Source organism: Homarus americanus, unplaced genomic scaffold (assembly GCF_018991925.1).
Source record: "Homarus americanus isolate GMGI-L3 unplaced genomic scaffold, GMGI_Hamer_2.0 scaffold5382, whole genome shotgun sequence".
Classification (NCBI taxonomy): domain Eukaryota; kingdom Metazoa; phylum Arthropoda; class Malacostraca; order Decapoda; family Nephropidae; genus Homarus; species Homarus americanus.
Genome location: NW_024753571.1, coordinates 59,015 through 131,103, shown reverse-complemented (window position 1 = coordinate 131,103; position 72,089 = coordinate 59,015). Strand labels below are relative to the sequence as shown.

Sequence of the window (72,089 nt, the reverse complement as noted above, 5' to 3'; positions counted from 1 at the left end):
TTAATGTAATCTAAATCACACTTAATCTAACCTACATTAACCTCACCTAACTTATCCATAAACAAATTTATCCTAACCTAACCTAACCTAACCTAACCTAACCTAACCATACTCACGGATATAGTACCAAATTCACCAGTTCGTGTGTTAGTTCGGGTAATTACTCTATCCACACCAGCTAATGAGGAAACAAAGAGGTGAAACAGGTGGGAGTAATTAACCTGTCCTTACCTGTACTCTTCAGTTAATGATGGTCAGGTCAAGGTTGAGTGTCTCCTTCAGAACACCAGGAGGAAAGAGAAAGTGAAGAAGAGAGAGAAAGAAAGTGAGAAAGAAAACGGAATAATTTGTGAGGGAGAGAAGGAAGAAGGGAATCAGGGGAATGAAGGTGAGGAAGAGAATGAATGAGAAAAGGTTGACTTGATAATTATAAGGAGAAGGAAAGGATGAGGATGGAGAGGAAGAAGAGGAAGAGAGAACATGATGACGGAATGATTAGAGGGTTAGGAAGAAGGAAGGAAAGAACAAGAGACCAAAGAAAAAAGAAAAAAAGAAAGAACAAAGGAAGAAAGGCAAAGAAAAGAAATATGACAAAAGAGAAATGAAGAAGTAAATAAACAAAAAAAACAGAAAGAAAAGTCGAAACAGACAAACAATAAAAGAAGAAAAGAGGAAAAGAGACTGAAAAATACACACAAAAACAATAAGATTAAGAGGAAATAAAATCACAAATAAAATCCAAATAAATAATGAAAACGAAAAACAAACAAACAAACAGACAACAAAGACACACTCGAAAATAATAGACGCTCTTTATACACTGCCAAAGTACCATTAGTGAACCTTTATTACAGTTACACATTGTCAAGACATCACAGGCAAGCATTTAATGGAGTCAGGTATACTGTACCCAGACAGCCATTCACGTTATGTACGTAACCTGTGTATGTATGTGTGTGTGTGCGCGCGTGTGTGTGTGTGTGTGTGTGTGTGTGTGTGTAATAATAATAATAATAATGATAATTATTAACGGTTTACTGAAAAAGTCGGCAGCCTGAAGGCTGAAAATATACATCGAACAAAAATGACTTATTACATACAAAGACATGGGGTGGGTGGGTCGTTTAACAAAAGCTTTCATTACTGAAAGGAGAAGGAACAATGATTGAACATACAAATTGTTATAGTTTACAGTTGATGGCCCGGGCCTGGGTGGGTCACTGAGACACCAAATGGTGCCGGCCCTTCAGGGGTCCGGGCTTACAGTACAAGTACCCCTAGGTCTCTTTCTCAAGTCGACTTCTCTAGGTTGATGTTGTTAAGGCTGTATACATTGACAATATTTGTTCTTCCAATATTAAGTACGCTGCACTTGCTGGTGTTGAATTTCATTTGCCATTTTTCAGACCACACCTGCAGTTTATTTAGATCCTCCTGTAATGCATTTGCATCCTGCCCTGAATTAATCTGCCGCCCTATTTTGGTGTCATCCGCAAACTTGCTTATGTCACTGCTGATCCCAGTATCTAGATCGTTTATGTAGATTGTGAACAAGAGTGTGCCTAGAACTGACCCCTAGGGAACCCCACTGGTTACACAGCCCCACTCAGATTTAACACCATCTACGTTGACCTTCTGCGTTCTATCGGTGAGCCATGATTTTATCCAATTTAAAACTTTCCCCTCGATACCATGAACCTTAACTTTTCTCAGAAGCCTCTGATGCGGTACTCTGTCAAATGCTTTGCTAAATTCTAAGTAAATAACATCGTAATTTCGTCATTATCTACTACCTCGAAGACTTTCCTATAAAACGTCAGCAGATTTGTTAGACAAGATTTTCCCTTTGTAAACCCATGTTGAGAGTCGTAGATTAATTTGCTTTTCTCTAAATGCGATCGGATGCTATCTGCTATAATTGATTCAAGAAATTTCCCCACTACTGACGTCAAACTGATCGGTCGGTAATTTGACGCTTATGCTCTGTCTCCCTTTTTGAATATGGATACTACATTTCCCTGTTTCCATAAGTCTGGTACAACTCCCGTGTCTAACGATTTTGTAAATAAATTTACGAGGGGTCCACTAATCTATTCCCTACACTCTTTCAAGACTCGAAAACAGTGCCATAATGTTCGAAATAAGGCAAACAGAGTATTGGGTTTTATATCTAGAAGTGTAAGTAATAAGAGTGCAGAGGTCTTATTGTAACTATATCTTGCGCTAGTCAGGCCGCACCTCGATTATGCGGTTCAGTTCTGGTGCCCTTATTATAGAATGGATATCAGTTCACTAGAGTCGGTGCAGCGAAGAATGACGAAAATGATTCAGGGATTTAGAAACTTTACATATCAAGATAGGTTAAAGAAACTAAACTTGCATTCCCTAGAAAGACGAAGAGTGCGGGGAGATATGATAGAAGTATTTAAGTGGGTGAAAGGAATCAATAAAGGGGACATAGATAAAGTTCTTATAATATCCGAGTAGGATAGGACTCGGAGGGATTTTGCCTTCTTTAGTTTATTTATCCTCTTAAGAACATCCTCTTTTCTGAGTGGTGTGGTGTTCATGTGGTGTAGTAACTCGTCCTCGGGTGTTGATGTGAAGGACCTCACGTCGTCATGGAGACACCAGGTGGTGTGGTATTCACGTGGTGTAGTAACTCGTCCTCGGGTGTTGAAATGAAGGACCTCACGTGGTCACGGAGACACCAGATGGTGTAGTGTTCACGTGGTGCAGTAAGTCGACCTCGGGTGTTGATATGAAGGACCTCACGTGGTCATGGAGACACCAGGTGGTGTGGTGTTCACGTGGTGCAGTAACTCGTCCTCGGGTGTTGAGATGAAGGACCTCACATGGTCATGGAGACATCGGGTGGTGTGGTGTTCACGTGGTGTAGTAACTCATCCTCTGGTGTTGATATGAAGGACCTCACGTGGTCTGGGGACACCGTCTGGTGTGGGGTGGTGTCATTGTACCTCGCCCTGCTGGGTGGTGTTGTGTTATCCCGTAGTCAGGCGCATAGCCTGCCGGCCCTCTGTTGTTCCCAGGGTGGACGGATTAACACCTCCTGGTCAGAAGATGGTGGTTAGTTCCCAGGGGTGCATATCCCACTGGTGGGTCGCGGCTTTCACTGGTACTGTCTAGTGCTGAATTCACTGGCTTAAACACTGTTCATCACTGTTCAACACTGATCCCTCTTTCCGAAACGAAATTGTCACTTTTGATTATGTAGATATCCCGATGTTGAGGATGGGTCGGGGAGAGGGACTTGGGGAATGGGGCGAACATTGGCCAAGGGGGCCAGCTGCTCAGCAGGAGCAGCGCCTGAATAGGTCTTGACCCTACGGTGGTCAAGGATGTAGTGTGTGTGTGTGTGTGTGTCTTTTGTGTGTGAGCATCACTTAAGAGTAAATATTGACCTTCATACTCCCCGACACACACACGCACACACACTGCAAATTTGGTAAGAAGCTTCGACACCATCCTCGACACCGGCTCCTACTACCACCTGAGATCCCTAGCCCGACCCCGAGAATTGCTGTTCGACACCACAACCGCATCCAGCCCATACGTGCACGAACTGATCGCTATAAGAACAGCCCAGTCCCAACCATTGTAAAAATTATCCATAACTTGTAATAAACCAGTGTATTCACTCCCAGTAAACACTACTCCTTGCACTGTCACTATGTTGAAATGAACTGTAGTTTGAGCTTTTCCCCATCTAGTTATTATATATCTTATTTGTATCACTTATGTTACTTGTATAATATTTGTAATTCGAAACCCATTCCCCAAATATGTAACTGTATATTTTTAGTCTTCTGGCTGCCAAGCTCTTTCAATAAACCGTTAATTATTATTATTATTATTATTATTATTACACACACACACACACACACACACACACACACACACACACACACACACACACACACACACACACACACACACACACACACACACACACACACACACACACTCAGATCCTCAATGTTTCGAACGTAAAATTGCCTCTTTTAAATAGGAATAAAATAGAGTATCCAACATCCTCACTTAAGTAAAACAACATCCGGCGTAAATGGAGTCAAATTACACTAGAGAGACTACTGATGTTACATACGTCATTTGAGTTCCCCTTAACTCCTGGTAAGAGACTTCATCTAGAGTCGTTGTGAGATTTTGTTGCCATATTTGTCCAATTGAGCCAATTAGTTGCGTCTTCTCTGATCTCCAGTTACTAGAAAAAACTTGATATTACGATCTGCTGAGAATACTGTCTCAAAATGGCGTCAGACGTACAGTGGGGTTTTATCTTGATGGCTGTAGTGTAGTGTAGTGTAGTGTAGTGTAGGGTAGTGTAGTGTGGTGTAGGGTAGTGTAGTGTAGTGTAGGGTAGTGTAGTGTGGTGTAGGGTAGTGTAGTGTAGTGTAGTGTAGTGTGGTGTAGTGTAGTGTGGTGTAGGGTAGTGTAGTGTAGGGTAGAGTCTCAGACAAAGTAGGGGTCCATTTTGTTCAGCATCTGTTGTGAAGTATCATGAGCGTGGTAAGTTAGGATATAAGTGTATATTTGGGCTTCTATACACACAACCCACACATCCATACGTGGATACAAATACACACACACACACACACACACATATATATATATATATATATATATATATATATACTTCATTTTTAGTCCATATAACACGCGGACTTTGAACATATAATCAACGACCTCACCAGCAAGGAATCGAACCCTCGACCTACTGGGTGGGACTAGGGAACGCTTACCGGCTACCCCACAAGGACACTAAAAGCAGTTCTAGACTCTGTTATATTTCACACAAAGCCTGTTCATCGAGCTGGTGGCGCCGTGAACCTCATTGGGAAACTGCCCGTGCCTCTTATGTGGTGTCAGTAGCATTTTACCGAATCCAGCTGGTATGAAACGCGAGGTACATATATATACTTCATTTTTAGTCCATATAACACGCCTAGCCGGTAAGCGTTCCCTAGTCCCACGCAGTAGGTCGAGGGTTCGATTCCTTGCTGGTGAGGTCGTTGATTATATATATATATATATATATATATATATATATATATATATATATATATATATATATATATATATATATATATATATATATATATATATATATATATATACAGACCTTCGTAAACACATATAAACATACATACAGACACATGTCATAGAAAAAATAATAATGCACTTGGCTTGACGATCCAATTCTCTCTCTCTCTCTCTCTCTCTCTCTCTCTCTCTCTCTCTCTCTCTCTCTCTCTCTCTCTCTCATTCACAATTCCACATGTCTCTTCCACACTTCTCTCTCGCTACAGCCACCTTCCTTCCCTCCCTCTACCCCCCCCACACCTTTGCTACTCCCATATAACCTTCTCCCCACCACCCCTCCTCCTCCTCCTCCTCCCACCTCCTTCTCCTCCTCCCACCTCCTCTCCTTCCCCACCTCTCCCCTCCACCACCCTCCTCCTCCTCTCACCCTCTCCCTTCCACCTCAACCCCCAACATATCCCTGCTACCCGTTACCACACCCTCCATCTGCCCTCCTCCTACACCCATACCTTCACTTTTCCACGCCCGCCACCACACCCACCCACCCACACCCCTTCTCCACCCCCACCACCCACCATACCCACCCACACATACCTCACTTCTCCCACCCCCACCACCCCACCACCCACCCCACACCCACCCCACCACCCCACACACACCCACCCACCCACACCCACACACTCTGTACCCTTTAACCAGCTCTCCAGAATGGCAGTTTATCATGCCATCACACAAACTCTACCCTGTAACCCGGTTTTAAAATTTACACGTTTGTTTTAGTCAGACTGAACTCTATTGAAGGTTAGGTTAGGTTAGGTTACGTGTATGTCAGGGGTAAATTTGAAGCATGATGACGTCACAGGTCGGAAGCAATAAAAATGTCGAATGTCACAATGAATAAAAATTATTATTTATTTAAAATATTAATCCAGGTGTTGTTTTAAAGGTGAGATGTTAATATATTTATTTTAGAAAGCAATTAAATATTTTCTTTTGATATGTTATTTTTTCATTATATTTTTAACTAACAGGAATGTAAAAAAAAACGGATTTATTTATTAGAGTGAATAAAGCAAATGTGTGCAGGTCATTACTATTAGTTTGGTTTAGTTTCATTATCTATATTATACAATTAGTTAATTACACAGTTTTTATTGGCTAGTTTAGGTTAGGTTAGGTTATTACAATTATTTTTTTTAAGGCTTATCATCTATATTATACACGTAGATTAATTAATATTCTCGTTATATAATCTCTTTCATTCATATATTTTTTTTCATTTCAAGTTCAATAAGTATATCTGTAAATGATTTCACAAGTTATTATTATTACAGCTGTTATAAATGGCTCCATTACTCTGTTCACCATTTCTCTCATAATTTATATTGCCACGATTGTTTTTTTTATTCCGGTAATTATTCATATTTTTTTCATCATATTATCTTTTGCATAAATTTTTTTGCATGAATATATAAACACATTTTGATATACAGGTTTGTAAATATGTGGTTTTGTCTAATTTGTGTTTGTAAACCAACCACTGACAGCCAAGCCAGTCAGTGTGGGTTTACTGGTATACAGTTTACCTCCAGCAGTGTGGGTTTACTGGTATGCAGTTTACCTCCTGTAGTGTGGGTTTACTGGTTTACAGTTTACCTCCTGTAGTGTGGGTTTACTGGTATACAGTTTACCTCCTTTAGTGTGGGTTTACTGGTATACAGTTTACCTCCTGTAGTGTGGGTTTACTGGTATACAGTTTACCTCCTTTAGTGTGGGTTTACTGGTATACAGTTTACCTCCTTTAGTGTGGGTTTACTGGTATACAGTGTACCTCCAGCAGTGTGGGTTTACTGGTATACAGTTTACCTCCAGCAGTGTGGGTTTACTGGTATACAGTTTACCTCCAGCAGTGTGGGTTTACTGGTATACAGTTTACCTCCAGCAGTCGTGGGCAGGGTTTACTGGTATACGGATTTACCTCCAGCTGTATTGGTTTTACTGGTATACAGTGTACCTCCAACTTGGTAATGGAGTTTACTAAGTAATACAGAGTGTACACCCTCCACTTTGAGTGTGGGTTTACTGGTATACAGTTTACCTCCTGTAGTGTGGGTTTACTGGTATACAGTTTACCTCCTGTAGTGTGGGTTTACTGGTATACAGTTTACCTCCAGCAGTGTGGGTTTACTGGTATACAGTTTACCTCCAGCAGTGTGGGTTTACTGAGTGCCACAGTTTACCTCAACAGTGTGGGTTTACTGGTATACAGTTTACCTCCTTTAGTGTGGGTTTACTGGTATACAGTTTACCTCCTTTAGTGTGGGTTTACTGGTATACAGTTTACCTCCTGTAGTGTGGGTTTACTGGTATACAGTTTACCTCCTTTAGTGTGGGTTTACTGGTATACAGTTTACCTCCTTTAGTGTGGGTTTACTGGTATACAGTTTACCTCCTTTAGTGTGGGTTTACTGGTATACAGTTTACCTCCTGTAGTGTGGGTTTACTGGTATACAGTTTACCTCCTTTAGTGTGGGTTTACTGGTATACAGTTTACCTCCTTTAGTGTGGGTTTACTGGTATACAGTGTACCTCCAGCAGTGTGGGTTTACTGGTATACAGTTTACCTCCAGCAGTGTGGGTTTACTGGTATACAGTTTACCTCCAGCAGTGTGGGTTTACTGGTATACAGTTTACCTCCTTTGAGTGTGGGTTTACTGGTATACAGTTTACCTCCTTGAGTGTGGGTTTATGGTATACAGTGTACCTCCAGCAGTGTGGGTTTACTGGTATACAGTTTACACTCCAGCAGTGTGGGTTTACTGGTATACAGTTTACCTCAGCAGTGTGGGTTTACTGGTATACAATTTACCTCCTGTAGTGTGGAGTTTTACTTTGTTATACAGTGTGCCTCCAGCAGTGTGGGTTTACTGGTATACAGTTTACCTCCTTTAGTGTGGGTTTACTGGTATACAGTGTACCTCCAGCAGTGTGGGTTTACTAGTATACAGTTTACCTCCAGCAGTGTGGGTTTACTGGTATACAGTTTACCTCCTGTAGTGTGGGTTTACTGGTATACAGTTTACCTCCTGTAGTGTGGGTTTACTGGTATACAGTGTACCTCCAGCAGTGTGGGTTTACTGGTATACAGTGTACCTCCAGCAGTGTTGGTTTACTGGTATACAGTTTACCTCCTTTAGTGTGGGTTTACTAGTATACAGTTTACCTCCTGTAGTGTGAGTTTTCTCGTAATGGGTTATATGAAGTATTTTCTCGATAACTGTTAAATTGTACACGCTATTAAATATGAGCTTCATTGGCAAATATATCTTCATTCATTTTACACCTTCATTCATTTTCCTTTTCATTATTTCAATCTGCTATATTCTTCTTTCATTTAATCTCCTTAATCTTGTCATTTAACCCTCTTGTGTAATATATATGTAAGGTTAGGTTAGGTTGGGTTTATGTTATGTTATGTTAGGTATTTACGAAGGAACGACTCGCCATAAGCCACAGTGTAAAGTATTGGCTTTGTAGGTCGCTGGAAAGTGTTCGCTGTCAACAACTAAAAGTGTTTGCTCTCAGTTTTATTTTGGAGAGAATTTCTGGTCTTACAGATTTTCGCTTTGTATCTTTTGACTTTACGAATTTATCAAGTGAATATTATTGTCTTGAAATAAATACCAAATGAAAAATAAGTATCATTTGACTTGCGCTATTCTCACTTCTTTTGTTTTTATAAGTGTCGAAAGGTAAGAGTTATATAAATTACTCACGTACTAACACGGACACGGACGACCCGGAAAGTAGGAGAAGCAACGTACACTAGGTATTGTTTACAACGTCAGGCTTCATATATAGTGCCTTTAGAGACACAGTGTTTATGTGAATATATTTTGGAGAAGGTCGAGGAAATAATGTTGGTTGTGTTGTTACTTTTACTTCTGTTATTAAGGCTTTTTATGGTTTTATTATTATTATTTTGTTATTATCTGTTATTGATGTTATCTTTCTTCCTTATTGTTGTCTTTATTATTATTATTATTATTATTATTATTATTATTATTATTATTATTATTATTATTATTATTATTATTATTATTTTTATTATTATTATTATTATTATATTTATAATTATTATCATTATTATTTTATTTATTATTATTATTTTTATTATTATTATTATTATTATTTTTATTTTTATTATTATTATTATTATTATTATTATTATTATTATTATTATTATTATTATTATTATTATTATTATTTTTATTATTTTTATTATTATTATTATTATTATTATTATTATTATTATTATTATTTTTATTATTATTATTATTATTATTATTATTATTATTATTATTATTTTTATTATTTTTATTATTATTATTATTATTATTATTATTATTATTATTATTATTTTTATTATTATTATTATTATTATTATTATTATTATTATTATTATTATTATTATTATTATTATTATTATTATTATTAAAGGAAGTAGAAATATCACCACACACACACACGTACAGTGTAGTTTGTACGACATTATAGTATTATGCTAGAGAGGAAAATTAAGGTGAATTCCCTCGTTAGGAAGATACTACGTCATCACACTAACGATATCATCACATTATGATAGATGGACCAATATCATGTTATCATCCCGCCTTGAACAGCGCATTTACCTGATTTTGGGCATCATGTGGTATTATGTCAAATTAGGTCAGGTCAATAAACAGGCCAATATCACGTTTATGGACGAAATCACCCAGTTTAGAAATTGATTTGGGTATTATCATGGACACTATTCCCTTCCAGGATTTGTTGACCTTCAGAGTAGAGGATTATTATTTCATGTTTATATATATATATCCTATTTCAGGTTATATCCTCCCATGATCCAACTTTCTAATAGTTCAACATCCTAAAAACTTGATATCATTTTCCTTTCAATAATCCACTTGAAGGAATTTCTTGTGTGTTATCCTACTTGGGGGTAACTTCCTCCTGTTATCCTATTTGGTGGGCGCCAATTTCGTAAAAGGACTCTATTTAGGGCAATTTCGTCCCTGCATCCTGTTTTGGAGGGCAATTTCCTCTGAATATTGAGTGAGAGAGAGAGAAAGAGAGAGAGAGAGAGTGTGTGTGTGTGTGTGTGTGTGTGTGTGTGTGTGTGTGTGTGTGTGTGTGTGTGTTCTGAAAGGGGGAAGGAAAAGAAACGAATAATTGAAGAGGAGGGAAGAGAGAAGAATGAATGGGAGAAGCGGTGATCTGAGAAGAGAGAAGAATAAAGAGAAGGAAAGAGAAAGAAATAAAGGAGAGAAAACAGAAGAGACGAATGGGAATAAGGAAAAGAGGGATAAATAGGGGGGGAAGGGAATATTAGAAGAAGTTGTGAAAAGACAGATAAATGTAGATAAAATGAGAGGTGAAGTGAGAAAAGAGAGAGAGAAGAAGGAAGAAATAGGAAGGTGAATGAGGCAAGATGAGATAAGGTAAATGGTGCAATAAAAGAGATAGACAAGTGTAAGGGAAAAGAAGAATAAGAAAAAAAATAATAAACAGAAAATGAATAGGGATAAAGAGAGAGAGAGAGTGTGTGTGTGTGTGTGTGTGTGTGTGGTAGGTTCTAGTAGTCGTGATGTTCTCTCTGTAGTCATACGTGTTTTAGTTCTTCTGTTTGTTTTTTTTAGTTCTGTAAGGTTGTGTTATTTCTCCACTGTACCGTACTGTATATACCATTAAAAAAAGGTTTTGTTTGTTGTGTATTTATGTACTACTTAATTTTTTTTTAATGGCCTCCATCCTCCTCTAATAGCCATACCTTCGCCGCCATTTTATTACCTTAAAATTAAATATCCTAATACATAAGTAGCTATCCTAGCTGTGTTGAGTTAGTTGAGCCGCAGATCTATGCGGCATTCAGTGACTGTAGCCTCATAGTCAATATCTGCAACTGTTGTCGGCTTTGGGGCCGATGCTCTCGTCCCCCTGAGGCAGAGAAAAGCCAACCGAAGGAGAGAGAAAGACAGTCGACATCTCGTCCAGGCTGTAACATAACTTCTGGGCTGCTGCTTCTGTTCGGAGATCACCTCCGCAAGTCTGGCGTAGAAACATCTTGCACTTGGTCCCATCCCCCAGAGGTTGTGAACACTAGAGGAGTGAAGCTGCCTTGATCAACGTTCTGAATTCTCTCCCCGTATGCCCTTATCTTGTCGTTCTCGTTCCTACTGTGTGCAGCATCGAGAGCTAAGTTACGGTGACAAGCGGCCATGGGATCAAAAATCCTGATGTCGAAGAAGGCTCGCTGTTCCAGCGTCCAGAATCCTCGAGCACTGACGTCAACACGGGCTTCGTTGGATGTGTTTGAAGTCCTATGTTGGAAGATCTCACCGTCCAATGGAAGGAGGGTCGGTTCTACCAGGACATCACGGCAGATTATCTTCAACATATTTGCTGTGAGATCCCTTACTTCGTCATGCCTCATGCAAATGAAGCCCCCTTTCTTGCACACCATGGCGTGATCGGAGTCATAGGTAGAGCCACACACGCATTGAGAGGGCAACCCTTCTACTGGCCAATCGTACCTTAGAGCAATGGCATCTATAAATTCTTGTTTATTGAGACTGAAACCATTTGCCCTTATCGGTAACGTAGTTAACCAGTTCAAGGCGCCCACCTCCTGTGCTGTAGCTACTTTTTTTTTCAAATTCTCTGGAACTTGCAGCAACAGTTGCTGCGACTTATCACTTTGGCCGTGCTGTCGTTCTGTCGTAATGGACCTTCGAATCTTGTTTACTTCACTGTTATCCACCTCCCCTGTTGCGTTCTGAGCTATTTTGTGGTCCGTGAGGGCTGCCGTGAGGTTAACTGAGTTTTGATGTTCGATGGCAGCAATCTCCTCTGGATTGGTCAATCCCATTCCCCCCATTCTCGGTGGTAGTGCAAGGAGTGATCTTTCTGCTGGGGTTAAGTGAGGGTGTTTCACTAATCTGGGAATGAAATTGACGCTGATAGCTTCTTCCAGAGAGTGGAGGAGGGGTCCGATATCAGGGATAGTGCACATGAGGTAGTTCCAGCGATGCTTGACACCATGGATGAATGCCACAAAAGCTACTACTACTACTACTACTTCTGCTTCTACTGATAATAATAATAATAATACTTCCATTCTTCCATACCTTGTTAAAACACTCTTCGGTTGGGTACAAATCACACACAAACTCTCCCTTCATTCATTCATTCATTCATGGATAGTAAAAATTATCACAATATCAGTAACAATACTGAATTTATCTTAAAGAAAACTGAATACATAGACCACTGCCTCTAACATTTTAACAGAGAAGATTCAGTAAAAGATGTTAGATTTGTTAATATAAGAATAATCTCATCAAACCTTATATTAAAAGTGAAGATATTGAAGCTAAGGACTTAATATTCCCAGCAGTGTGTTTTTTGTTTTTTTGTTTTTTGTTTTAGTGGTTTATTCAATAAGGGAATTCTTACTCGACAATCCACAATGGCGTGAGAAAAATACCCAAACAACATTCACGTCTTTAGAGGATTTGAACCCACCGCTACTGTGTCTTTAAAGGATTCGAAACCACTCAGACGGTAATAGAAGATGTTTTCAACTTTACCACGAATGCCTCAAAGACGAATTATTTTGTTTATATTTTGCGGCTGATTTTCTTTTGTTTTTCCAATGCTCTATTTTTTGTTGCTGTCGTGAGATAATTATGGCGGGGACTTCCTGGTGGCGTATGTTTATGTGGGTTCTTATCTTTGTAGATCCTTTTAATTTGGTTTCATTACATTGTGTATTCTTGGGTGGAATCAATATTGTTCTATAAATTTTTGTTGTATTGAGAAATGGATCGTCACACGTTCACTTTATACACCAATACGCCCTTTCTCTTAATAAATCAAACACTTGTACTATTTTTGATCAAAGAAATGGAAAATATCGTCATCCAAATTAGTCACCAGAGACCTACAAGTGTTTGCAGACGTCACACAAAACCCCACTGTGCTCGAGGGACCCTTCTATTGCCTCCAGAAAATGTACGCATCTCTTTCCCGCCCGCTCACGTCATTGGTGGAACACCGCCTCAAGTCTTTGTTGTTCCTGCTGGTATATAAGACGCATATTCTTGAAAATGATGTTAGTAAATAATGTGGTTGTTTTTAATGCATAATACGATGAATTTATTCTTCGCAGTCCGTTCTTACGGTATTGTAGGAGCAGTGTTTTGAGTCGTCGTTATTGTTACTGGAGTATGAGATATTGTGTCGTTGTAATGAGATTCGTGAACCAGAAATGTCCTATTTTTATTAATTTTTTTTTCTGCTGAAGCGACATACGAATCAATTATTTACAGACAGATTCCGGAGAAATCATAGACACATCAAACAAGTTTTGATCACTGTATGTTGAGCGTTATATTATTGTTAGGCTATTAAATGACGTCAGATCCAATACTCTTTGAAGTTATATAGATCTCTTCCCAGAAAGGATCCAACACCTCTCTCAGCTCTAATTCTCTGCTCAGCTCTCACGTTCGGGTGATAAAAGATCTTCATTTCATCTATTGTTTGTTTATGTATTTAGCCGCGTTTTGTTGATATTGGGCGATGGATTTGATGCTTTTATGTTATGAAGTTATATGAGAGAACAGATATCGTTTACAGCAGAGATTTATTACGGCAGAAGGCGCGAAAATACACAGGAAATATATTAATAAATGTATCGGTGAAAATTGATGTTTTTATAGTGTAGTGAAAACACACACACACACACACAGTATAACAAAATAAAGAAAAAAATATATAACTAATTAATTAATAAATTTACCAGTTATAATAATGCATGATAGATAATTTACCTAAATAATCGTAAATAAATTATAATTGTAATCGTCGAGAGAGAGAGAGAGAGAGAGAGAGAGAGAGAGAGAGAGAGAGAGAGAGAGAGAGAGAGAGAGGGGTTAAGTCTCCATCATACATCATTAAAGGAACAGTCTCTCAAAGGAACTAAACATATCATGGAGACTCAGAGATGCATTATGTGTGTGTTTGTGTGTCCCTGGCGAATGCTGATTCTCTCCTGCTCTGTTTATGACACACACTATCTCTCACTTTCTATCACTTTCTCTCTTCTCTCTTTTCTCTCAAAAATTCTCTCACTCTCCTCACTTTCTACCTCTTTCTCGCTCGCTAACCGTTCTTTCTCCTTCTCTGTCTTTCTTATTAACTTTATTTCTCTTTTCTTTCTCTTTATTCCTTTTCTCTATTTTGTTTCCCTCTCTCTCTCTCCAGTCTTTCTTTTTCTCATTTTTCTCTCCCTCTCTCTCTTCCCTATTTTTTTCCCACTTTCTTTTATGCTATGTCTTTCTCTTATTGTTTCTATTCCCTTTCTCCTTGTTTTCTCTTTCTTTCTCTCTCTCTCTTCATCTCAAAATCCAGCTATGAATATCATTGACAAATACTCGTACGCCAATAAAGATGGAACAGCGAATTATATTATCGTAACTTAACGTAACCTAACCTAACCTAACCCCGTAACTCCATTAGACACTCCTCCTACGTCACACACACACACACACCGTCACTAACGTAACTCATGACGGCTAATGAGTGACAATTATATTACATCACACACTAATTGCTTACGTAATATATTGATTGACTTTATATAACTCATTAATTATACGTATATCAACCGCGCTAATTTGATATATAAAATTGAATTATATATATATATGACACTTATAAAAATACATATTATATAACTAATTGGACGTAAAATATTGGTCTACCTGTAATTAGTGGCGTCTTAGGACTAATGACAACAAACTATTTCATGTTTTTGTTCTCTCTTAAGAAATTTGTTTTGGTTTAGTGTATTAGAAGTTTTGGAAAGAAGAGAGATTTTTATGGTAAAAAAAAAAAATAGTTTTTCAGCTTTTCAGGAACATTTGACGAAGTTTGTAACGTTATCAGGGAGAGAGAGAGAGAGAGAGAGAGAGAGAGAGAGAGAGAGAGAGAGAGAGAGAGAGAGAGAGATGAAAAATACACACACACACACACACATCTACACCAATATCATTACCGTCACTTAAGATAACCAGCCAAAGGTGACGCAATAATGATAACAGATAACTGGCAGTCAATTAAGATAAGCGATAGCAAGAAACGATAACAGGAGACGATATCTTGGCGACAGATCTACATCTGGTGACATAAAAACAGCCACAGCGCCTGCAATTAAGAGGTGTCTGGTGTTCTCCTCTTGCATCCATCCGGCAGTGACATACGCCAGACGCACGCCCGCTCGCCTTATGCTTATACTGGCGCTAATTTACCGTGAGAGAGAGAGAGAGAGAGAGAGAGAGAGAGAGAGAGAGAGAGAGCAAATTAAAACAATAAATCACCAAAAGCTTTATCTCACAAGCCAGTTTCTGCCTCAATCCACCAATCAGAGGCAGCTTCTATAATTACCCAGTTCGATAATGGATAAAGACCTGAGCCACTCTACATATTAAACAGCTCACGAGTTGGTAACATTTGCATTGTAAACACGAGCCTCGTCCGCTGCACAAGTCAAATCAGCCTCCATCCGTCACTCTCGTAGATCAAATGAGCGATTATTTTTTATCAGTAATTACGGAAAGGCGCAGCAGCCATTAGTAATTTTAGTGTCAAATAAACGTTCTAATTCTAATACCATCAGTTGCGTAGGTCAAATGAGCATATAATTAGTTAGATACGATCACCATCCACTGATCAAATGAACATCTGCATTTTTCTGGAGCTGCGGTAATGTCAAATGAGCAACTACACAGTAAATTAGAGTATTATTATTTTCTTGGTCAAATGAGTAACTATATATAAACAAAATTAGATAGTAATATTAAGTTATCTAAGGTGAAAATAGGAACTGTATCTACGAAATTTTGAAGAATAATAAACTTTAATAACAAACAGAATCCCAGATCAATTGAGCAACTGTCATTATCTTTAGTAAGAGTAGCAACCGTAATTGTATCATATGATCAAACGAGCAGCTGTATCTATCAGAGCTTACAGCAGTACAGTATAATACTACAGGTCATATTACATAATTTTGAAATCAGATCAGCAACTATAGTCATCAGAGGTGAAATTTATATAGACAGTTAAATATATCAAAGGTAAAATAAGACTATCGTCATCTTAAGTCAAATGAGGGAGTCAATACGAAGTCAGGTGTCCAAAATCAAACGAGCAGCTGAATGCAATTAAAGTCCAGTCAACCTTCATCACCTAACAGAGTTCAAATGAAAACCTATCAAGACGTGAACCCAAATCAACAGCTTTCAGAAACAGAAGTCAAATGAGCAACTATATGCAGATGAAGCCTAATGAAGCGAGATCAAAGCCTCCCCCCCCACACACACTCCTGTTGAAGTAATTAGCACAAGAGGTTAAAATAGTTAATGAAGGAAAGTCAATTAAACTCTCAACCATTTTTTTTGGGGGATTATGTAGGATAGAAACAAGACATATATGATACTTATTTAGAATGTCACTGAGTTTAACCTTGAGTAAGATAAAAATTCTCTCTCTCTCTCTCTCTCTCTCTCTCTCTCTCTCAAGTGTTTGTATATGTTTCTCGATCCCTCTTTCTATCTCTTAGTTTTTTCATCTGTTTATTTTTCTCTCGATTATTCTTCTCTCTTTCTCTTACTTTCTCTTTTTTGTTGCCTTTTCTCATCTCTGTACCGCTCTATTTTTTCTCATTTCTTTTCCCTTTCCATCTCTCCCTATTTTTTCCTTCTCTCTCATCCCCCCTCACCTCTCTTCCTCCTTCACTCCCTATCTACTTTCTGGCTTTTCCCAGCTCTCTTCTTTCTCCTCTCTCTTTCACCTCCCTCCCTCTCTACCCCAATACCTTCTCCACTCCACCCCTCTTCTCCTCTTCTCCAACCTTCCTCTCCTTAGGTAGACTAAAGACCTTCACAGCCTCTCAGCCAAGCGCTTGAGGGACAGTCTTGAGGAGCACTGCTTGTATGGCTGAAGTTAAGGTGAAGCGAGGTGTGTGTGTGTGTGTGTGTGTGTGTGTGTGTGTGTGTGTGTGTGTGTGTGTGTGTGTGTGTGTGTGTGTGTGTGTGTGTGTGTGTGTGTGTGTATGCATCCATATATATAGTATTACCACCATCTCTGTCTAAATATTTTTCTAACTATTTCATATGCAGAATATATACACATTTACACACATATACTTATTATTGTATATATACAGTATAAATTCCTATGTCAACATTGTATATAAATACCTTCATACTTACATAGAGAAAAATCTGCCGCAGTATAAGTGTTGGTAGCTGGTAGTGAGTGAGTGTTGGGTCGTGTTTCATTTGTGAGTGATGGCCGGTGTCAGCTATCCTGGTGTAATAACAGAGAGAGAGAGAGAGAGAGAGAGAGAGAGAGAGAGAGAGAGAGAGAGAGAGAGTTGTTTGGTGTGGGAGGCTTTCTGTCACTGTATAGTTTATTTACTTTATAATGACAAAACCATCACCACTACCACTAACCACCACCACCATTAACCACTAACCACCACCACCACTAACCACTACCACCACGACCACCACTAACCACTACCACCACCACTAACCACTACCACCACCACCACTAACCACTACCACCACCACCACTAACCACTACCACCACCACTAACCACTACCACCACCACTAACCACTACCACCACCTAACCACTACCACAACTAACCACTACCACCACTATCCCCTACAGGACGCGAGGAGGATGGAGTACAACAAGCTGAACCAGACTATGCGGCCGACTTGCTGGAACGTCTTCTGGCTCGCACACAAAAGTAAGTATCTCTACTCCCACACACACACACACACACACACACACACACACACACACACACACACACACACTTGGCTTGTGGGGAGGTAAAGGGCCTCCAAAGTACACAGTTTGGAGTCCATCCTGGGTGTCTTGGGGATGAGCTTAGGATGGGAAGGGGAGGCTATAAAGATTTGTGATGTGGAGGAGGAGGAGGAGGAGGAGGTACAGGAGGAGGAAGAGGTACAGGAGGAGGAGGAGGAGGTACAGGAGGAGGAGGAGGAGGTACAGGAGGAGGAGGAGGTACAGGAGGAGGAGGTACAGGAGGAGGGAGGTACAGGGGAGGAGGAGGTACAGGAGGAGGAGGAGGTACAGGAGGAGGAGGAGGTACAGGAGGTACAGGAGGTACGGAAGGTTGAGGAGGGAGGTGGGGAGGAAGAGGTTGAGGAGGAGGAGATAAAGGAAGAGGAGGTACAGGAGGAAGCGAAGGTTGAGAAGGAAAACAGAAGAAGTAGGAAGAAGGAGCAGGATGAGGAAGAAATATCAGGAGGAGGAAGAAGGAGCAGGAGGAGGAAGAGGTATGAGGAGGAGGAAGAAGGAGCAGGAGGAGGAAGAGGTATGAGGAGGAGGAAGAAGGAGCAGGAGGAGGAAGAAGAGGAGGAGGAGGAAGAAGAGCAGGAGGAGGAAGAAGGAGCAGGAGGAGGAAGAGGTATCAGGAGGAGGAAGAAGGAGGGAGGAGGAAGAAGAAGGAGCAGGAGGAGGAAGAAGTATCAGGAGGAGGAAGAAGGAGCAGGAGGAGGAGGACGAAGTATCAGGAGGAGGAAGAAGTATCAGGAGGAGGAGAAGGAAGAGTGTTTACTTCTTGTACGTTGTTCAGGAAGTGTGGTCAGGATTCTTGGCGTAGGGCAAACTAACAAGAAGAATAAGGGAGAATTTTTTTGAATCGTTTGAATGAAAGGTTGGTTCCTATAACCTTCTCGTCTTATAGGAGGAGAGATGGTTCCTATAACCTTCTCGTCTTATAGGGAGGGAGAGAGATGGTTCCTATAACCTTCTAGTCTTATAGGAGGAGAGATGGTTCCTATAACCTTCTCGTCTTATAGGAGGGAGAGAGATGGTTCCAATAACCTTCTCGTCTTATAGGAGGAGAGGGTTCCTATAACCTTCTCGTCTTATAGGAGGGAGAGAGATGGTTCCTATAACCTTCTCGTCTTATAGGAGGAGAGATGGTTCCAATAACCTTCTCGTCTTATAGGAGGAGAGGTTCCTATAACCTTCTCGTCTTATATAGGAGGAGAGATGGTTCCTATAACCTTCTAGTCTTATAGGGAGGGAGAGAGATGGTTCCTATAACCTTCTCGTCTTATAGGAGGGAGAGAGATGGTTCCTATAACCTTCTCGTCTTATAGAGGGAGAGATGGTTCCAATAACCTTCTAGTCTTGTCTGAGGGAGGGTGACTCATAACCTTCTCGTCTTATAGGAGGAGAGAGATGGTTCCTATAACCTTCTCGTCTTATAGAGAGGGTTCTATCCTTCTAGTCTTATAGGAGGGAGAGAGATGGTTCCTATAACCTTCTCGTCTTATATGGGAGAGGAGAGGGTTCCTATAACCTTCTCGTCTTATAGGAGGAGGGAGAGAGAGATGGTTCCTATAACCTCTCGTCTTATGGGAAGGGAGGGTTCCTATAACCTTCTAGTCTTATAGGAGGAAAGGGATGGTTCCGATAACCTTCTCGTCTTATAGGAGGGAGAGAGTGGTTCCAATAACCTTCTCGTCTTATAGGGAGGGAGAGGGATGGTTCCTATAACCTTCTCGTCTTATAGGAGGGAGAGATGGTTCCTATAACCTTCTAGTCTTATGGGAGGGAGAGGGTTCCTATAACCTTCTCGTCTTATAGGAGGGAGAATGGTTCCTATAACCTTCTCGTCTTATAGGAGGAGAGAGATGGTTCCTAACCTTCTAGTCTTATAGGAGGAGAGAGATGGTTCCTATAACCTTCTCGTCTTATAGGAGGGAGAGAGAGATGGTTCCTATAACCTTCTCGTCTTATAGGAGGGAAAGGGATGGTTCCAATAACCTTCTCTGTCTTATAGGAGGGAGAGGGTTCCTAACCTTCTCGTCTTATAGGAGGGAGAGGGATGGTTCCTATAACTCGTCTTATAGGAGGAGAGAGATGGTTCAATAACCTTCTCGTCTTTATAGAGGAGAGAGAGGTTCCTATAACCTTCTATGTCTTATAGGAGGGAGAGAGATGGTTCCTATAACCTTTTAGATGTATAGGAGGGAGAGGGATGGTTCCTATAACTCCTATAGTCTTATAGGAGGAGAGATGGTTCCTATAACCTTCTCGTCTTATAGGAGGGAGAGATGGTTCCAATAACCTTCTGATCATGGGAGGGAGAGAGATGGTTCCTATAACCTTCTCGTCTTATAGGAGGAGAGAGATGGTTCTATAACCTTCTCGTCTTATGGGAGGAGAGGGTTCCTATAACCTTCTAGTGTTATAGAGGGAGAGAGATGGTTCCTATAACCTCTCTTATGGGAGGGAGAGGGTTCTATAACCTTCTCGTCTTATAGAGGGAGAGAGATGGTTCCTATAACCTTTCGTCTTAGGAGGGAGAGGAGGTTCCTATAACCTTCTAGTCTTATAGAGAGGGAAAGGGATGGTTCCATAACCTTCTCGTCTTATAGGAGGGAGAGAGTGGTTCCATAACCTTCTCGTCTTATAGAGGGAGAGATGGTTCCTATAACCTTCTCGTCTTATAGGAGGGAGAGAGATGGTTCCTATAACCTTCTCTTCGTCTTATAGGAGGAGAGGGTTCCTATAACCTTCGCCTTTATAGGAGGGAAGAGATGGTTCCAATAACCTTCTCGTCTTATAGGAGGGAGAGAGATGGTTCCTATAACCTTCGTCTTATAGGAAGGAGAGGGATGGTTCCTATAACCTTCTGTCTTATAGGAGGGAGAGGGATGGTTCCTATAACTCTCGTCTTAGGAGGGAGAGGGTTCCTATAATCTTTCAGTCTTATAGAGGAAAGGGATGGTTCCTATAACCTTCTAGTCTTATAGGAGGGAAAAGGGATGGTTCCTATAATCTTTCAGTCTTATAGAGGAGAGGATGGTTCCTATAACCTTTCGTCTTATAGGAGGAAAGGGATGGTTCCTATAACCGTTTTAGTCTTATAGGAGGGAATGGGATGGTTCCTATAACCTTCTAGTCTTATAGAGGAAGAGGATGGTTCCTATAACCTTATAGTGTTATAGGAGGAAAAGGGATGGTTCTTATAACCTTCTCATTCATAGGAGGGAGGGTGTCTTAACTTAGTTATAGGAGTGAGGGATGCTTCTTATAACTTTATAGTGTAGGAGGAAAGGGATGGTTCCTATAAACCTTCTCATCTTATGAGGAGAGGATGGTTCTATAACCTTCTAGTTTATAGGAGGAAGGGATGCACTTCAATCTAGTCTTATAGGAGGAGAGGATGGTTCTTATAACCTTCTCGTCTTATAGGAGGAGAGGGATGGTTCCTATAACCTTCGTCTTATAGGAGGGAGAGTGAGGAGGATGGTTCATAACCTTCTCATCTTATAGAGGGGAGAGGGATGGTTCCTATAACCTTCTGTTTGTAGAGGAGAAAATGCCTATAACCTTCAGTCTTATAGGGAGGAAGGGATGCTTTATAACTATAGTGTTTAGAGGAAGGGATGGTTCCATAACCTTTCTAATCTTATAGGAGGGAAAGGATGCCTATAACCTTCTAGTCTTATAGGAGTGAAGGGATGGTTCCTATAACCTTTATAGTGTTATAGGAAAAGGATGGTTCCTATAACCTTTCTGTCTTATAGGAGGAGAGGGATGGTCTATAACCTTTCTGTCTGTAGAGGGAGAGGGATGTTCCTATAACCTTCTAGTCTTATAGGAGGGGTAAGGGATGGTTCCTATAACCTTATAATAGTGTTATAGGGAGGGAAAGGGATGGTTCTATAACCTTATAGTGTTATAGGAGGGAAGGGATGCTTCAACCCTTATAGTGTTGTTAGGAGAGGAAGGGATGGTTCCTATAACCGTCTAGTCTTATAGGAGTGAGGATGGTTCTATAACCTTATAGTGTTATAGGAGAAGGATGGTTCCTATAACTTCTAGTCTTATAGGAGGGAGAGGATGGTTCCTTTTCCATAGTGTTATGGGAAAGATGGTTCCTATAACCTTATAGTCTTATAGGAGTGAAAGGGATGGTTCCTATAACCTTATAGTGTTATAGGAGAAGATGGTTCCTATAACCTTCTAAACTTATAGAAGTGAAAGGGATACTTCCTATAACCTTATAGTGTTATAGGAGGGAATGGGATGGTTCCTATAACCTTCTAGTCTTATAGGAGGGAAAGGGATGGTTCCTCTAACTTTCTAGTCTTATAAGAAGGAAAGGGATGCTTCCTATAACCTTATAGTGTTATAGGAGGGAAAGGGATGCTTCCTATAACCTTCTTGTGTTATAGGAGGGAAAGGGATGGTTCCTATAACCTTATAGTCTTATAGGAGTGAAGGATGGTTCCTATAACCTTATAGTGTTATAGGAGGAAAGGATGGTTCCTATAACCTTTAAACTTATAGAGTGAAAGGAATGCTTCCTATAACCTTATAGTGTTATAGGAGAGGAATGGGATGGTTCCTATAACCTTCTAGTCTTATGGAGGAGGGATGGTTCGCTTTCTAGTCTTATAAGAAGGAAAGGGATGCTTCCTATAACCTTATAGTGTTATAGGAGGGAAAGGGATGCTTCCTATAACCTTCTTGTGTTATAGGAGGGAAAGGGATGGTTCCTCTAACTTTCTAGTCTTATAAGAAGGAAAGGGATGCTTCCTATAACCTTATAGTGTTATAGGAGAGAAAGGGATGGTTCCTATAATCGTCTAGTCTTATAGGAGTAAAAGGGATGGTTCCTATAACCGTCTAGTCTTATAGGAGGGAAAGGGATGCTTCCTATAACCGTCTAGTCTTATAAGGATGAAAGGGATGGTTCCTATTGCAGCCTGGTGTTGAGGAGCAAAGGATCTTCCTATAACCTTCTAGTGTTATAGGGTGAAAGGATGGTTCCTATAAGTTTCAAGTGTTAGGATGTGGCATTCAATCTTGTAGGACCAAGAGAGAGAGAGAGAGAGAGAGAGTGGTTTTATGTGTTGTCGAGTCCAGTGTCTCGTGGTCTGGAGTCCAGTGTCTCGTGGTCTGAGTCCAGTGTCTCGTGGTCTGAGTCCAGTGTCTCGTGGTCTGTGTCCAGTGTCTCTGTGGTCTGAGTCCAGTGTCTCGGTCTGAGTCCAGTGTCTCGTGGTCAGTCCAGTGTCTCGTGGTCTGGGTCCAGTGTCTCGTGGTCTGAGTCCAGTGTCTCGTGGTCTGAGTCCATTCTCGTGGTTAGTCCAGTGTCTCCTGAGGTCTGAGTCCAGTGTCTCGTGGTCTGAGTCCAGTGTCTCGTGGTCTGGGTCCAGTCTCGAGGTCTAGTCCAGTGTCTCGTGGTCTGAGTCCAGTGTCTCGTGGTCTGAGTCCAGTGTCTCGTGGTCTGAGTCCAGTGTCTCGTGGTCTGGGTCCAGTGTCTCCTGGTCTGAGTCCAGTGTCTCTGTGGTCTGAGTCCAGTGTCTCGAGTCTGAGTCCAGTGTCTCGTGGTCTGAGTCAGTGTCTCCTGGTCTGAGTCCAGTGTCTCGTGGTCTGAGTCCAGTGTCTCGTGGTCTGCGTCCAGTGTCTCGTGGTCTGAGTCCAGTGTCTCGTGGTCTGGGTCCAGTGTCTCGTGGTCTGAGTCCAGTGTTTCGTGGTCCGAGTCCAGTGAATAGGATGCAATAAAACTCTTGCTAGACTGACTTACGACAATCAACAAATATTTACACCCATATGTAGTAGATTGCAGGCACACACACACACACACACACACACACACACACACACACACACACACACACACACACACACACACACACACACACAGATCATACACAGATCGTACAGAGGTAAAGCCACACAAATACATACATACGAAGAAATACAGATTGAGTAACACACACACACACACACAATTACTGATCAATGCACATACTCAACTCGGGACACATACTTACACGTATCCATACATAGCTCAGAAAATACACACAGACAACACATACTGTAGACACAGATTCAGACAGATCAGACACACAGACATACCAAGCTTCTAATACACCGACATGACACATACAGACATATCAAGATCCTGACATACAGACACAGCATGAACTACTGGCCTGAACATAGACCTGAGAACACAGACATAGATACAGACATAGACACAGACAGACACAGACATAGACACAGACATGGAACACAGACACACAGACACAGACATAGACACAGACATAGACACGACAGAGACACAGACATGGACACAGACACAGACATAGACACAGACAGAGACACAGACATAGATACAGACATAGACACAGACAGAGACACAGACACAGACATAGACACAGACACAGACACAGACACAGACAGACACAGACATAGACGCGACAGAGACACAGACACAGACATAGACACAGACACAGACATAGACATAGACACAGACACAAGACAGAGACACAGACATAGATAGACCAGACATAAGAGACAGACACAGACATAAACACAGACATAATGAAGCTCCTGATACTCTGAGACAGACAGCCTTCACAGTTCACTACACAAACATGAGGATGGAGGCATCAACACACACGCCTGAATGATCACCTCAAGCCAAATATATCTCCGTGTGTGTGTGTGTGTGTGTGTGTGTGTGTGTGTGTGTGTGTGTGTGTGTGTGTGTGAACCCAGGGGAAACCAAGGTTGCTGTCAGGTGTTGAATAATGTACTGGAATAAATAATTACTTTACTGTAAGTTTGTAGCTTAAGAGAGAGAGAGAGAGTGCAATAGGTCTTTTCTAAACAGATGTTCACTCCATCTGCCCATCATCAACGATGATATTAGCCAGTTTAAGCTCTTCTGTTTCTTCAGCTGACGTTCACTGTGGTATTCTGGGATGGTACACACACACACACACTGTTACATGAAGTCTTAATTTACTTTAATATCCAGGTTCTAGGCGCAACCAAACAAAAAGAAAAGTGAAGTAAATCAAAAGGGAATAAAAATAAATAAAGTAACAAGAATTTAATTAAATAAAATACTAACACAATAAAGAGCCTCGTGAGGCTGTCACAACAAATTGATTCAATATCGAAACCTTTAAGACACAAATGATACTAAAACATCGAAACATCAAAATAAAAATAAAAGCACTGGGTTACGTTAACGCATAAACATAAAATAACTAACAAAATTAACTAAATGTAACTAAGCAAGCACTGATGGACACATAAGAGACATGAATAGGTACTCACATAGATATACCACATTGGTGGCGACAGGAACAACACAGAAATAAAAATAGTATAAGTAACAGGTGACGGTGTCACTCAAAAGAACGTGGACTGAATGACAAGAGGACTGGACTGAACTCAGCCTACTGGTGGAGTGCTATATATAGGGTCTGCTCCCCCAATGAGACCCTCTGGTGAAACATGGATCCTTTAACGAAGCAGATGGTCGTTAGAGAAACAAAGAATGCTTGTTACAATACTAAATGAAGAAATAAGATGGGCACAAATAATAACAGTTAAAACCTTAACAGCACAAGGGGTAAGGTGACTAGATTATATAATAGTAAATATAACACATCATTACAGGAATAATATGGAACAACATGGAAGCATGTTATAAAAAATAGAAAAATACGACACGGTCGTAACAACACACACACACACACACACACACACACACACACACACACACACACTGACGTTAGAATAGTAAAGTTAGGTGAAGGCCAACATAGTGAAGTTATCCTTTGTGGCGATCTTTACAAGTGTTATGAAACAGGTGGGTGAGAGAGAGAGAGAGAGACTTACATTTCCCATTTCTTTAGTTGAAGATAAACAAAATATACCAAAGGAAGACTTAAGTAGAAGGTCAACAATAATAATCTTCCCTAAAACTGTTGTCTCTCGTACGCCTCAAAGCCTCGCTGACGTCACGCCCGAGACTCAAACCTATTCTGACGTCAACATGGGCGCAAGAACTCTTTCCACGTCACTCATAAACGTCAGAGCCCTTTTGATGTCACTCAGTAACATCAACGTCACTGTGGCGTCATCACATTACATAGAAACATCACATTCATATGGGAGGAGAAGGAGTAAGGGATCTATTTATCAATCTATCTGTGTGTGTGTGTGTGTGTGTGTGTTCATTCCTTCCGTCTTTTTATATATCTTTTTCTCTCCCTTCCTATTTCTCTCTCTCTATCTTCTTCTCTTTGTTTATCTCTTTCTCTCCATCCGTGCATCTGTTTTTCTCCTTTTCTCTCTCTCCATATCTCTGTCTCTCAATCTCCTTGTCTCTCTCTACCATCATTGATAACAACTTCTATTCAACAGGAGAGAGTCTCACCAACTGGTCATTGTACGTTTAGAGTTTTGACACCTCGACAAATGTCTCTGATAAAGGATATTTAAACCTGTAACTTAGAGATATTTGTTTTGTCTTCCCAGTTAAACAGACAGATGACTCTTGTATTTTTTGGTCTTTTGGCTGTGATTCTTTGGTGGTATTTCGTTGTTGAAAAACTTTGAGTTAGGTTTCTGCTGATATCATGTTTATAGAGATTTTGTTGATGCTTTTTATTACAATTCATGAAATCCTCAACTTCTTCAGCCTCCCCACGAAAAAAAACTTCTTCATTTCTTGCAATTCCAAAAATATAAACATATTATCTCCCTTTTTGAAGAAAAAGTGAGTATTCCACTTATTAAAAAGAAAGCCACAATATTTTGATCACTATTCTTTTATTTAAAAAAATTATATATATATATATATATATATATATATATATATATATATATATATATATATATATATATATATCCTGTTCCTTATATTAAAAAAAATATCCATAAAAAAAGATTCCAATTCCGTCTCGTCTCAAAAACAAACTCACTTTCATCCCCGTCTACAAAATATGGCCACTTTCCCGGACACACAGACAGACAGCTGAAGGGTGAGGTTCAAGACGTATTCCTTGAAATCTTTATTCCAAGAGAGGGAGGAGGAGGTGATGGGGGGAGTGGAGGAGGAATAGGTGGTATGGTGGGGAGGAGGTGGGGGAGCAGAGGTGGTGAGGAGGAGGAGGAATAGGTGGTATGGTGGGGAGGAGGTGGGGGAGCAGAGGTGGTGAGGGAGAGGAGAAGGAGGAGGAAGAGGTGGTATGGTGGGGAGGAGGTGGGGGAGCAGAGGTGGGCGGGGAGAGGGAGAAAGGAGGAGGAGAAGAGGTGGTGCATGGTGGGAAGTGGGAGCAGAGGTGGTGAGGAGAAAGAGGAGGAAGAGGTGGTATGGTTGGGAGGGAGAAGGAGATTGGAGAGGGGAGGAGGAAGAGATGGGCGAAAGAGGAGAAGGTGGGGGATAGGAGGAGGGAAGAGGAAGGGTTTGGAAAGAAAGCAGAGGTAGCGTTAGACTTTGGAGGAGAGAGGAAAAAAAGAAGAGAAAAGGAGAAATGGGGAAGAAAGTGATGGGAGATTGAGGGGAAGGAGAGAGAAGAGGAGGAGAGGCAACGGGAAAGAAAAGGGGGAGTGGGAACGAGAAAGGAAATAGAGAGAAGAGAAAGAAAGAAGGTAGGGAGAGAGGGTGAGGAGGAGAAGGAAAGGGATTGAAAAAGTGACAAGAAATGATAGATTAAGGACAGAAAGAGAGAAAGGGGGAAATAGAGTCAGATAAGATTGTATGTATGTATGTATGTATGTATGTATGTATGTATGTATGTATGTATGTATGTATGTATGTACAGTCCATGCCACTTATATACCACACAGACTCGCTGCCTCAAAATTTATACCCGGCAACTTCGCTGGGTGCATCCCTCCCTCACCCCACCTCCAGAAACACACAAACCAGTCAATTAATCAGTGGTCAGCCAAGGTGTAAAGTCAACGCTGACCCCCGAAAATGAGCACGTTAGCGTGAAAAAAAAATTAAAAATACATTTGCCTTCCCTCCTGGCCCCATAATATTTGTCCAGGATCGCTGCCCCGCCCACACAGCCAGGCTGGTTCAGCAGTGGTTCCTCACACAGGAGAACCTCCACCTGCTGGACTGGCCTAGCAAAGGGGCAGACATGAACCCGATCGAATATCTTTGGGGTTCAATTGTGACCACCTGGGAGCCGGCGAGGGAGAGGTGATAGCCCACACGGACCTTGTTCGGAACCACTCCGGGAACATGAGGTCAAGACTACAGGCCGTGATAGAGGCGGGAGGCTGGACAGGCAACTAAATAAAAGAGAACATATATTTTTTTTGAGCACCCTCTTCAAAGTGGGTGGTGGTAGGATTAATAGCGAAGAAAAATTGTGGTCTACTACTCCATATACTGTATAATGAACTATACACATTCCACTTGGGATATCACTTGGACAAGAAAAAATCCTAAGTAATGTAATATTAATTAATTGAAATTTATGATATTTTATGTTACACAAGTTTAGTCAATTAATGTGACGTTCATTTGGTGTCAAAATAAGGTGAAATTAGAATAGCTCGAATTATGACCACTTTCTTGCGCTCGCGTTCCCTTGTTTTTGTGAAACACACCCAGTGGAGTGGTGAGGATGTCTGATATAAGTATATTGAGAATGACACAATGTTGTTGTTGTTGTTTACGAAAACTATGTCAATGTTAGAGTTAGTCAATTAGATATCCTAAACAGCCTTAATATATTGTAGAAGATAAAGGTTAAACCTCTCCATTGTCTGACCTTAAGGTTGGACTGTAATGGTGGTAAACCATACCAATACCAACCATACGTTCACCACACTTAGATACCATATTCACCTGTGCTTATCCTAGTTGGGATTGGACCTTACACTTCCGGGCTAGGCCTTCACAACACAGTGGCTTACTGGCTGAATATAACTCAATAATGTTCTGTGTTAACCATTTGAAATGTACCTGTTGCCATTTACACCCTGGAACTTATTCCTCATTAATATTTAATTCTTCTTTTGTACTGAAAGTGGCTTCATACGTTCCCGTAAATCCTGTTAATTTTTAATGAAACATATTAAGTAGTTTGCCCCTCAAAATTACGTCATTTTCTAAACACCCTTCACGTTTGTGGTGAGTTGCCGAGTGGGTACGAATTCTATCACGTACGGACTGACGGACGGACGGACAGCATCATTGCTATATATCTCCAAACTTTCGGTCCGGAAGGAAAACTGAGAGATAGAAATTTACCGTCAGTCAACAAGAAACAGCGCTCCCAATACAGCAAAACGAATGTCCTTCTACCTTTATAAAACTTTGAAAAATTGCTGTTTGGTGCGAGCTTAGAAAACGTGGCACCTACAAATTACATAGACAAATACTCTGATGTTCTTGAAACACGAGGAGGTGGTCTAATGCTCCCGAGGTGTGAGGACGTTCCTGAGGCATGAGTGTGAGGACGCTCCCACACATCTAAAGTGGGATGAGAGATCCAACTCTCCGAAAACATTTTGTCTCTGATGACGAGTTGTGACAGTCAACACTGAAAATTTTAAGATCAGATGATTCTCTGTCCAAAAAGACCTTAATTACAGCATTACGGTTGGAGCCCATTAACATTGGGATCCATTGGGATTGATACTTACTGGAACTGAAGCTCAAATCCCAATGGATAGGTTAGTTTGTTACCAATTAAGACTGGGGCTTATTTAACGAATTAACAGCTGATAGAGAGGACATGACGACTCCAAAACGCGAAGTCGATTAGCTAATATTCTATAAAGCAGGATAATGAAACCAAGGCAGCATGGTGAGGGTCATTTTATCTCATTGTAACGAGAACTTTCCAGGAGAGATACAGATGCCTCTAAAACAGGTGAGTGTGATCACTGTACCCACTTGAATGGAAGAGGTGAGGCTCTGACGGGGTGAAGGTGAGAGGAGGACTCCGATACCCTTATAGACGGTGTAAGAGAGGGGAGGGGGTTGACTTTCATATGGACAGCGACGGGACCACAGACGACCACAAAGACGGAGTAAGGATAAAGAGCGGGTGTCGGCGTGAACGAGTGAGGGCATCACGTTGATTCATTGATTAGGGAGGGACACCGACGTCCTCAAAGATGGAGGAGAAAAGCATAACGTTCCTTTAAAGCTGTTGTGGGATGCGAAGGACTCCACACTTAGCTGATGAGTAAAACGATAATAATTTAATATGATAACGTGGACGTACCTGAGATATGGAGTGTTAATGTCCCTCGAAGAGCTGTTTTAACTCACACTTACCTGGAGAAAGAAGAGAAAAAATCCAGTTAAGATTACTTGCTGTCTACCCGTCCCCCGCCACACACCTATATCATTATTCACACTTAACTTACAGGAACAATTAAGGCAGAATCAACGATCTTAAGCATTAGTTTATGCCAAATTGATGACCAAGAGAACGTGTTCAATATATCAAGAACACAACAGTAGTATTAGTGGTAGTTACCTTGTCCTGGTGATCACGGAAGCCCTGGCGCCGTACAGGGTCACCTCCTGGCACCGTCTTGACACTTTTATGACACCTTATGGCCCTTAACGACACCTTGCTGTACTCCATGACACACTTTACACCTTGCGATAGCTTAAGACACTTTGAAACACTTACGACACTAATGACACTATACGACACTGCGAGATTTTAAAGCATTAATCATACTTTATTGACACTACGACATCCGGCATTTTACGAAACTCTGAGAGACTTCACAGCAGATTGCGACACTTTTCGACCTCTTATGACATGACACTTTTATATGTTGCTTGGATACTTTATAACTATTCGAGACTTGGAGTCTTCATGACACGTAATGATACTTTATACCACTTTATGACACTATGCAACTATATGGATCTTTACGGCATTTTAGAACACTGGCACTTTTGGCCACTTCATGACACTTTTGGCCACTTCATGACACTTTTGGCCACTTCATGACACTTTACTACACTTTAGGCTTAAAGATTTTTCGTCAGTGATCACTACTTTTTCCCCAAATTCCTCCTCCTTGTCGACATATTGTGGAGCGAAGGCGAGCCTCGAGGTACGGTGGGAACCTCTCTGGTCAACGCTCATTGGTGGAATATCGGGAGCCAATAAGCAGTATCCTGTTTCGGAGCTCCAGCATCATGTTATATATTCATGTTCATTACCAAAACAAATGCATGGATAGGTTTTAGAAACAAAGAAAATATATTTTTTTATTAATTTATCTATGCTAATGTGTTGGGGGTAAGAGTTGAATTTACACCTTGGTTGACCACAGACAAATTGCCTGGTTTGTGTTTCTGGAGGTGGGGTGAGGGAGGGATGCACTCAGGGAAGTTACCGATTAGGAATTTCGAGGCCGCCAGTCTGTGTGGTGTATATGTGGTATGTGCAGTATGTATGTGCTTTTCCATACGTCAACTCTTGAGTGTAATTTTCGACCTGAATAAACAGTAAATTCTCTTCCAACTATGATTTAAAAAAAGGTTCAAATTCTAACCTAACCTAACCTAACCTAACCTAACCTAACCTAACCTAACCAGCGTAAACAGAAAGTGAATACACAGGCGACACTTAGACTAAGGAAGATAATAAGGACATTTACAGAACACTGGGATAACTTGGATAACCTCTCATTCTTGCCACAACCAATCTAACTTTTTTTTTTAATTTTGTGTGTATTTTCTCGAGCAAGAGTTACGAAAAAAGGATCTTACAACTAATGATATTTCAAAGATATCCTTGATTGCCTTAGGTGGGACGTGTGACTGAACAAGCATTTATTCTCTGGACTGCTACACTGTGATGCTGGAACATACAGCATTGGATTAACCATCACTACATTTGACAGTCCCAGCTGAGTTTAAAGGCCAAGGCACGATATTCTTGCCCCTCTGACTCGTGAAGCATTAATGATTCCACCTTGATGATGACCAGTGTCGCTCACTGCTCCTGGTGGATATTTCTCTCAGAGAGTCCAAGATGAAGCGTTGACTCTGGTAGCAAGTTTGTTTTCACTAGTAATTATTATAATATTATTGTTCCAGTCGTCTTTCTCCCTTCTATCTTTTTGTAACTCGTGTCCTGGTGTTAGTGTCTTCGGGGGAGTCACTGCCAGGTTCTCCCCGGCGTATGTTCCTGGGTAAATGATGGAGGTGGTAAAGTTGTCGCATCCAGGGAACACGGATACATCCTTGATGACTGACAAGGCTGGGACCTTGTCCTGCTCATGTAATCACGACAACACTGATGCTGTCAAGCAGTGATAAGGTGATGGTATCTTAAGCATAAAACGACCACAACTCGTTGTGATCGTTTTCAAAGTAATCAGAAAGTTGAATTTTGCGTCTTGGGTTTTACGTAAACTTCATGTAACCTAACTTATCCTGATAAAACCAAGCCTAAAATAATCTAACTAAGACTAATCAAACCCAACCCAAACTAAACTAAACAAATAAATTCGAACCTAACCTAACCTAACCTAACCTAACCTAACCTAACCTAACCTAACCTAACGCGAAATTTCGTATTCAGATGTGGAAGGGGCGAGGTGGTAAGGAAACCATAAAGCCCCACAGAGACTCCATATATTACACCCGTAAACTGAATAAGAATAAAGTAAGAAAGTAAAGCCATTCTAACCCCTTTTTCCTTACCGCTAGAACGTGATGTTTACATAATTTACACACCATGAGTCCCCGACCTTTAGTGACATTTACAGTGAAAGACTTTTATCGGTCAGCTGGAGGCGGCGTCTGACATTGTGAGAGTGTGTGTGTGTCGGCTGTGACGTCATAGCTGGGGCACTGAACCATGTGAGTGTTTCTCTCTTGTTGTTGTTGTTGTTGTTGTTGTTGCTATTTTCGTGTGAGTAATTATTGGGATGTTGAACAAAGTATCAGTTTCTTTCCTTGTTCAGGTTAATGAATCACACGTTCCCGGCTCCCTGATGCTCGAGTATGACCTGGAGATGTGAAGAAGACTGACTGGTCGAGCGTTTTGTTTACTGTAGGGAAGACCAGAGCTGCTGTGTGTGTGTGTGTGTGTGTGTGGACGACAGAAATTATATTACATACGATGTGATTATTCATTATCTATCTATCATTAATACACATTACTTATTACATACATTTATTATACTTTTACTTTTCGTTCTTATTCTTATTTATCTGATTCTCCTTTAATTCCTTTTACTCTCACTCATCTTTCTTTTCATTTCTTATTTCTCCTCCTCCTATTTCTCCTTTCTAAGCCGCCATTCCTTCTTCCTCATTTCCTAATTACAATTCCTATCTCCCAATACTTATTTCCATCTTCCATTACAATCACGTATCACCATATCCAATCATCTAATCATCCAATCCCTAAGTCTACTCCTTCCTTACAATCCCTCTTCCCATGTTCAATCTCCTAATTCTAATCCCCATTCTAATCCCACTCATTCAAAACCCGATATCAATCCCCCCCTCCTAATCCCTATCCCCCCCTCCCAATCCCATATCCTCCCTCCCATATATCCCTCCCAATCCTTCATTCAATCTCAACCCGCCCCCCCGGCCTCTAACTTTCTCCCTGGCTGCAATGTCTCATACAATTGGACTAAAGTGGTTGGTGATTGGGTGTTTCAGGCTGGATAGTTCGCTCTATTCCCATCCACCTGTTCCTCTATCACTCTATCCCACTGAATATGGTTGAAGGTTTTTAATAGGGCATTGATATATTTCGCACATATATAGTGTTTTAGGGTCTATTTCAAGTCTTATGCTACTGTGGGTTATATTATTTTTTGTCCTTTCGTGAAATATATTGTTTGAGGGGAATTTTTAATATTTAATGTTTTTTTTTTAAGTATTTTTTTTTATGCTCCATTAAGTAATTCGCCAATGTAAATTAAGTTTCATGCTCCGTTAAGTAATTTGCCTATATAAATTATGTTTCATGCTCCGTTAAGTAATTTGCCTATATAAATTATGTTTCATGCTCCGTTAGGTAATTTGCCTATATAAATTATGTTTCATGCTCCGTTAAGTAATTTGCCTATATAAATTATGTTTCATGCTCCGTTAAGTAATTTGCCTATATAAATTATGTTTCATGCTCCGTTAAGTAATTTGCCTATATAAATTATGTTTCATGCTCCGTTAAGTAATTTGCCTATATAAATTATGTTTCATGCTCCGTTAAGTCTTACGAACATAATAATTCTCAAATTTTTCGATAATACTCCTGTTTTCGGATATGGTAAATCATGCTCTTGGGCAGGTAATTTTGATATGCTATAATATTATCAATTTACGGTAATATAATTCAACTGTAGACCTGAGGTTATATATTTAAAATCTAACTTTGCATATATCATCATTAAGATAAGTCATTGTATTCAAGGGTTAAGTCATTGTATTCAAGGGTTAAGTCATTGTATTCAAGGGTTAAGTCATTGTATTCAAGGGTTAAGTCATTGTATTCAAGGGTTAAGTGATTGTATTCAAGGGGTTAAGTCATTGTATTCAAGGGTTAAGTCATTGTATTCAAGGGTTAAGTCATTGTCAAGGGATTAAGTGTGTACTCAGGGGATTAAATTGTTCTAATCAAGAGGTTAAGTAATGATACGCAAGAACTTATGTCATCGTACTCAAGAGGTTAATGATAACTTATTATTATGTTGGAATTATACAAAATCTCTTAAGTCATTTTGTCTTCAAACTCTAACTATGAAATCTTTCCTAAATAATGAACTAAGTATAAACATATTTAATAAGTCAAGTCATCATCAACGGGCGGCACCACTACTCCTGTGATCTGGATATAACGTCATCGTAAAACAGCTGACTAATGTAAACAAACTCACTTGACATCGTAAACACAACTGATTAATGTAAATAAACAAACTCCACTTAATTTATAATTGATAAACAAACTAACCTAACTACTATGAATGAATAAACTGGCAAAATGTCTGTAATATACGGCCAAAATATATTACGTTATCACATTTTTGCTATATTAGTGAAACGTAATAATTGTATGTTTGTGTGAGTCCCATTTTCTATGAAGTAGTTATGATTGCGGTCTATTTTGGGGTAGACTCAACAGTAACGGGAAACCAAGGAGAGCACACACACACACACACACACACACACACACACATTAAACTTACGGTAATTGTGAAGATCTGTATCGTGGTCTACTTGTGTCGTGGCGGCGGTGGTATCTTGAACTTCTATTAAAACAGGTAAATTGAACCCACCTTACCCAATCTAATGTTACCTATCTTAACTAGAATGCATTTGAAGATCGTTAGAATAGGTTAGGTTAGGTTAGGTTAGGTTAGGTTAGGTTTGGTTAGGTTTGGTTTGGTTTGGTTTCGTTTCGTTTCGTTTCCTTTCGTTAGGTAAGTTTAGATTAGATTTAGTTAGTTTAGGATAGTTTTGGTTAGGTTTGACTGGGTGAGTTTAGTTAGTTAGGATTAACATAAGAAAAAACGCCTGGAAGATTTAAATCAATATAGATCAACATCTTTACGAAATTTGTAGAAAAAAAAAACAATTGTTTTTAGTGAGCCTTGATGCTAATAGTGAGAATTACATAAACTTATTGTGAGTTCTGGGTGCACGATGGCCGAGTGGATGGAGCACTCGCCTCTTGTTCTTAAGATAGCTGGTTCGTACTTGGGGCACCTCTAGTATACCTGGTGTGTGATTGTTTCCTGCTGCACCACTGTACAGACCTCTCCCAGTAAACTGCCTCTGTGAAGACTGTGTTTCATTCAGCCGTCAGTAACCAAGTAGAACTTGAACATAGCGCAGAGAGTAGGATCCAGTGCTCGTCTATCGCGGCTTGTTTTACGTATTCAAGATGGAAAAGCAACTGGAACAGCTGACGGGCAGAGATGGCTAAGCAAGCCCAGGGAGAATCCCAGCGTAGAGAAGAACGCATGAGCTAAATCCTGGAGTATGTGGTCTCTCAACAGGAGCCAATTCATCACAGCACAACGACTACAAGTGGCGACGCTGCCGCCAGCAGTGGTGCGCCACGGCAGGCCAAGTTTCCCGTGTCCAGCACATGTCGTCCTCGGCTTCACTACGGGAGTTTGATGCCTTGCGCCACAAGTTTAAGGGGTACGTGACGTTGACGAAGATCTCCTCCCTGCCCCCAGCCAAGCAGAGAGCAGCACTTGTGTCTGTGCTGGACGACGAGTGGACTCGAATCCTTCGCTACGGAATTGGTGTAGCTGACGACACAGAGTTGGAGCCTGTCCTCGATGCGATGGAGGCGTATGTTCGGGGTCAGTGTAACGTCATCGTGGACCGGAGGGGCTCCTACTCAAGAGTTCAAGAACCGGGTGAAACGTTTGACGACTTCCTGTGTGCTGTGAAGGAAAAAGCAAGTTTCTGTGACTTTTGTGAGTCTTGTATAGATAACACTGGGCTGCATTTGAAAAAAAAATTCATGAGGTGCGGGGTTTCTTAGCTGATTCTTTATGTATTTTGCGTGCTGATTCCAAAAATGCCATTCATTTTGCCCAATCAGGTCAGATTTTTATGCTATGGGAATTAGGAAAAAATCGAAATTCTTAAATATGATGTCAAAATTTTTATGCAAAATATATCATAAGAAATGTAACCACAACACATAGGACCAAAATATGTCAACTACATAGATGCCTTTACAGTTAGACATGCATAAATGGCTGTCGCAGAGAATTTCTTTGGTGGTTGGTGTCTGGGGCGTCCCGTTTCAGACACCAACAGTAGTCGGCGAGCATGTTGATATCCCAGCGACCCTGGTACCGCTCCTCCATTACACGGATATCTTGATGGAAGCGTTCTCCTTGTTCCTCACTCACATCACCACAGTTCTCTGGAAAGTAGTCCAAGTGGGAGCTGAGGAAGTGCATCTTGATGGACATGCGTGCACCAAGAACTTTGTAGCTCAGAAGTAGGTCCTCAACAACTTGTTCATACTCTGGACTTCTGTAGTTGCCAAGAAAATTGGAGACAATAGACTTAAAGGCATGCCAGGCTTTCTTCTCATTTACATCCATGCTGCAATCAAACTTGGATCTTTGAAAAGCTCTCTGATCTGAGGGCCATCAAAAATTCCTGCATTCAGCTTTGCCTCACTGACTTTTGGAAATTTTTCTTTCAGAAAATTGAAAGCCTGGCTTTTTTTGTCCAGTGCCTTTACAAAGTTTTTGAACAGACCGAGCTTGATGTGCAGTGGCGGAAGAAGAATGTTCTGCGGATTCACCAGAGCATGGGCAACAACATTGTGAGAACCTGGAGTAAGTCCACTTCTTGCAGGCCAGTCACGTTGCATGTAGTGCTGCTTGTCTGCTCGAATATCCCACAGACAGAGGAAACATGCCATGTACCACCAGATGAAAAAGAAATTTGAAGAAAAATATGTAAAAACACGGACATATACTTTTCCTTGCTTCATGGGCGACATTTAAATGGCCAGCGAGCACGGGGAGTGAATGCATCGTGAAGGATTAAAACTGACTGAAATCTTTTCTGAGGCTTGCAATGTCTTGGATGATTTTTTAATGAACGAATATGAGGACCCCATTTTGAGCGAAAAATGCCAATATTTTACCTGAATTCCGCTTAAAATGCTATATACTGTACTGACCTGATTGAGCAAAATGGATAACATTTTTGGGATCAGCATGCAAAAATACCCAGAAAAGCAATAATACACATTATAATCGCCTTGGAGACCGGATTGTTGTCTGTACTTTGATGAGGAAGCATTGAAACGTATGCTTTAGAAAAAAAAATGCAAAGTTCTATAAACATATGCCGAGCTTCAGAAAATGCTAATGTGACCGCCAGCAGTGAGCGCCACAGCGACTGAAGATGCGATGGGATTCTCAGACTTACGGCGATGAGATGGAAAGATGAAGCCAGACATCGTAGATCCTCAAGTCGTCCCCAATGTCTTTGGGAGGTGTGTGATTGTGCTGCTGCACCACTCTACAGACCTCTCCCAGTAAACTGCATCTGTGAAGACTGTGTTTCATTGAGCCGTCAGTATCCAAGTAGAACTTGAACACCTGGTTGTGAATGGGTACCTAACGTCATAATTTGGGAAGTGGAGGCAGTCGTGTGCAGTGTCTCCTTGTGTACATAAAGGCTTATTTTACCTACCACTACTACTTTTCCTTTTCAATGTATCTCGGTACCTGGAATTAAAAAACTTAATTTGCGTATCACCTGTATTCGAGTTTACGACAGAATCACAGCTTCAAATGTCTTATTTTTTCTTCACTAAATGGTGTAAAAGTCCCGAGATTAGACGCGTCTCATATATCCAGTTGAGGAAATTTTAGAAGAGTTGCCCTCTGAGCGATGTGCTCTCCTCTGACTGTTTCTTCGACTGGCTGATCACGTGTATTGTGAGGGAAATTACTTACAACATGATTCAAGGTATCAGTAAGAATACTTATTTCAGTAACGTGACCTATATTAGTAAAACTATCTTTAAATGTACATTGTATAAGTAACATGAATAAACAAAATGAAGTGTACTAAAATAATTGACAGAGTATACCTTCGATAAATAACAAGAAATACATTTTCTATCAGTAACGTGAAGTGTAAACCCACATATGGAAATATGATGTACAAAAAGAAACGTGAAGTTTACACCATGTAAGTAAACCATATTATAAATACTCACTGCAGGGAGTGATAAGTCGTGTAAGTAATGGAGAAAAGTATCATCATTGATCTCATCTTACACACTTAACACTTACCAGTTCTACTCTGGGTAATTTAGTCTCCCTGCTTGTGTTAGTGTCAAGCTTTAAGATGCTAAAGTAATGTTCCGTTAAAGCGACACCAACACTCACATGGCTGGGAACAAGACATTCTGTTTTACTGACCTACTGTACACTACTGTTTTGATAGTAAAGGTGGGCGGAGACAGGTGTAGGAGGCAGGTGTGACGGACAGGTGTGGGGAGGCAGGTGTGACGGAGACAGTGTGACGGAACAGGTGTAGACGGAGACAGGTGGAGACAGGTGGGGAGGCAGGTGGGACGGAGACAGGTGGTGGGAGACAGGTGTGGATGGAGAAGGGGGAGGGGAGGCAGGTGTGGACGGAGAAGGTGGAGGGAGGCAGGTGTGGACGGGAGACAGGTGTGGTGGGAGGCAGGTGTGGACGGAGACAGGTGGGGTGGGGAGGCAGGGGAGGTGTGGGCGGAGACAGAGGGGTGTGGACGGGAGGCAGGGGACGGGAGACAGGTGGTGGGAAGCAGGTGGGACGGAGACAGGTGTGGTGGGAGGCAGGTGGACGGAGACAGGTGGGTGGGAGGCAGGTGGACGGGAGAAAGGTGTGGGCGGAGACAGAGGGACGACAGGTGTGGACTGGGAGGCAGGTGGACGGAGACAGGTGGTGGGGAAGCAGGGATGGGAGACAGGTGTGGTGGGAGGCAGGTGTGGACGGAGACAGGTGTGGTGGGAGGCAGGTGTGGATGGAGAAAGGTGGGAGGAGGCAGGTGTGACGGGGTGTCGAGGGAGGCAGTGGGACGGAGACATGTGTGGAGACAGGTGGACCGAGGCAGGTGTGGACGGAGACAGGTGTGGGCGGAGACAGGTGACTGGGAGGCAGGTGGGAGGGAGGCAGGTGGGACGGAGACAGTTTGGGGAGGAGGTAGGTGTGGGAGGGAGACAGGTGTAGAGGAAGGCAGGTGTGGACGGAGGAAGGTGGACGGAGACAGTTTGAGAGGAGGTAGATGGGAGCGAGACAGGTGTAGAGGAAGGCAGGTGGAGAGAACCGGCTGTGGAGGAGACAGATGGGCGGAGACAGTTTGGGAGGCAGGTAGGTGTGGAGCGAGACAGGTAGAGGAAGGCAGGTGTGGACGGAGGGGTGTGCGGAGACAGATGTGGGGGGTAGGTAGGTATGGAAGGAGGCAGGTGTGAGGGACACAAATGTTGGCTGAGACACGTGTAGAAGGAGACAGGTGTGGACAGAGACAACTGTGGACAAAGACAGTGCAGGGTGGAGACAGGAGGGAGAGAGGCAAGTGTGGAAGGAAGCAGGTGGGAAGGAGGCAGGTGGGAAGGAGGCAGGTGTGGAAGGAGGCAGGGAAGGAGGCAGGGAAGGGTCAGGTGTGGAAGGAGGCAGGTGTGGACGGAGTCGTGTGGAAGGATGCAGGTGGAAGGAGACAGGTGTGGAAGGCGGCAGATGTGAACAGAGGCAGGTGTGGAGGCAGGTGTGGAAGGAGGCAGGTGGAAGGCCACAGATGAACAGAGGTGAGGTGACGGAGGCAGGTGTGGATGGGGACAGGTGTGACCAGAGGCAGGCGTGAATGAACAGGTGTGGATGGGGACAGGTGTGGAAGGTGGCAGGTGGGAAGGAGGCAGATGTGGAAGGCCACAGATGTGGACAGAGTAGGTGTGGACAGGCAGGCGTGAACGATGACAGGTGTGAATGGAGGCAGGTGTGGATGGGGCAGGTGTGGACGGAGGCAGGTGTGGACGGAGGCAGGTGTGGGACGGAGGCAGAGTGTGAACAGAGCAAGTGTAGAAAGAGGCAGGTGTGGAGCGGAGGCAGGTGTGGACGGAGCAGGTGTGGACAGGCAAGTGTGAACAGGCAGAGTGTGGAGGTGGTGGGTGTGGAGGCGGCAGGTGTGGAGGGATTCAGGTGTGGAGGCGGCAGGTGTGGAGGGGGCAGGTGTGAGACAGAGGCAAGTGTGGACGGGGCAGGTGTGGAAGAGACAGGTGTGGACAGGCAAAGTGTGGAAGGTGGTAGGTGTGGAGGCGTGGTGTGGAGGGAGGTGGGTATGGAGGTTCAGGTGTGGAAGGCGGAGGTGTGGGAGGGAGGCAGGTGTGGACAGAGGCAACTTTGGACGGAGGCAGGTGGGAGGCAGGGCAAGTGTGGAAGCAGTGGGTGTGGAAGGCGCAGGTGTGGAAGGGGCAGGTGTGGACAGGTCAGGTGTGGAGGATGCAGGTGTGGAGGAGACAGGTGTGGAAGGCAGATGTGAACAGAGGCAGGTGTGGACGGAGCGGGTGTGGATGGGGACAGGTGTGGAGGGGGCAGGGTGTGGAGGAGGCAGGTGTGGAGGGCACAGATGTGAACAGAGGTAGGTGTGGATGGAGGCAGGTGTGGATGGGGACAGGTGTGACCAGAGGCAGGCGTGAATGGGAACAGGTGTGGATGGGGACAGGTGTGGAAGGTGGCAGTGTGGAAGGAGGCAGATGTGGAAGGCCACAGATGTGAACAGAGGTAGGTGTGGACGGAAGCAGGCGTGAACGGTGACAGATGTGAACGGAGGCAGGTGTGTGGGGGAGGCAGGTGTGAATGGAGGCAGGTGTGGATGGGGCAGGTGTGGACGGGCAGGTGTGGGACGGGCAGGTGTGGACTGGAACAAGGTGTGAACAGAGGCAAGTGTGAGAAAGGGCAGGTGTGGACGGAGGCAGGTGTGGACGGAGGCAGGTGTGGACGGAGCAAGTGTGAACAGGCAAGTGTGTGGAAGGTGGTTAGGTGTGGAAGGCGGCAGGTGTGGAGAGTTCAGGTGTGGAAGGTGGCAGGTGTGGAGGGAGGCAGGTGTGAACAGAGGCAAGGTGTGGACGGAGGCAGGTGTGGAAAGAACAGGTGTGGACAGGCAAGTGTGGGAGGTGGAGGTGTGGAGGCGGCAGGGTGTGGAGGTGGGTGCAGGAGGGAGTTCAGGTGTGGAGGCGGCAGGTGTGGAGGGGGAGGCAGGTGTGGACAGAGGCTTTGGACGGAGGCAGGTGTGGGCGGAGGCAAGTGTGGAAGGTGGTAGGTGTGGAAGGCGGCAGGTGTGGAAGGAGGCAAGTGTGGAAGGAGGCAGATGTGGAAGGCGGCAGGTATGAGAAGGTGTGGACGGAGGCAGGTGTGGAAGGCGACAGGTGTGGAGGGAGGCACAGGTTTAGGTAGGAATAATGTTGTATATCGTACTGACATGGGCCGGTGGTGCAAGAGGAAAGGAGGCTGGCCAGGGGTGTGATGATGGAAGTGTCCTGGGTGCAGCCGGGGTGTAATGATGGAAGTGTCCTGGGTGCAGGCCGGGGGTGTGATGATGGAAGTGTCCTGGGTGCAGGCCGGGGTGTGATGATGGAAGTGTCCTGGGTGCAGGCCGGGGGTGTGATGGAAGTGTCCTGGGTGCAGGCCGGGGGTGTAATGATGGAAGTGTCCTGGGTGCAGGCCAGGGGTGTGTGTTGGAAGTGTTCTGGTGCAGGCCGGGGTGTGATGATGGAAGTGTCCTGGGTGCAGGCCGGGGGTGTGTTGATGGAAGTGTCTGGTGCAGGCCGGGGTGTAATGGTAGTGTCCTGGGTGCAGGCCGGGGTGTAATGATGGAAGTGTCCTGGTGCAGGCCGGGGTGTAATGATGGAAGTGTCCTGGGTGCAGGCCGGGGGTGTGATGGAAGTGTCCTGGGTGCAGGCCGGGGTGTAATGATGGAAGTGTCCTGGGTGCAGGCCGGGGGTGTAATGATGGAAGTGTGTCTGGGTGCAGGCCGGGGTGTGATGATGGAAGTGTCCTGGGTGCAGGCCGGGGTGTAATGATGGAAGTGTCCTGGGTGCAGGCCGGGGTGTAATGATGGAAGTGTCCTGGGTGCAGGCCGGGGGTGTGATGATGGAAGTGTCCTGGGTGCAGGCCGGGGTGTAATGATGGAAGTGTCCTGGGTGCAGGCCGGGGGTGTAATGATGGAAGTGTCCTGGGTGCAGGCCGGGGGTGTGATGGAAGTGTCCTGGGTGCAGGCCGGGGTGTGTGATGGAAGTGTCCTGGGTGCAGGCCGGGGTGTAATGATGGAAGTGTCTGCGGTGTGGGCCGGGGTGTGATGATGGAAGTGTCCTGGGTGCAGGCCGGGGGTGTGTTGATGGAAGTGTCCTGGGTGCAGGCCGGGGTTGTAATGATGGAAGTGTCCTGGGTGCAGGCCGGGGGGTGATGATGGAAGTGTCCTGGGTGCAGGCCGGGGTGTGATGATGGAAGTGTCCTGGGTGCAGGCCGGGGGTGTAATGATGGAAGTGTCCTGGATGCAGGCCGGGGGTGTAATGGAAATGTCCTGGGTGCAGGCCGGGGTGTATGATGGAAGTGTCCTGGGTGCAGGCCGGGGTGTAATGATGGAAGTGTCCTGGGTGCAGGCCAGGGGTGTAATGATGGAAGTGTCCTGGGTGCAGGCCGGGGTGTGATGATGGAAGTGTCCTGGGTGCAGGCCGGGGTGTAATGATGGAAGTGTCCTGGGTGCAGGCCGGGGTTGTAATGATGGAAGTGTCCTGGGTGCAGGCCGGGGTGTAATGATGGAAGTGTCCTGGTGCAGGCCAGGGGTGTGATGATGGAAGTGTCCCGGTTGCAGGCCGGGGGTGTGATGATGGAAGTGTCTTGGTGCAGGTCAGGGGTTGTAATGATGGAAGTGTGTCCTGGGTGCAGGCCGGGGTGTAATGATGGAAGTGTCCTGGGTGCAGGCCGGGGTGTAATGATGGAAGTGTCTGGGTGCAGGCCGGGGTGTGTGATGGAAGTGTCCTGGTGCAGGCGGGGTGTGTGATGGAGGTGTCTGGGTGCAGGCCGGGGTGTAATGATGGAAGTGTCCTGGGTGCAGGCCAGTGTAAGTGTCCGGTGCAGGCCGGGGTGATGATGGAAGTCCGGTGCAGGCAGTGTGATGGGCTGGGTGAGGCGGGTGTAATGATGGAAGTGTCTGGGTGCAGGCCGGGGTGTAATGATGGAAGTGTTCGGGCAGGCCGGGGTGTAATGATGGAAGTGTCCTGGTGCAGGCTGGGGGTGTAATGATGGAAGTGTCTGGGTGCAGGCCGGGGGTGTAATGATGGAAGTGTTCCGGTGCAGCCGGGGTGTAATGATGGAAGTGTCTGGGTGCGGGGGTGTGTGTGGAAGTGTCTGGGTGCAGGCCGGGGGTGTGTGATGGAAGTGCGGTGCAGGCCGGTGTGTGGAAGTGTCCTGGGTGCAGGCCGGGGGTGTGATGATGGAAGTGTCCTGGGTCAGGCCGGGGGTGTGATGGAAGTGTCCTGGGTGCAGGCCAGGGGTGTGATGATGGAAGTGTCCTGGGTGCAGGCCGGGGTGTGATGATGGAAGTGTCTGGGTGTGGCCGGGGTGTGATGATGGAAGTGTCCTGGGTGCAGGCCGGGGGGGGCCGGGGTATTGTTGGCACAAGACGGGGGTGCAGTCCGGAACCCTGAGAGGAGGTGCCAGTAGAGGGCGGGAGGTGATGGTAGGAGGGAGATTGGATTCCCACAGGAGAGAAATGTTTCTCTCAGTCAGTCACCCAGGAAAGGCTCTGAGAAAATGAATACTGTTGAAAACAATAAAAAAAATACAAGAAGAATTATAACACAGGTGTACAGGCTTGGGAAAATAAGTGGAGATAACGGGCGAAACAACTAAGGTAAATAGAGATAAATAAAACAAATGAAATTAGGTGATGAAGAATGGCTGAAGAAAAGCGAAGGAGGAAACTATGAAGGAGGAAAAAGTGTACTGGACTATTACTCAAGTGAAGGGTTTGGAGGAGACTTGCCGCGGCTCATCCACTTGTGTGTTGGCCAACTTCAGGGTTGAGTTCCACGTCTTATCCTAGTGTATGTTTGTGGTTATTTTGCCGCCAGGACTGGAACCTGTTGACCTGACCTTAACCTGACTAAGGCTTAAGTGTCACCAGGCTGAAGGGTCGTCGAAGAATTTGTTTGTTTTTCCTCTTGGACAATTAATCTTAGTTCTTTTCTTATTCTGAACAAATCCCCCCACCCCAAAAAAATGTTTTGTATATTATGTTAAGTTGTTCTATATATAATTTTAAGCTCCTTTATGTCACTGTTATTACAAAATAAACACACAGAATACGGTTACAGTAGTAAAATACAAAACATTTATAAACACCCAAATGTGACTTAAGTTAAAAAATGTCTACAAGTTTTTTGTTAATGTGTTTTCTCTTTCCCTGTGGCCATCAGACGCGACGATGTGGCAGGAAGCGACCCTATTAAGAGATGGTAAGGATATATGAACAGAATTTTTGTTGAGCTGTGTTATGTGTCTCAACGCTTCAGTAAATCTGTTTCACGCTAGTTTAGTGGCGGGGATGGGGGTGTGAAGGATGATCAGAGTCCCTTGTAGACGGAGGAGGAAGAGGTGGTGCGATGGAAGGAAGGACGAGAAAAAATGTTGGAAGGATTTGGGATGGATTAGAAAAATGATGGTTGGATTCCTTGTTGGAGAGAGAAAGGCTGTGACGGCAAGGCGGGAGGATAAGAGAGACAAAAAGGAATGTCTCCTTAAGCTGGTCGAAGAGACAATTTCACCCCGTCTTCAGTAGGGGCGGTGAGATGGTACCCGAGTGAGATGGTACCCGAGTGAGATGGTACCCGAGTGAGATGGTACCCGAGTGAGATGGTACCCGAGTCTGTATGTGTGTGAGTTAAAACCACGGAGGAGTGTATTGTTTACCTTCTCTTCCATAAACACTGCAGGCAGATGACGGGCGAACGTTTGCTCTATTGACTACTCGGGGTGGCGCTGTTCTTATGGACTGGATCTCAGTGAGGTGATAACACAAGTCCCTTTCTAATTATGTACATATACACCCTGTCGGACCACCACTGATAACACCCACCTACCAACGTTTAAAAAATCAGAGATGTTGTATATTCAACTCACAATACTTTTATTCAACCTCTATTCAGTGGCACAAAATCACTTTTTGAATGAAGCGTTATCGCCCTTTGATGCCACAAAAGCCACCCACAGCGCCCTATTCATGCTGAAACAGCAACGCTTTATCAGTTGCCATTCAGAGTCTCTAGGCCACAATGGCTTACTAATACCCCTTTGTTGGATATACAGAGTTTTTGTTGTTACATCTTATTGCAATTAGAACCTTTGACGTACACGAGGATGGCGAGTATAGTGTTGGACTCTATTTATATGGACGGCGTGAGGGGCTTCACCTTCCCAAGGAGTCAGATGTATTCTCCCCTTCATTACTATACTGTATATTTCCTCTGTGAAATTTCATCGGTCCTCAATTTTCAAACAGCAGAAGGAATATAGTGTTGAATAATCTTTGTGTTTCTTCTTTACGGATTTTCAAAGAGCATTTTTAGTTTTCCTTGAACTCTGACTACTGTTAGTATAGTGTACAGTTTATCCATCTTTTATTAGTTCTAAATTAGAATAAGCGTCAATAGAAACACACAGCATCACAGAGACACTAGTAGAAGACCTACAGTAGTTTGTCCTGTAAGCATGAAGGATGTGAATAGATATGGAAATGTTTAATAATCTTCATGAATTTCTTATTCCTCTTACCACCCCTCCCCTTGCCCATCTAACCAGTGAATAACAATTCTAAAACACATGGGGATGTTCTAACACGTTCACAACACGTATTAACACGTTCTAAGTCGTTTCGAAATGTTTCAATGGATTCTGTGGCGTTCTGACACACTCTCACAAGCTTCAGTGGATTTTAACGTGTTTTAAGGCATGCTTTAAAGTGCTCTAACCCGTCATTGACAAAGTTCCCACATCGCTCTCCGCCTACTAGCCTGTTCACCAGTCACTCTGTCTTGACCGTGATTGATAGTTACAAGATGTTGTGCCTTAGTGTAGTAGTCCATAGTGGTATAGACCTGTAGATGATAGTGTCTGTGCATGAGTTGTCGTAGTCGTGAAGTAAACTGTTGTAGCGAGTGACCCCAGGTGTGTGGGTGTTGTTGAAACCATACTCAGTCAACCACTGTAGTATATGACTCTCGCAGCAGTTTGGTGAACAGGAGTCTGGCAGTGTGTAGTGGTAGTCGAGTGGATACATCGCTCGATTCTAATGCTTAGGGTTGTTAGTTCACGCCCAGGACACTTCCAGAAAACCCAGCTGTGATTGGGTGTCTAAACTTACAATTACAGGTGAAGGTGATCATGTGCAGTGCTGACCTATACTGAAGGCCCAGTATTCAGTGTGCTGAATCCACATTGTCCCTAAAGGGTTGTCAGACCAATAGGAACCAAGCTTATTTGGGCAATAATTCCTCGAGAAAATTTTTTTGTTCTGACTACTAAATGCATCCTTAAAGACTATTCTGGCTCACGACGGAACTCCTTAGTCGTTTGAGTATTGATGTTCTGTAATCTGCTGTAATATCTTAACGTCTCACAGCTGCTGTACCTGTAGTTATTGACCGCAGCTGTAAGTTGTTGTGACAGCCGTGGGTACAATAGTCTGGCAGGCTGTTGCTATGCAGTGCTTTTGTTGAATAATTATAAACTGTTCAAGACAGCGAGTGAATGACAACTGTAGTTAATGAGCTGGTAGATGTATGGATTAATTAGTTCATTTGTACATTGTATCTCAACAGGTATATATACGATGTTCTAGTTGAATAAATATCCCTTCTTGAAAATTTATTATTATATGCAACTATAATCCTTCTGTAGATTTTCAAGCCTCTAGGAAATATATCCCTTAAGTATATATTCACTAAACTTAATGAACTATATTTCAGCTGCACACACACACATACACACACACACACACACACACACACACACACACACATATATATATATATATATATATATATATATATATATATATATATATATATAAATGCATATGTAGGTATATTCCTTCAGTACATATACAATGTTAGCCTTATTTTGGTGCATCAAGTTACTGTAGTATATGTTTATATGAAAAGTTAACTACATATACCCGTAACAGTATATATTACCTCCTATAAATGACGACATACAATAACCTTATTTGAAAATAATTATTGAAGAAGTTTGATGGAAATTCGCGAAAAAGAACAATTAATTATCTGGGCTATGCCAGTACTACGCTATACAACCAGAGCTATACAGTCGTACAGGAATATATCATTAACCTATATATGACCTTATACAGTATCGTACTACATAGGCTAAGGTAAGTAATTGTATACGTATTTTGTCAATAAAATGAACTCCATAGTACGACATTTTGTTGTGTGTGTGTGTGTGTGTGTGTGTGTGTGTGTGTGTGTGTGTGTGTGTGTGTGCGTGTGTGTGTGTGTGTGTGTGTGTGTGTGTGTGTGTGTGTGTGTGTGTGTGGATATTTCTTCACAGGGTGGTGTAATACGTCTAGTGAGGGTCGACTCACAGAACAGGGTCCGGCTATACCTTATTCTGGAAGGGAAAACCTACAGTGGAGAGAAACCACATTTATGAAGATGGCTTAGCCATTCTCCAATCCATCTTCCATAAGCTAACTGAAGTACCTGCTGAAGTCAACGAGCGCCTCATGAAGCTCCAAGACCCACTACATTACTTACGTCATGCCTTCTTCATCAGTGCATACGCCCCAACACGGGAAGCAGAGGATGATATTAAGTAGCCTCTCTCGCCAGAGATAATATGTGTGTTCTTAGGTGACTTCGATACCAAATCTGGCAGAGATGCTGACTTATGGCCTACTCCTCATCAGCAAGTGTGCTGAACACAGCCTCACTATCACCAAACACCTTGTTTTGGCAAGCTGACAAGTTCAGGGTTCTTGGCATTACCCGTAACTTAAACATTGGTATCTCATTGACTACATCATTGTCAGAGAAAGAGATCGCCGAGATGTCCTCATCACCCAAGTCATGTGTGATTTAGACCACTGTGACACATCATCGGCTCAAATCAGTGCCAAACTCACCCTTCACATCGCTCCAAAATGGCAAAAGCAAGTGACTGGAAGATCTTGCTGTAGTACATGCTTTCAGAGAGCAGCTCAATGATGGGTTGATGAACAACCCAATAACAAACAACCAAAATGCCAGTGCCGAATAGGTCCCATCAAACTTGTCATCACAAGAACCTGCATCGAGACACTCGGCCAGATCAAAAAGAAAAAATTCAGGATTGGTTTGATGGCTTGACCAGAAATAAAAGTACTCTTCAATAGTAAATGTGCTGCTCTCACTGACTGGCAGAACAACCTTAAGTCTCTGATCAAAGCTCATACATGTACAAAGAAGAAAGCGGCGGTCCAGCGTAATCTTCGCGATCTAAAGGACAAATGGTGGAAATACAAAAGTGGGCGAATGGGGTAATTTTCGGATCAACACAAGATGTGTAGATTTTCAATTCCTCTAAAACCACACGGGCCAATGACTCATGGTGCGGCCCCTTTGTTCATCCGACGGTAACTCCTAATTAATAACGACAAAGAAGGCATCTGTCTGCATTGGAAAGAACATTACCATTCCCTGCTCAAATGAAACACCCATGTGGATGATCTGAATACCCAGTAAGTCACTCCGCACCTGGAGCTGGCCAAACCTTCAGGATAGCCAAGGTGGGCCAGCTCCAGGTGCCGAGTGACTTGCTGGGGTATTCAGGTCATCCATATGGGTGTTTCAGTTGAGCGAGGTGTGTGTTGCTTAATGCAGACGGATGTCTTCTTTGTCGTTAATTAGGTTGCTGCTGCCCATCAAGCTTGCCAAATAACAAAGCCACAGGGCCTGATGGGAACCCAGCCGAGGTGTATAAAGCAGGATGACCTCTATTTACCAGCCGTCTCCAGTGTCTGCTGGAGAATATATGGGAAAAGGAGAAGATTCCCCAAGCTCTTAAAGACGCCTCCGACATCAATATTTATAAGAACAAGGGAGACTGGTCAGCTGTGGCAACCACACGGGATCTCGCTGCTGTCCGTAGCTGGCAAGATTGGCCGCCCAGAGTCTCATAACAGACTTTTTCCTGAGGCGGAAAACTTCCTCACAGAATCTCAATGTGGCTTTAGATCACCACGTGGCACCACTGACATGATCTTTGCTGCCCGTCAGATACAGGGCTTCGATTCGGTCAACAGGAAGGCTTTTTGGTGGACCCTCAGCCGTTTGACTGCCTGCAAAATTCATTGCCATTGTGAGGCAACTCGACGATGGCACGACCGGCGCTGATCTCCTGCACAATGGCACCTAGTCTGAGTTCTTCCCCATCCAAACAGAGGTTAAAGGAGGGTGTGTACTGGCACCAACTCTCTTTTACATTTTCTTCCCTGCCTTTCTGCCTCGTGCCAACTTAAAATTAGCCGGTGGGGTGGACATCCGGTACCAGATGAAGGATCTTTTCAACATAAGACGACTCCAGGCAGAACAAAGGTGTCGACAGCTTTCATTACTGAATTTCAGATGGCAGACGACCTCACCCTTGTCGCTCACACTGAACGCGACCTACAGAATCCTGAACACCTACACAGATGCATATGCACACTTCGACAGCCAGAAGGGAATGTACGTAAGACTCAGATTCTCTCTTTCCACCTGTCCTAGTTCCAGCCACACCTCCAGCTTAACGGTACTACCCTCACACTAATGTTACCCACTTTCAATTATCTCGGCTCCCACCTGTCCACCACCGCGGACATTGATGAAGAGATTGAGCATCGGATCAGATATGCATCCCAGATATGCGAACTACGAAACCGTGTCTCATCTGGCAAGGGAGCTGAAATTATCTACAAAGTTATACTTATATCGAGTAGTGGTCCTGCCCGCTGGGAGAAGAACAAATGCCAGTATTCTTGCGGACACCAACTGTAGGAGTATTGAGGCTACCAATATCCATGAACAACTACGCTGGACTGGCCATGTTACCCGCATGGACGACAGCAGACTGCCAAAGCAGCTACTTTACAGTCACCTAAGCAATAGTAAGCGTAACGCTGGCGGGCAACTCAAGACGTATAAGGATAGTCTTGAATAAACTTGAAAAGTGCCAAATCGACCCCCCTCACCTGGGAGAAGCTACTCCACAATGTAACGCTTGGAGGAGCACCGTACAAGAAGGTGTCAATACTTTCGAGTTAGCCCAACTGTATATCCAGGCAGACAAGCGCCAACGCCGGGAAGATGCTGCTGCCGCCCCTCCCGCACCAGATGAAACCCCCCATGTATGCAACTTCTGTGATCTCGACCTGCCGGTACCGTATCGGCGTCTTTAGTCACCCCAAAACTCACCAACCTAGGTGACATCCTTAATAAGTCATATCATTGTATCATAGCTGGATGATCGCCATGCTCGATTCAGTGACAACAAAGTAGTAGTAGTGTGTGTGTGTGTGTGTGTGTGTGTGTGTGTGTGTGTGTGTGTGTGTGTGTGTGTGTGTGTGTGTGTGTGTGTGTGTGTGTGTGTGTGTAATGGGGGTGGAGGGGGTAATTTTAGATTCTTCACATTAACTTGTTTTGACGACATCAGAGCCGTAGAAATACCCTGATTGAGGTCATCTCTCTCTCTCTCTCTCTCTCTCTCTCTCTCTCTCTCTCTCTCTCTCTCTCTCTCTCTCTCTCTCTCTCTCTCTCTCTCTCTCTCTCTCTCCCTTTTCGTACCCTCTTTCTTATCACTCACAATTTGTGCCATACTCCTTTCTCTCTCTCTCTTGTTTACTTTCTTGCTTATATTTCTCTGACCTTTTCTACCTTTGTCTCTCTCATCTCTCCTCTACCTTTTTCTTTACCTTTCTCTCACTTTTGTACCCCCCACCCTCTGTCTCTTCTACCTTTCTTACTTATGTTTTTTTTATCTTCACTATATTTACTGTACACACTGAACAAGAGCTTCTCGGGCACCTGGGCACGGTGGATGTGAGGATGAACAGAATGGTTTCAGATTCTTCGTTCATTTTTCAGATTCCACAGTTGCTCATAATGATTTTTTTTCTTTATACGTTTTTTTTTTGTCTCTGTTTGTCTGATTATCTATCTCTCACTCACAATTCTTCTTCCTTTTAATATCATTGTGTATGTTAGCAAAGAGGAAGGAAATGGAAGGCGAGAGAGAAAGAAGAGAGAGAGAGAAGAGAGAGAGAGAGAGAGAGAGAGAGGGTAAGTCTAATATGTATGCTAAACTGGTCCATAATCATATTCCTCTTTCTTTCTTTCTTTCTTTCTTATTTATGTCTCCTTGCTTTCCGTTCTTGCTCTTCGTATATTTGTCTTCTTGGGAATTTCATCTCTTTTTCTCTTTCGTTTTATTTGATTGGTTCTCTCCTTTTATATATCTCTCTCTCTCTCATTTTCTTCCTTCTCTCTCTCCCTCTCTCCCATTATTCTTCCTTTCTCATACTGTCTTTGCCTGCCCTCTCTAAACACTCTCTCTCTCTCTCTCTCTCTCTCTCTCTCTCTCTCTCTCTCTCATCTAATTGCAATCATCACCTCCACCTAATTCATGACTCCAACCAATGATTGTATTTCTCATAGACTCATTAATTAACAACTATCATGGGAATTAGAAATCTGTGTAGTTGATGGGAATGGATTAGAATTTGGAATTAATTCGATATGGGGTGTTGATTAAATATAGGAATTTATCTGGTGCGGGAATTGATATTTATACAAGAATAAATATTAAAGTGGAAATAAATGTTGTCATTGGAATTAATGCTGATATATAATAGGGGTAAATGTTGTAATGGAAATATATTTTACTCATGGGAAATAATCTTCTCCTGGGAATAATTACTCCCTTAAAAGCTTTCATGGGAATTAGTGACAGTTGGAGGAAATTAATGGACATCTGGTTTCTCTATCTGGAAAAGGCAGGCTGTGTAATGTTTTGGAAAGATAAGAGGCTATAATGGACCCAACCCTGACACACTGTCGTCCAACTAGACCCCAATTGAAATGGTTAGGATTGCAGGGAGCATATTCAACCTGGATGTGTTAGGTTGAGGTGTGTTAGGACTAGGGTGTGTTAGGGCTTGGGTGTGTGTTAGGACTAGGGTGTGTTAGGGTGGGGTGTGTTAGGACTAGGGTGTGTTAGGGTGGGGTGTGTTAGGGTGGGGTGTGTTAGGGCTGGGGTGTGTTAGGGCTGGGGTGTGTTAGGACTTGGGTGTGTTAGGGTGGGGTGTGTTAGTGCTGCAGTGTGTTAGGACTTAGGGTGTGTTAGGGTGGGGTGTGTTAGGGCTGGGGTGTGTTAGTGCTGCAGTGTGTTAGGACTTGGGTGTGTTAGGGTGGGGTGTGTTAGGGCTGGGGTGTGTTAGAGCTGGGGTGTGTTAGAGCTGGGGTGTGTTAGAGCTGGGGTGTGTTGTTAGAGCTGGGTGTGTTAAGAGGCTGGGGTGTGTGTTAGAGGCTGGGGTGTGTTAGAGCTGGGGTGTGTTAGAACTTGGGGTGTGTGTTGGGAGGCTGGGGTGTGTTAGCAGTAGTAAGGCTGAGGCCTGCTAGCATTGGAGACTTACTAGAACTTGGGCCTAAAAGTAGAAGGGTCTCTCATGTTTGGGCCTATCAGGACAGGGGCCTGGGGATGGGGTATACCACAGGGGCACAGGGTATACAAGGGCTGGGGTTTTACAAAGGAGCTGGGAGTTTACAAGGGCTGGGGTTTACAAGAGGCTGGGGTATACAAGGGCTGCAGGAGTTTTACAAAGGGCTACAGGGTTTACAAGGGCTGGGGTTTACACAAGGGGTGGGGTATGGGGCTACAGGAACACAGGGCTGGGGTTTTACAAGGGCTGGGGTTTACAAGGGGGGTGGGGTATACAAGGGGCTGGGGTTTACAAGGGCTGGGGTTTACAAGGGCTGGGGTTTACAAGGGCTGGGGCTTACAAGGGCTCCAGACTTAGGCCGCCTGAGTCTGGAGCCCATGTGACCTGCAGCCATTAAATGGCATTGTCAAGGTAGAGGGAAGGTGAACCACGGTACTGACGACTCTGGTAAACAACCACCAGGAGGGGAGGAACTGCTGCGTCAGGAGCAGAGATGGGTAAAGTACTGATATATATTTACTTGAATAAAAGTATTGTTACTGTTTAAAATTTTTGCTCAAGTGAAGGAAAGAGTACTCATAAAGAATGAATACTTGAGTAAAAGTTAAAGTTGGAAAAACTACAAAGTAAAGTATTGATAGTACAAACAGACAGTGAACGCGTTTTTCTTATTAAAAATCATCTGTGGCACAATTCGTCACACAGTCATTTGTTTAGCAGCAGCTGATATTCAATGGTGTTGTTTAAAAGATTTGCTCTTCCTGACGTGAGCAAGAGCCCAGCTGAACTAAACCGCTCGCATGCTGCAGAAGCAGGCAAGGGGTGTTTACCTTGAAAGAGATGCCTTCAAGATGGATGGGAACCTTTTAAAACATCCATACTGGCTGACATGTTAACCAGGTACTCGTTTAAGTCTCTGGTTTCATGGCTGGTGCAGTTCTTGACAGATGGAAATAAATCTTTTCATCCGACTTTTCTGAATAAGGCAACGGGTGATTTTTCAAGGTAAACGTGGCCACAGAGAGATGAATCTCGCGGTGTCAATACAGATTGCAATTGGTTGCTGTGTGTCCTGCTCCACACCATAGGAGACCCCACCGCTTGTGATTGGTTTCCTTAAGAGTAGTTGCGCTCTGATTGGTCAGTTGATATAAACAAAAGCTATCACCAAGGCAGCCACAAAGGTTTTCCCCATTGCACAAATGTAACGAGAGTTTCATAAAAAGAAACGTTGTGAAGTAAACTAGATATTTTATTCTTAATTTTACTTTAGTAAAAGTAAATAGTAAAACATTTATAGAATACTTGAGTAAATGTAGAGTACAAGCAAAGTTACTTGAGTATTGAAATGAAGTAAATGTACGTAACTACTCCCCATCCTTGGTCAGGAGGTCTCATTGCCTAGATGTCAGGAGAGGTGTTGTGCCTTCTCAATGTGTCGTATACTCACTGGTTTTTATGGGCTTGAGAGAGAGAGAGATATCCGTCCCACAAAGACAGGTCTTCGTGGCTGCAGCCTTCTAGTGTCAGCTGCTGAAACTGAACAGACGTTCTCTACGACATGCCCTGTAGTGTGAACAACTCAACGATCTACCCTGCTATTTCTTCGGACGAGCTTCATAAACTTGAATAAAACAAATTTGTTGCCTTCGAATACCGAAAAAAAATTATTTACTCTCAGTTTCCCTTGAGGATGGATAGTAGTGTCCAGATTATATATGTATACTGTATATTCACACTATAATACAGTCTATCTATCTGTGTACGTGTCTGTACGTTTCTGATGCATTTCCAAATTTGAAGTGCGAGTGACCTATGGGCTGGCCATGCACTCTCTCCTGCCTCTCCGCCTGGGCTACGCCGTTTAACTTCGTTAGTATATTATTTACACCCAAGACGAATTTAATTTCTCAGTTCTGTACACTGGATATAATGTAATAGCTTTTTTATGCGATCAAAATATAATTTGTGCAAATGAAAATGAGAGAGAAAGCAAGTCCTACACTCAATAACCCAAGTTTCTGGGGGCCAGAGACGAGATCAAGGAGTCTTCATGGATGTTAGATTTCACGCCTTCTCCTCCTCCAAGACATCCTTGAGACCTGAAGCTGCTTGTTCTGAACCTGAAGAACTCACGGTCTCCTTCACCTCGTAATGGATAATTTAGGATTCTTTGTTCTTGAAATTCATTAAAGTTAATTATCTGTAATGCTTTAAGAAAATTATTTATATACAGGTACAATCATTGTAGAAAAAAATAATGAATATGTATATGTTGTTCTTTATTGTTTATTAAAGACTAGCAGAAACATAACCCTCTGGGCGACTCATTCGCTAGGCCACATTGTCTCACTGTTCAGTCCCCAAAACTTCTTCCATCAATAGTTCATTAACGGTGTATGTAAGTTCCACCATGTTTTTCACTACAACGGTACAGCAAAGTATATTTTTTTAGCATTAAACTGTTATTATTTTCTTGTCTAATCATCACTACATATAACACCACCCATCATCATTACATATAACACCATCCATCATCTCTACATATATAACACCATCATCATCACTACATATAACACCACCCATCGGCATCACTACATGCAACACCACCCATCATCTACATATAACATCATCCATCATCACTACATATAACAACATCCATCATCACTACATATAACATCATCCATCATCACTACATATAACACCACCATCATCACTACATATAACACCATCCATCATCACTACATATAACAACATCATCATCACTACATATAACACCATCATCATCACTACATATAACACCACCCATCATCACTACATATAACACCATCCATCATCACTACACATAACACCACCTATCATCACTACATATGGCACCACCCATCATCACTACATATAACATCATCCATCATCACTACATATAACAAATCCATCATCCACTACATATAACACCATCATCATCACTACATATATACCATCATCACTACATATAACACCATCCATCATCACTACATATAACACCACCCATCATCACTACATATAACACCATCCATCATCACTACATATAACACCATCCATCATCACTACATATAACACCACCATCATCACTACATGTAACACCATCCCATCATCACTACATATAACACCATCCATCATCACTACATATAACACCACCCATCATCACTACATGTAACACCATCCATCATCACTACATATAACACCATCCATCATCACTACATATAACACCACCCATCATCACTACATGTAACACCATCCATCATCACTACATATAACACCATCCATCATCACTACAGATCGGTAAAGTAGTTTCCGAGATTATCGTGCCTGACACTCAAACAGACAGACAGACTTCTTTGTTTTATATAGATAGATTATTCTTCGTTGATTCTTTTTAATTCTGGAGCTGGAGTAAGGCGGCCTGTGCTCCTCCGCAACACAATCAATAACGGAGGATGTACTGTACGTAACTCATACATTATATAATGTATCTTCACTATGGCTTAGCACCCAGATCTCTGCTGTGCTCTTATGGTCAAGGTTATAGTTCTAAAGGTGGCACTATCTGGCATAAAGTGGCACTATCTGGCATAAAGTGGCACTCTCTCTCTATATCTTCCTTCTCTCTCCTCTAGTTCTCCCTAGTCTGTCTTTCTCTCTCCTCTTAAATCTATCTAACTATCTATCTATCTATCTATCTATCTATCTATCTATCTATCTATCTGTATATCTGTCTGTCTAACCCTCCATGTTCCTGTCTCTTTTTTTTATTAATTAAATAAAACTCTCAACAGTTGGTGTTTTTACCCACTAAGTACAGTATGTAAATAGATTTAAAACACACACACACACACATATTGGAAAATTATATATACAAGATACATGGTGGTCAAATAATTTTAGTAGGATGAAACATTTATTAAAAAAAATGAGTAAGAAAGAAGTATTTATTGGCTCCAGTTGAAAATATATATCCATCAGTCAGATCAATCAAGGCGGTCATTAAACAGAGTGATATTAAAGCACAATATTTACTTCATATACTGTAGGCACGATATGTATCACCTGACCTTAACTTTCAGGTGTTGTCGTCAATTTCCCCAGAGGCTAATTATATCAAATACCCATGTTAATAAGACCTTTGATAGCAATTAATATGGACAAACGAGTAAATTGCTTACAGTGTACCTTGTGATCTCCAGGTGACGCTTTGATCATCCCGTTTCCATTAATATCGAGATGTCAACCAATAGCAGCACTTCTATTTCCTCACTGCGTCTCTCCTCCAGTTGTCAAAGTCTCACACGCTGCAGTGTCTCACCTAACTAGAGACGTGAGATCGCTTCTAATTGGCTTACCTCCGCCAAGATTCGAGTACATATTCTCAGGTCTCGTAACTCAGTATTCTCTCCTCTAATTGAAAATCTCATCTCATTGCCTCCACTTAACATGGAAGGAAAAAAATGTCGCGAAATTGCACCTGGTTCTGTATAAACTCTTCTATATGCTTCTTCTTATCACAATTACGAGAACAAAATCGAGCTTGTCGTATTTTTAAGGTGTTCATTCTTGGTGAAGCTGGTGGACCCGACCCGGCGCTGGTGTAAGGGAGGAACAGGAATCATGTGACGTGTGGAGGCGGTGAGTCAAGGGAGGACGGTGGATGAAAAATAAGAAAGGGGAGAAGACGAAAGTTAAGGAGAGGGGAGAAAGAGGTGAATGAGTGGGGGAAGGGAAGGAGAGAGGGAGGGAAGAAAAGAGGTTTCAAAAGGAGAGAGAGGAAAGGAAGGAGAGAAAGGGGTTGGAAGAATAAAGAGAAAGGGATGAAGACCTGGAGAAAAGAAAATAAAGTGAGAGAGAGAGAGAGAGAGAGAGAGAGAGAGAGAGAGAGAGAGAGAGGTGGTGATCGTCTATCCTTGTCTCTCTCTCTTCCTTTATTTATTACCTTTCTTACTCCTCTCTTAAATTCCGCACTTGAAGACCACCAATCGTCTCTGGCTGTGTCTTTCTGTTCCACCTCTTCCAATTTATTTTACCTGGAGTCTTTCTGATTCGTCTTACTCTTTTCCTTTCATTTCTTTTATTATTCTTACTTTTTTCTGATATTTTCGTCTTTAAAGATTGATCAAAATATTATAAACAACATTTCTCCTTCTGTGTCATCTTCCTCCCTCTTTCATCCCAATCCTCTTCCTCCATATTTATCATCTCCAACACTCTCCTCCCCCCCTCCTTATTTTCACCCTTCATCTCCCCTCCTCTTTCTCCCCTCCTCTTTCTCCCCTCCCTTACCTTCTCTCCTTTTTCATATTCCTTCCCCTTACTTGTCCTATCTCCATTATCTTTCCCCTCTCTCAACTTCATTTCCCTTTTTTCTCTCCCCTTCTATCTCCCCTCCATTTACCTCTTTCCCCTCCCTCTACCTCTCCCTTCAATTCCCTCCTTTTAAATTTTTCTTCTCCCCTTTTCCTCCATTCCCTTTTCTCATTCTCTCCCTCCATGATAACTTTTATCTACTATACAGCTCCCTCCCTCCTTCCCTCCTTTCTTCCTTCCTCTCTATCCTCCCTCTCTCTCCCCTCCTCCTTCTCCCCTCACACCCTCCCATGATTGCGTCTATTCAGTATCCTATTACGGTCGCTTCCAAAATCCTCTCATTTACATAAAGACAAGAGAGAGAGAGAGAGAGAGAGAGAGAGAGAGAGAGAGAGAGAGAGAGAGAGAGAGAGAGAGAGAGAGAGAGAGAGAGAGTCTGTTTCTTATTCAGTAAAATTTTCGATATCAATAAAATTTTCAGTGTGTATTAGCCTTGTGAGTCCCCAATGATCGAAAATTTATTCAGTTTTACCTCCATCAAAGGAATTCCAAATAAGAACAAACCGTATTGGAGATCTTCCGTTCCTCTCACTAACTAAGTCAAGCTGTAGATTTCACCTCTATTTCCACATTCATGACCCTTGAAACTTAGTACAAGAATCTACGTGACCGGTAGCGTCGGAAGACATCCTGGGTTTTGATATTCATTGTAGGGGAAAGTTATCTGAATGGGGAATAAGTTGTTCTAGTCTGTCCTGAGATTGTACTGTACTGTTTCGGGGTTGAGGGAGTCGGAGGCTATCCTGGGTAATAAATGACTTCGGTAGATCCTTGAGAGAAAGAAAGGAGCGAGATATTTTTCATATATACCTTACAAATAGTTTTATTTCTAGTATTCATTGCGATCAAATTGGAAAATAAGGAGCATTTCCCTTGTCTTCCAGTAAAAATAAATATTTATATAACCTCAAGCGAGTTACGGTGTTGATGTTTATTTTAAAGAGAGAGACGGCAGCATTATGACGTGTTTACAAAGGGAGGATATTATATATGCTGGTGCCAGTTGGTTCGTTGCCTTCACAGAATATTGGGAAATCGATGCTTTATGAATTTACGTCATATGGGATCGTGGCGAAAATATTTTGTTGAGAGAGAGAGAGAGAGAGCACCTGACACCTGCTTCTATAACATTACACTGTTTATATTCCTATGTTTCTCTCGCTGTAAATATTTGTCTCTAATTTTCTTTTAGAGTAAGTGGTTGTTGCTTTCAATTAAGGAAGCGTCCCTCGTCACTGAGTAAAGGCTCGAGTAATGAGTAAATTAACCCCAGGGCAACACTTCAAAGCTTCTGAACTCAACTCGACAACCGGAAGGGAGGGAGGGAGGTGGGGGGGGGGTGGAGCGGGATGGGGACAGTAACAATACAGCATGAAATACTCTTAACGTATTATGGTTATGTATATGACTTTAGGTTCTTCACACACACACACACACACACACACACACACACACACACACGCACACAGGTGTTACTCCAAGTATCAACAGTAATTAGTATTCAAAGGTGCATGGAGGTCTCCAGATTTTATAATTTTGCATGATGGTAACATCGTGTAACATTAATAGTTTATTACAATTATACTGTCACTGCTCTAGTATTTAACATTATGTTGTTTTTAGATTAGACAAACTTTACTAAGTTATTTTGATTAGAATGTTAATGTTCAAGTTTCAAAACTAATTTATAAAGTTGTTTGATATAAATACTATTAAGTTCACGACTCATGCATCCCGATGTATTGTCAAAGTTGCCTGAGAGAGCCAGCTGGTGGCCAGGTCTGCTGTATGCAGTTTGCCTGAGAGAGCCAGCTGGCGGTCTGGTCTGCTGTATGCAGTTTGCCTGAGAGAGCCAGCTGGCGGCCTGGTCTGCTGTACGCAGTTTGCCTGAGAGAGCCAGCTGGGGCGGCCTGGTCTGCTGTACGCAGTTTGCATGCGTTCATCTGATTCACTGATGTTTATATTCTTACTCAGTCTTCTTAGTAATTTTCTTAAGATGTTTGTGATTTTTAACAATAGTTGAAAATTTCATATTTACGTTTTTATTATTTTTTAGACTAAAGTTTATTAGTCGAGGCAACTTTCGTGATACAACACTTCATTCACGTACTGTTATTATTGCCAATAGTCTTTAATTCCTCCTCCTCTCGGTCTCTCCTCTGCTAATGACAAGATAATTTCTCTGCATTTTGATCATATGACTTTCAGTTGTATAATGGATGTCTTACTTCTGTTTATTTAATATTTTTCCTTATATTTCAGGGAAAACCTGTAAGGTTGACCTTGAAGTCCTTCATCTATCCTTCACCCTCCTCCTTCCCCCTTCCTTCCTTCCTTAAACCCTCATCATTATCACTTCACCGTCATTCATTTCCATCATCACCAAACCCAAGTTCTACCTTTCTTATTGTCTGTTCAGACGTTCTTCCTACATCTACCTTTTTAGGAGGTCGTGCATCCGCCGTGGGGGAATGTGCGACCACCGCCCCAATGACTGCTGCTACAACTCCTCCTGCCGCTGCAACCTGTGGGGCACCAACTGCAGGTGCCAGCGTATGGGGATCTTCCAGCAGTGGGGGAAATAAATCTTCACCGCCATTTGTATCTGCCCAAGGTGACGTCGGGGACCTCACCGCACCTCGACTTCCCCTACTGTCGCGACTGTCTTCCTCCTTCTTGCAGCAGCGTCCCTCACCACAAGCTGTGACTTCTCCTTCAGCTAGTTCTCCTGCGTTGTTTCTTATCACCTTCCTTGTTCTCTATCATCTCCAGCTGGAACTACAACCATCATCACTTGATTCTTGTTACACTCACCAAAAGTTATCTCGTGTATACAGCAAGGAGAAATGAAATCAAGAGCCGTTTTTGTCCTAAGGGCGACACTTAAAAAAACTAAAACATATTATAATGTCTTTCCAATAATAAAAGTTTACCCTCCTCACGTTTTCTGTGACGGGGCTAGTCGAGGTCAGCGTAGCGTCTCTTCCTACCTAAGTGTTGGGTGTCATAAATATGTGGGTTCAGGTATATTAGCCTTGGTAACCTCCACTAAAAAGTGTTATACATGCATGTTCTTGGTTGTATATCGGTTGTGAGCTGTACTAACGGTGTGGGTATTCGTCATTGGCCGATCCCCTCCTCCAGCCACTTGAATTAGCCAATCACAATACCCATACTTCAAAGCCAGGATCTGATTGGGTATACTCCAGCCACATACCCTAATTAGGCCCTGGCTTGACATATCTACCTGTATCTTTTGAAAGTGAACAGAGTTTTAAAAACAGAGTGAATTATCGAATCATATGGTATATATACATAATAAAGTGTCTATGTGTAAGAGCCTTTTCTTTTTCATTAAACCCTTTACGAAAGAAATCATGGATATCAAACCTGGAAAATTTACAAACATATATTAACATGATTTAAAAAGTGAAAAGTTATGCAAACAGATTTCACGATATATAAAATGAAAGTAGACAAACATTGATTTACACGATATAAAAAAGTGTAAAATAGCCAAACATATTTCCATGACAGGTGAAGAAATAACTCATCCAGAAATATTTGATACCCCGGCCACCAGAGAACTCCTCTGTATTAACTCATTATTTACTGTCAAATTTTTTCTTTTTTTTTTTCATTCCCAAAACAGATTGGAAATATATTCACTAAAGCAGAAAGCAATCATGGGTAGCAGACACCAGAACTACTGATGTAATTACTCACAAACATACCTCACAAATTTATGTATTAAAATAACAAATATTTTCGGAAATTATATAAACACACACATTTATACAGTATATAGAAACAGACACATTAATACAGTATATAGAAGCAGACACACATTCATACAGTATATAGAAACAGACAAACATTCATACAGTATATAGAAGCAGACACACATTCATACAGTATATAGAAGCAGACACACACATTCATACAGTATATAGAAACAGACAAACATTCATACAGTATATAGAAGCCGACACACATTCATACAGTATATAAAAACAGACAAACATTCATACAGTATATAGAAGCAGACACACATTAATACAGTATATAGAAGCAGACACACACATTCATACAGTATATAGAAACAGACAAACATTCATACAGTATATAGAAGTAGAAACACAGTCATACAGTATATAGAAGCCGACACACACATTCATACAGTATATAGATGCAGACACACATTCATACAGTATGTAAAAACAGACACACATTCATACAGTATATAGAAGCAGACACACATTCATACAGTATATAGATGCAGACACACATCCATACAGGATATAGAAGCAGATACACATTCATACAGTATATAGAAGCAGACACACATTCATACAGTATATAGATGCAGACACACATCCATACAGGATATAGAAGCAGATACACATTCATACAGTATATGGAAGTAGACACACATTCATACAGTATATAGAAGCAGACACACATTCATACAGTATATAGAAGCAGACACACATTCATACAGTATATAGAAGAAGACACATTCAAACAGTATATAGAAGCAGACACACATTCATACAGTATATAGAAGAAGACACACATTCATACACTATAAAAATAGACACATTCATACAGTATATAGAAGCAGACACACATTCATACAGTATATAGAAGCAGACACACATTCATACAGTATATAGAAGAAGACACACATTCATACAGTATATAAAACAGACACACATTCATACAGTATATAGAAGCAGACACACATTCATACAGTATATAGAAACAGACACACATTCATACAGTATATAGAAGCAGACACACATTCATACAGTATATAGAAGCAGACACACATTCATACAGTATATAGAAGCAGACACACATTCATACAGTATATAGATGCAGACACACATTCATACAGCATATAGAAGCCGACACACATTCATACAGTATATAGAAGCAGACACACATTCATACAGTATATAGAAGCAGACACACATTCATACAGCATATAGAAGCAGACACACATTCATACAGTATATAGAAGAAGACACACATTCATACAGTATATAAAAACAGACACACATTCTTACAGTATATAAAAACAGACACACATTCATACAGTATATAAAAACAGACACACATTCTTACAGTATATAAAAACAGACACACATTCTTACAGCATATAAAAACAGACACACATTCATACAGTATATAGAAGCAGACACACATTCATATAATATACAGATGCAGACACACATTCATACAGTATATAGACGCAGACACACATTCATACAGTATATAGAAGCAGACACACATTCATACAGTATATAGAAGCAGACACACATTGATACAGTATATAGAAGCAGACACACATTCATACAGTATATAGATGCAGACACACATTCATATAGTATAAAAATAGACACATTCATACAGTATATAGAAGGAGACACACATTCATACAGTATAAAAATAGACACATTCATACAGTATATAGAAGGAGACACACATTCATACAGTATAAAAATAGACACATTCATACAGTATATAGAAGCAGACACACATTCATACAGTATATAAAAACAGACACACATTCATACAGTATATAGAAACAGACACACATTCATACAGTATATATAAAAACAGACACACATTCATATAGTATATAAAACAGGCACATTCTATATAAAAGCAGGCTATTCACCTTACAGTATATAGAAGCAGACACACATTCATACAGTATACAAAAACAGACACACATTCATACAGTATATAGAAGCAGATACACATTCATACAGTATATAGAAGCAGACACACATTCATACAGTATATAGATGCAGACACACATTCATACAGCATATAGAAGCCGACACACATTCATACAGTATATAGAAGCAGATACACATTCATACAGTATATAGAAGCAGACACACATTCATACAGTATATAGATGCAGACACACATTCATACAGCATATAGACGCCGACACACATTCATACAGTATATAGAAGCAGACACACATTCATACAGTATATAGAAGCAGACACACATTCATACAGCATATAGAAGCAGACACACATTCATACAGTATATAGAAGAAGACACACATTCATACAGTATATAAAAACAGACACACATTCTTACAGTATATAAAAACAGACACACATTCATACAGTATATAAAAACAGACACACATTCTTACAGCATATAAAAACAGACACACATTCATACAGTATATAGAAGCAGACACACATTCATACAGTATATAGATGCAGACACACATTCATACAGCATATAGAAGCCGACACACATTCATACAGTATATAGAAGCAGATACACATTCATACAGTATATAGAAGCAGACACACATTCATATAGTATAGATGCAGACACACATTCATACAGTATATAGACGCAGACACACATTATACAGTATATAGAAGCAGACACACATTCAAGGCTACAGTATATAGAAGCAGACACACATTCATACAGTATATAGAATCAGACACACATTCATATATAGAAGCAGACAAGATCCACAGTATATAGAAGAGAAACACAGTCATACAGTATAGATGCAGACACATTCATACAGTATATAGAAGCCGACACACACATTCATACAGTATATAAAAACAGACACACATTCATACAGTATATAGAAGAAGACACACATTCATACAGTATATAGAAGCAGACACACATTCATACAGTATATAAAAACAGACACACATTCATACTGTATATAACATCAAACACACATTCATACAGTATATAGAAGCAGACACACATTCATACAGTATATAAAAACAGACACACATTCATACAGTATATAGAAGCAGACACACATTCATACAGTATATAGAAGCAGACACACATTCATACAGTATATAGAAGCAGACACACACATTCATACAGTATATAGAAACAGATACACATTCATACAGTTGTATAGAAGAAGACACACATTCATACAGTATATAAAAACAGACACACATTCATACAGTATATAAAAACAGACACACATTCATACAGTATATAGAAGAAGACACACATTCATACAGTATATAGAAGCAGACACACATTCATACAGTATATAGAAGAAGACACACATTCATACAGTATATAAAAACAGACACACATTCATACAGTATATAGAAGCAGACACACATTCTTACAGTATATAAAAACTGACACACATTCATACAGTATATAGAAGCAGACACACATTCATACAGTATATAACATCAAACACACATTCATACACTATAAAAATAGACACATTCATACAGTATATAAAATCAGACACACATTCAAACAGTATATAGAAGCAGACACACATTCATACAGTATATAACAACAGACACACATTCATACACTATAAAAATAGACACATTCATACAGTATATAAAATCAGACACACATTCATACAGTATATAGAAGCAGACACACATTCATACTGTATATAACATCAAACACACATTCATACACTATAAAAATACACACATTCATACAGTATATAAAATCAGACACACATTCATACAGTATATAAAAACAGACACACATTCATACAGTATATAAAAACAGACACACATTCATACAGTATATAGAAGCAGACACACATTCATACAGTATATAGATACAGACACACATTCATACAGTATATAGAAGCAGACACACATTCATACAGTATATAGAAGCAGACACATATTCATACAGACACACATTCATACAGTATATAGAAGCAGACACACATTCATACAGTATATAGATACAGACACACATTCATACAGTATATAGAAGCAGACACACATTCATACAGTATATAGAAGCAGACACACATTCATACAGTATATAGAAACAGACACACATTCATACAGTATATAGAAGAAGACACACATTCATACACTATAAAAATAGACACATTCATACAGTATATAAAAACAGACACACATTCATACAGTATATAGAAGCAGACACACATTCATACAGTATATAAAAGCAGACACACATTCATACAGTATATAGAAGAAGACACACATTCATACACTATAAAAATAGACACATTCATACAGTATATAAAAACAGACACACATTCATACAGTATATAGAAGCAGACACACATTCATACAGTATATAGAAACAGACACACATTCATACAGTATATAGAAACAGACACACATTCATACAGTATATAGAAGCAGACACATTCATACAGTATATAGAAGCAGACACACATTCATACAGTATATAGAAGCAGACACACATTCATACAGTATATAGAAGCAGACACATTCATACAGTATATAGAAGCAGACACACATTCATACAGTATATAGAAGCAGACACACATTCATACAGTATATAAAAACAGACACACATTCATACAGCATATAGAAGCAGACACATTCATACAGTATATAGAGGCAGACACACATTCATACAGTATATAAAAACAGACACACATTCATACAGTATATAGAAGCAGACACATTCATACAGTATATAGAAGCAGACACACATTCATACAGTATATAAAAACAGACACACATTCATACAGTATATAGAAGCAGACACATTCATACAGTATATAGAAGCAGACACACGTTCATACAGTATATAGAAGCAGACACACATTCATACAGTATATAGAAACAGACACACATTCATACAGCATATAAAAACAGACACACATTCATACAGTATATAGAAGCAGACACATTCATACAGCATATAAAAACAGACACATTCATACAGTACTTAGAAACAGACACATTCATACAGTATATAGAAACAGACACACATTCATACAGTATATAAAAAGAGACACATTCATACAGCATATAAAAACAGACACACATTCATACAGTATATAGAAGAAGACACACATTCATACAGTATATAGAACCATACACACATTCATACAGCATATAAAAACAGACACACATTCATACTGTATATAGATGCAGACACACATTCATACAGTATATAGAAGCAGACACACATTCATACAGTATATAGAAGCAGACACACATTCATACAGTATATAAAAACAGACACAGATTCATACAGTATATAGAAGCAGACACACATTTATACAGTATATAGAAGCAGACACACATTCATACAGTGTTTAGAAGCAGACACACATTCATACAGTATATAAAATCAGATACACATTCATACAGTATATAAAAACAGATACACATTCATACAGTATATAGAAGCAGACACACATTCATACAGTATATAGATGCAGACACACATTCATACAGTATATAGAAGCAGACACACATTCATACAGTATATAGAAGTTCAGAGTATATAGAAGTAGACACACATTCATACAGTATATAAAAACAGACACACATTCATACAGTACATAGAAACAGACACACATTCATACAGTACATAAAAACAGATACACATTCATACAGTATATAAAAGCAGACACACATTCATACAGTAAATAGAAACAGACACACATTCATACAGTATATAGAAACGGACACACATTCATACAGTATTTAAAAAGAGACACACATTCATACAGTATATAGAAGCAGACACACATTAATACAGTATATAGAAACAGACACACATTCATACAGTATATAGAAACGGACACACATTCATACAGTATTTAAAAAGAGACACACATTCATACAGTATATAAAAGCAGACACACATTCATACAGTATATAGAAACAGACACACATTCATACAGTATTTAAAAAGAGACACACATTCATTTAGTTTGTATAAAAATACAAATTCGGACATAAAATTATCACTAGGATGTTAATGGTAAAATGAGACTAGAAAATGAAAGTAAGTTCCATATACCTGTCGACCAGTTAGAGGCAGTGTGGATATAGTATACTGTCGACTCATCCTTCTGTACACAAGGAGGCAGCATGGACGACACTGCACTCGACCGACTTCCCTTCCCCAACTTGTCAAGGTAGGTTGGACCTTTACGACAGAAGACGAAAGTAAGATCCACTCAGCATTTTTTTAGCAACTGTATATGATGAAAGAGCTGTATAACGGAAAGGGAATAATGAGAAGCAGTGATGAAAGAAATATGAAGAGAACAAAGTTAGTAAGGCACTGAAGAGAAATGACAAGAAAATTGATCTCAAGGGAAATATCAAATCTAAAGGAAAATGTATGAAATGGGGGAGAATGAAAAAGAGAATAATGAAAATAACAACAAAACTGATGATGAAAGAATAAAAGGATAAAGAGGAGGAGAAAAACAGATAAGAAACAAAGGAAAAAGAAAATACAGGAGAAGAATTATTAACCGTAAATATAGAAGATAAACAATAAATTAAAAACAAATAATAACACAACTATGAGGAGAAAAACAAATGGAAATATTAACAAGAAAACTGACAAGAATAACAAACAGACTATAGTAAAGATAAGAAATAAAACACAACTTACTCCATTTATTAATAGCCACCATTATTTCGCTTCTTTTTCACTACCTATTTTCTTTTTTTTAACCTATTTCCTATTTCCTCTAATTAATATCCCAATTACCCAATTTTAACTCTATTCTAGTTATTCATTTTCCTTTCGTTTTCTATCATCACACTTCAATTTTCTCTGTCCCATTTTCTTTCAGTCAACGATTTTTCTCACTTTCCCATTTTACTTCAGTCTCCCATTTTATCTAAGTCTCTCATTTTATCTCAGTCTCCGATTTTATCTCAGTCTCCCATTTTATCTCAGTCTCCCATTTTATCTAAGTCTCTCATTTTATCTCAGTCTCCGATTTTATCTCAGTCTCCCATTTTATCTCAGTGTTCCATCTCCTCTCATTCTCCGTTTTCTCTCAGTCTCCCAATTTAATCTCAGTCTCCCTTCTCATTATCTCAGTCTCCCATTTTCTTTCAGTCAACGATTTTTCTCACTTTCCCATTTTACTTCAGTCTCCCATTTTATCTAAGTCTCTCATTTTATCTCAGTCTCCGATTTTATCTCAGTCTCCCATTTTATCTCAGTCTCCCATTTTATCTAAGTCTCTCATTTTATCTCAGTCTCCGATTTTATCTCAGTCTCCCATTTTATCTCAGTGTTCCATCTCCTCTCATTCTCCGTTTTCTCTCAGTCTCCCAATTTAATCTCATATATTTCAACCTTCCATTTTTTTCACTCTAGGATGGTTAAATTGGTTTAATTTTCCGGTTCAATGGTCTAATATCCGTCCAGTGCAGCCCCTCAATTTACGGCAGAGGAATTTAAAGTATTTGTGGCTCGTTTTATTTTTAATTACAATTTAGTATTATATTTTCCATAGATTAGTACATGCAGTTTTGTGAGTGTGTGTGTGTGTGTGTGTGTGTGTGTGTGTGTGTGTGTGTGTTTGTTTTTTCTTCTTTTTCTTTCTCTTTTCCCTCTATCTCTTTCACCATTTTATGTATTCTTTTTCTCTTTCTCCCTCTCCTCAAATTTCTTTCTTTGTGTTTTTCAATTTCTCGTTATTTTTTATTATTATTATTATTTTTTGCTTTTAACTTTCTATATCTTACTCACTTTTCATTGCTCTCACTTATATTTTCTCCCTTTCCTACTATCTATCTATCTATCTATCTATATATCTATCTATCTATCTATCTATATATCTATCTATCTATCTATCTATTTATATACCTATCTATGGATGGTCTGGCAGCCAAGAGCTTAAACTTGGTAATGTTGGGTGCATAATGTTTTTGTGTGCGTGTTTTCTTCACTTCTCTGGTGTTCTCATTAAGAATCTGGACGATGTCACCACACCACCCTTGAGTAATTTGAAATAGTCAAGATGAGCGGCCAATATGGACGCCAAATAAGAAAATCGGCATATCTTGATTATTTATCATTTAAACACAATGATTTTGGTGTCAATCACTACGTTTTCAATGCTAAGGAGTCTATTTCATTAATAAGTAATGCAATTTTATTCATTTTTTGGATGTAGCTTCAGTAATTTGGGTGTATCTACATATGTTCATTATTCCCAGACTCGGGAGAATACATATGGCGATGAGTTTTGTGGGATGTGTTGGAGTATTAAAGGCTAATTGTGGTTTTGGAAGAAATTTTGCCGATTGCCTTTGGTGGGGTACAGTAAGTCGAATGGTTACTGGTAAAAAATTTCCTCAAAACACCCTGGTCTGAGGCTGGTAGTTGAGGAGCTACAACAATATTAACGATACATAGTGATGGTTATAATAATTTGATGGACCTCTTAGAGCAGAAAGCTGCTGTTACCAAAACAGCAAAATTGTGGCTAGATTATCTCTTGAAACCAGTGTTGATCATGATGGTATTTAAGAGAGATGAACGTGGAGGATATTGGTCATTATATCTCTGGCCAATGATGCCTTTGCTGCTGGGTACATAAACTACGCCAGCTAAGGCTTTTACTATCTAAGAAGTTCTAACTAGCTTTATGAATGGCAGTCATGTGATGCGACACAAACCTGGTTTAAGAAATTGCATATAACCTGACCTGTTTATTGAAAGTACATTTATGACACATGGACATGGACCAGGAAGGCTGGTGGGGATAACACTGAAACCCTCAGCTTTAAAATGATAGGCACTGAGTATGCACGTATGTTGTCATTTGATCAAAGATATACCAGAGATGAAAGTTTCTGGTACCCGGTTACATGGAGAGGTAAAAACTTACAAAGAAAAAGCTCGATCTCGAAGGATGACAGATGATCAAGACAGAGCTAGTAGCAGAGAGAAAATGAAGCTCTCCACCAATCCCCTAGAATGTGAAGACTTTATAAATAATGTAATCAATATTTTATTTCTTCTCGGACAATTAATGTTGACTGTGCCGTCACACTAGTAAGAAACAAATGGCAGATTATGAATCAACATGGCCAGAAGGCTTTAATGACTCTTTAACTAACGAAGTGAAAGCAATGGCTGCAGAAAAAATGCACATAAAAGTAGGTTGTGGATCCACATTCAACACAGAGTTCATCTCTATAAGCGTACTAGGAGTAATGGGTAAAGGGAAGATCAATGTGGAAGAAGTTCTTAATCATGAAGTGGCACAGATCCCCACTTGACGAACATGGCAGTATAAAAATTACGCAAACAAACACCCGAATTCTGTGCCTCCAGCTCCACCTGCAGCACTCAAGATGATCTGCTGTGGATATGTACAGTACATACACTATTGTGCTTAACTGCAGAGTGCAAATGTGCCAAAGCACAATTGGTTTGCACGGTCTTCTATGAATGCCGTACAGTTGTTCATACAGCTGTTATTTGTAGCAATTGGTGAACAAGGTCAGTACTGTTAATAATTATGGTGTTAGAGAACTACATGACAGTGATGCAAACTAAATTTTACATATGCCTTTGGATGGGAATGGTGAAGTTTCATAATTATACTATTTTGTAATGATATTGTAAT

The 72,089-nt window shown here is 41.4% G+C and overlaps 1 protein-coding gene across 1 annotated transcript; it reads left to right on the top strand.

Moving 5' to 3' along the window:
• Window positions 1-17,878: 17,878 nt before the first annotated feature.
• On the top strand, window positions 17,879-62,006 carry LOC121855386 (U8-agatoxin-Ao1a-like; the record flags this gene model as incomplete). Its single annotated transcript, XM_042350278.1, has 3 exons — window positions 17,879-17,967; window positions 45,000-45,038; window positions 61,116-62,006. Coding segments are annotated over 3 exons (267 nt in total), but the record flags the coding sequence as incomplete, so codon positions are not given.
• Between the last annotated feature and the right edge of the window lie 10,083 nt (window positions 62,007-72,089).